The sequence below is a fragment of the Glandiceps talaboti genome, chromosome 3 (assembly GCF_964340395.1).
Source record: "Glandiceps talaboti chromosome 3, keGlaTala1.1, whole genome shotgun sequence".
NCBI lineage: Eukaryota > Metazoa > Hemichordata > Enteropneusta > Spengelidae > Glandiceps > Glandiceps talaboti.
The window spans coordinates 4,608,814-4,679,462 of record NC_135551.1 but is presented as its reverse complement, the minus strand read 5'-3'; the positions used below and the strand labels follow the sequence as shown (position 1 = coordinate 4,679,462).

The 70,649-nt window shown below is 35.9% G+C and overlaps 5 protein-coding genes and 1 non-coding gene across 6 annotated transcripts; 2 read left to right on the top strand and 4 right to left on the bottom strand.

The window, feature by feature from the left end:
- Positions 1 to 10,607: 10,607 nt before the first annotated feature.
- LOC144453953 (protein FAM76A-like) lies at positions 10,608 to 22,979 on the top strand. The gene is made up of 9 exons (XM_078145324.1): positions 10,608 to 10,809; positions 12,849 to 12,913; positions 14,355 to 14,415; positions 14,771 to 14,923; positions 15,170 to 15,387; positions 15,805 to 15,882; positions 17,776 to 17,950; positions 18,759 to 18,860; positions 19,376 to 22,979. Exons 1-9 carry the CDS (start codon positions 10,714 to 10,716, stop codon positions 19,433 to 19,435), a joined length of 1,008 nt encoding a protein of 335 aa, XP_078001450.1. The 5' UTR covers positions 10,608 to 10,713; the 3' UTR covers positions 19,436 to 22,979.
- Positions 22,980 to 27,169: 4,190 nt separating this feature from the next.
- On the bottom strand, positions 27,170 to 35,981 carry LOC144432865 (NAD(P)H oxidoreductase RTN4IP1, mitochondrial-like). The gene is made up of 8 exons (XM_078121161.1): positions 35,421 to 35,981; positions 32,915 to 33,054; positions 32,457 to 32,650; positions 31,947 to 31,995; positions 31,533 to 31,669; positions 30,631 to 30,814; positions 29,927 to 30,019; positions 27,170 to 28,062 (listed from the first exon to the last, which is right to left on the bottom strand). Exons 1-8 carry the CDS (start codon positions 35,689 to 35,691, stop codon positions 27,919 to 27,921), a joined length of 1,212 nt encoding a protein of 403 aa, XP_077977287.1. The 5' UTR covers positions 35,692 to 35,981; the 3' UTR covers positions 27,170 to 27,918.
- LOC144433476 (U12 minor spliceosomal RNA) lies at positions 28,187 to 28,341 on the bottom strand. The gene has a single exon (XR_013480779.1). It is a non-coding gene; the product is annotated as a U12 minor spliceosomal RNA (small nuclear RNA).
- Positions 35,982 to 36,298: 317 nt separating the features above from the next.
- LOC144432864 (glutamyl-tRNA(Gln) amidotransferase subunit A, mitochondrial-like) lies at positions 36,299 to 46,013 on the top strand. The gene is made up of 11 exons (XM_078121160.1): positions 36,299 to 36,322; positions 36,955 to 37,114; positions 37,537 to 37,635; positions 40,116 to 40,212; positions 41,050 to 41,277; positions 41,747 to 41,922; positions 42,784 to 42,896; positions 43,228 to 43,420; positions 44,040 to 44,157; positions 44,621 to 44,826; positions 45,239 to 46,013. Exons 1-11 carry the CDS (start codon positions 36,299 to 36,301, stop codon positions 45,430 to 45,432), a joined length of 1,608 nt encoding a protein of 535 aa, XP_077977286.1. The 3' UTR covers positions 45,433 to 46,013.
- A 5,573-nt stretch (positions 46,014 to 51,586) lies between these two features.
- Positions 51,587 to 56,888, bottom strand: LOC144432965 (uncharacterized). Its single transcript, XM_078121279.1, has 4 exons — positions 56,731 to 56,888; positions 54,516 to 55,162; positions 53,202 to 53,307; positions 51,587 to 52,038 (listed from the first exon to the last, which is right to left on the bottom strand). The coding sequence occupies exons 1-4, from the start codon at positions 56,848 to 56,850 to the stop codon at positions 51,790 to 51,792; spliced, it is 1,122 nt and encodes a 373-aa protein (XP_077977405.1). The 5' UTR covers positions 56,851 to 56,888; the 3' UTR covers positions 51,587 to 51,789.
- Positions 56,889 to 57,577: 689 nt separating this feature from the next.
- Positions 57,578 to 69,994, bottom strand: LOC144432686 (uncharacterized). Its single transcript, XM_078120951.1, has 8 exons — positions 69,856 to 69,994; positions 65,309 to 65,489; positions 64,736 to 64,856; positions 63,735 to 63,953; positions 62,761 to 62,956; positions 60,717 to 60,879; positions 58,838 to 59,082; positions 57,578 to 57,735 (listed from the first exon to the last, which is right to left on the bottom strand). The coding sequence occupies exons 1-8, from the start codon at positions 69,992 to 69,994 to the stop codon at positions 57,578 to 57,580; spliced, it is 1,422 nt and encodes a 473-aa protein (XP_077977077.1).
- Positions 69,995 to 70,649: the final 655 nt, after the last annotated feature.

The window sequence follows — 70,649 nt, the reverse complement described above, 5'->3', positions numbered from 1 at the left end:
GCACACACACTCACACACACACACACACACACACACACTACATTTTGTGGTGATTATACAGCATTACCTTAGTATTCAGTTGTGTTAAAAAGTACACATTATTAGCTTTCCATAAAGGTTTAAAACTGATGCCTTTGTGACTGGCATATAAATTACACGTAATATAATTGACAACACTTTATCAATATTCCTATTTTGTCATTTATGTAAACTGCCTCATTTGACATTGACCTTCAACAACCAAGGTCATATGCTCAATGTAAAGATCTATGTTGAATGTATATGTTTACACTTTTACATCATTCAAATACCTTTCTCAATTCCAAAGATATTGATTTAAAATAGACACTGGTGAGGTAAATTTGGGGGTGATTGCCACAGTAACAGTTTCGACGGCTAGTTTTTTTAAACCTAGAAAATACCTTCATACAGTTCACATTTGGAGCTTTCAGAAAAGCAGAAAAGTTATGACAACCTTCGTCCTCCTGAGTGGTATCGGTACCGGTGGTGGTGGTATGGGCGGTGGTACGGTGACGACGACGATGATGACGACGTTCAAAATTGTGACATATCACTCTATTTTGTGTACATACCATATTCCTTTCTTTTTCTGATCCTTTAAAGTAACCATTAACTCGGGAATCGCCATATCTACTGAAGTAATAATCTGATATATATCTGTCAATTGGTTCACGTATAATGTTAAAATAAAGTGGCTCCCTAAATCCAAACCTACAGGACAAAAGAAGTGAAACACCAGTTACCAGGTTGCCAAATAGTGTGGCTTGTCGATATTGACAATTTGAAAATACAACAAATTATTTCTTCGTAATAAATAAATGTAGCCTGTAAGATAGTACGTAATGTGTCTTTAAACCATAATAAGCCTTCTCTTGCAGGGGTAGGCCGACGTACCGACATAGCGTGATCATACAGACTAGTACAATATTGATGCAGTTTTTATCACCATATGAACTAATTGATATGTCGTTGACATGTGCACTCACCCTCGTCCACACCCCATCCTCATTAATTTTCAGCGTGTACGGCGACTACTAGTATTACATTTAAAATTAGATCTTGTGCCTTCTAATCATGAAAGACACGCTTAGTATATCACACACACACACACACACACACACACACACACACACACACACACACACACACACGCACGCACGCACGCACGTGCACAATACTTGTGTCTAAGTGTGTGTCTAAGTGCATGTATTATGCGTGCGTGCGTGTGTGCGTGTTTACCTATCTGAGTTTGTCTAAACTATCACTTTACCTTGTAAAATTGATGAAATGTAAATGGTGATTGTATATAAATGGAGCTTCTAATGATGAGATGAGATTGGCGAGCTCCCTCTGTAGAAGTGAAGGAAAATATAACACAAAAACATCATTTAGGATAAAAAAAAACGATCACCAAATAATAACTACCCTGCTTAAATGTAGTTATGGACACATTTCTGATTTCTTCAAGAAACTGTTTTATAGCTTAAGTTTAACAATTATTGCTTTATTCCAAGTGAAACATTCAAAATTCGATAATGTCATATTTATTACATGTCTAAACTCTCTGATCTCCACACCTACCTGGTAGATCATGTAACTACGTACACTCGAATCACTCTCATATCACGGTATCACTTGGACTTTAGTAAATTATCTAGCAGACATCACACATTTATGGTCAAGTTAAAGTCTACACTATAGCAAAGCACTTAGCCTCTGCGCATGCCCCGTTCATACGACGTGGAAGTGTGCCCCTGCTTCTCTTCTAAGTGTAAATAGTTTTAATAATAACAATATTATTGTGGCGAGCTTGAAGATATTTTATTAATAGTAAACTACCACTCCTGTCCTGATGCTTTATTTTGTTGAAAAATACGGGGCAAATATTTCTTGACCCCTGCCCTCCCCTCAAGACAACCACCCCAAGTTTATTTTTATGCCCTACTCCATTTTCTGTTCACTCCATAAATTCTGCTCTTTCCCTAAGAGCGCATAACACTGTAACAAAATCTCAATCAGTCGCTCAATAATAAATTTATTTATTTATTTATCTATTTTGTTTTTTATTTTTGACGTGGGAGCGTGACGTATTCACTGTACTGTGTAGTGTCCTTATTAACCTGTTTTTGCCACAATGCATGTAATTTTCCAGGTAGCCACAACAATGGCAACACTGAATTGTAACATCAGTGTTGCGTCTTTGTACATTGATTGCGACAATGGTTCATGTTATGTATAAAAATAAAAGCAATCAACTCTCGGTAGTCTGCTTAAAAGCAAGACAAACAATCCGGACTACGCATTATTGTTCCAAAAAATAGATTATTATCATGAATCTGACTTGCCTTCTTTATATCAGTTCAAACACAATTTTCGATTTCACTTTGATCATGAGCCACACCCTGGGGAATTCATAAAATCGTCAGAGACCCCAGTAAATTACATGCTTACTGGCCTTCAAAAAGTTCGTTGCATCGGTAAAGTCATAATTGTGATGGCCAAGTATAGTGTGAATATTTTAGTGTGTTGTGTTTCTTTGTTCATTGTGCACGATTGAAATAGAAACAGGTGAAATGCACATAAATAAATAAATAAATGAATGAATAAATAAATAAATAAATAAATAAATAAATAAATAAATAGATAGACAGACAAATAACAAATAGATAAATCAATCAATCAATCAATCAATCAATCAATAAAACACAAATTTGCACTGTAAGACATGCCTAGCCATAGTCCCTTCATGTTCAAATTTTATTTTATTTTACAAGACATAAATAGTCGTAGACGATATACAGCACCATAACAACGGTGTAAGCACAGGTTTTTTTTTTTTTGAAAGATGACTAAACTGCTTTGTGTCACTGTGTGGATGGTAATGAACCTAATCAATAGAAAATGAAATAATTTTTTTTTAAAAAGTGAGTATGTAGTTTTCAACATAGATAGTAATCCTACAAAATTTTCTGACGACTTTGCTATTTGTGAGGCTAGCTATAACACTAATAGACTACTGCGATGACACATGATACGTCTACGGTCTAGATCGAAGGGGGACCTAGCGCGCGTTCCATACTGACGTGGCCATGAAAAATCAGACAGCCGTATTTTTCTTAAAAGAAGCAAATCAAAGAGATGTGGCGACTTTGAAAACCATAGATTTTGGAGTACATACATGTACACAGAAAAACGGACATTTCCGAGACTTAGTCACAGCCCATCCATGATCAGTGGACTCGCCCACATGTTATTACATTGCTTTGTGTGTTGTCTTATCGTGAAGCCTTTTCTCATCCGATCTCTGTAAGTTCACGAGTACAAAAATATGAGATCATTTTCGATTAGAATTCAATAATTGGGGAATTAGAATGTTCCATTTTGTTCATTTCAGTGACATTTTGTATTTAGAAAGTAGTGTGCTGTACGTCACACATTACCATACAGTCTATAACACATTACCATACAGTCTATAACACATTACCATACAGCCTATAACACATTACCATACAGCCTATAACACATTACCATACAGCCTATAACACATTACCATACAGCCTATAACACATTACCATACAGCCTATGACACATTACCATACAGCCTATGACACATTACCATACAGCCTATAACACATTACCTGTCCTTTAGGTGACCAACGTTGGACATTATTTTTCTCTGTACCATAAAAATTGAATCCATTTCTTCTTGCTAACTGTACTGTTATGTTGATAACAGTTCGACTTCCACATTTGGGAACTCTGTTAAAAACAACACGGCGCTGTGGTGTCTGAATAAATAAATTTTAATTATGAATGTATAAATAAATTTAATTATGAATGTATTAATAAATTTACATGATTTAATGTTATCAAAATAATCAGCAAATAATCACAGATAGATACGTTATCAACTCAGTGACAAAATTAAAAAACTAATTATACTTTTTAAGCAAGCTGTGATTTGTTTGCTTGTCTTTGGGAGTCCTCAACATTTACAGATGGGGACGGGGATGGTGAATTTGGAGGAATCATTATAGCATTTCAAGTCACGTATTTGAAGTGTTTGAAGAGAGGGATATCATGTTTTAGAGAAAGAAAATTGAGATAGGGCTACCTTTTAGAAGACTGGAATTGGGGGAAGGTCACATTTTACACAAAAGACCGCACTAGAGTCTCTCCAGCCCCCTCCCCTTGTAATTACTGAATGATCCCTTACAGTAGCCCAAGTAGACGTAGGCCAGTTTACACAAAACATGTACATAGAGAGCATATCACACAAAATGTAGTCGTGAAGGTTGTGATAATCGTTACATAGCACCCAAACGTCAGAATAATCCTTATTCATGGTTCTGTAGTCTTTAGGCCGGAGTCAGAATTTACGGTCGGGGGAGGCCTGGGGAGGAATTATTACCCCCCCCCCTTCTCGCCCTAAAACAATTCATGCCCCCCCCCCCGAAATGAACCCATGAATTTTCGTAGGGGCTGCACATATGTTAATATGTAATTATACATTACCCCCATCCCACCGTCCACTTCAGAGATATACAGTATGACACTGTAAACTACCAGTGGAAATCAACTTCAGCATCCATACATAACATGCGGAGAGATTTCTTCAAAAATAGATGTGGGCTTTGTGAAAAAGGTCTCTCATTAGGCTGTAACCTGTACTTGGAAAAACCTAGCCAGCAGAGTTTTCTTTTTGAATCTTAATTCTGGGCAGAAACGGCATCCCCCATGATAGCAAGTGGGGAGGGTGTGGGAGGGGTGTCCCCCTCCCAAGGTATACAAATTCTTGAAAATAAGGACATGTAGGAGACCATTTAGTGGCAAAAATTAACCATACACATTATCGGAAGCCATAGAGTACTTGAAAATTGTCTTCAATCCGGGTCTTCAATACCCAAATTGTACTCTCAGTACATTATTATACAACTGTATAACATTACATATGTATACCCTTTAATAGTATGTGAGTACCTCCCTCACACACACACACACACACACACACACACACACACACACACACACACACACACACACACACACACACACACACGCACACACACACACACACACACACACACACACACACACACACCGCTTTTAAATTATTTTTAGGGGTCTTAGCAAGGGAAGGAACTGAATTAATGCCTGTACAAAAGTTAGTCATTTCGCGTTGAACTATAATATTTGCTACTGTGACGTACAATGTCGATAAAATAAAGGCCGAGTCTCCTGACAGGCGCCGGTCACCAGCACGTGACTTTTGACCCAGGCTTTTAACGTCCCTTATGACGTGTTTCGGCGTCAAATACACATTCTTACTACCTTTGAAATTGATTGCTCAAACATTAAGTCAGTTCTCAAAACTGTTAACACGTGTGATAACTCGTTCTTTTTCCAACAACCGGGAGTACTAAAGTTATGGCCGCATGTATAATTTAGGATGTAGTAGTACGTAGACCACGATCCACCGGTGTGCAACTGGTAAAGGTAATTTTTGAAAGTTCTGTGTATCCAGGGTACGAGGGCAATCATTTTCAAAGGTAACAAAAGCGTGTTTTTCAATACACATCAAATTGATTCCGTAAAAATCCCGAACCTGTCATGAGCACTTTATGCTGCTGACAAGCGCCGGTCACGAGACACTCAGTAAAATAAAACGTTTTACATCAGTGTTACTTACGACTTGCTTGTTTTTATTGCTCTTGCTATCACACAATCGGACTCGTTGTATTAACTGCCAACGCTTGTACAGATCATTTTCAGAGTTATTCCTACACAGGTTACCTTGCTGGATCTGACCTAAATTGACCCCTCCTAAGCCATCTGTAGATAAGAATAAACACGTGATTTGTGAAAAAATATACCCTGGCATTATTTGGCATCAAAACTGTTAAGACTTAAAAAGTTTCAAAACATTGGCCAGATGAACTTTGCGTTTAAAGTTACGTAGCAGATTAATATGTTAATTTGAGAGATACAAACCTAGGTTTGACTAATAGCACTACTTACATATACCACCATGACATATATTTAAAGAACAAAACTTATAACAATAGAAACTTAACGTTAGTTACAGTAACTTAAAAGACAATAAAAACGAGTTTTTTTTGGAAAACTATCGAATGGCCGATAGCTTGTCTAGTTCATTTGTATTAAGACAAGCGAGGTTTCTGCTATTGTCTGACATGAGGGTGCACCCATACTGTTAACGTTTCTAATCAAAGGTTTATACTAACTGTCGCCAACTGCCCAAACAAACCAAACTATTAAGAATACTGACCTGACTTTTAGTACCTTGAATGAATCCTGTAATTTTTCATAATGGTAAAATAATTTTAAATTAATGGTGTATGGCATGCAACAATATACTTTGATGATTTTTCTTGGTGTTTAAAGACTTAAAAAGTTTCAAATCATTCGCCAGATGAAGTTTGTGTTTAAATACGTTAATTTGAAAGGTGCAAGCCCAGAAGGTTTGACTAATGTCAATTATACATGCTTCATTTAAACAGAACTTATAATAATAGGAACGATAGTTACAGCAACTCAAAAGACAATAAAATCGAACTAGCCGATAGCTTCTCTAGTTCATTTGTATTCAGACAAGCTAGGTTTTTGCTATTGTTGTACATTGTATTCACACAAATCTGATAAACTTGCCAATTGGCGCAATTTCTTTATTTATCTCCTACTTTAATGAAGTTTGCTCTTATTCTTGAAGTTGTTCTATGAGTGCCTTGTTGATGTTACAATGTTTGTACCTAGGAACAAGACACTCACTCACTCACTCACTCACAGAACAAAAATAAATTGGAAAGCGTAAATACATGATGAAGAAATCACGCCAATTTCACTACATCAGATTTTAATCAGATTGTATTTTCACAAGGGTATGTGACACTATATATATGGTAACGATTTCTCCACAGACGGGCCATGTATACTCTAGTTCCAAACAGGACTTCCCAAACGGGAAAGTGTAATGAACTTTTTAATACGTAATACACTTTCATGCCTTGGAACTATACCAAAGACAACAGAGACTTTCTTCTACCAATGCACACATACACAACAATAGAAGCTCTGTTATCTATGCCCACACAATAGACCCTAAACCGCTATGATGTTCACCTGTTGAAATACGTATGTTCTTCGATCAAAAATCGAACGCAGGACCTCTCGATTATAAATTAGCTCTACCTTGAACCATGGAATGGCCTACCAGTAATACCGGTAATACTAACTAAGGAATTAATTCGACCAGTGGTCAAATATTAGCAATAAATCAATTATTTAGTCGGTTTGACTACAAAAATCCCAGTGCTGATGATCAAAACTCTCGAAATCTGAACTTTTCAAGTTCTACCGTAAATGTTTATAAAACTCCTTACGTGCGCCGCCATATTAGATCTCTTGGGGCGTTTTTGAAATTACAGTTCGAACTGGAAAAGTTCCGATTTCGACACTTTTTGTGATCTGAGTAGGGAATGCTTCCGTCAGAGGAAGGAAAAAGTGCGTAGATATTCGATCGATTGCTAATATTTGATCGTTGGGTATGTAATTCTTCGGTATATTGGTGCGGAATTTGCCCTCGCACTCGAACTAGGCATGAGTACATCGTTTTTCGCAGGACGGTGTTGAGGGTCATGTCAGTAATCTAGACCAGTGCACTGTCTGCAAACAGGACTAAATAGATCCATGCTTGACCTCCGACTCTTTTAAAGGAACGAATATTCTGTTTTTTAAACTTACTGTGTTGTGACAATTGCTTCACTTCAGGTCTTGTTCCTGGCCTTTTGTCAACTGTAGTGACACCATACAATACGACCGACAAAACGATAACACATAGGAGAACCACCTTGCATACTCTGGGACGAAGTAGTTGTGTAGACATCGTTTCTACAGACAGCTTTCCGTTACTGACATCCCCTGTCATCATTGTATTTTCAATCGGCTATGTTGCACTATGGCAACTAATCACACGACCTTGAAAGACAATTTTCTCAAAATGACACCACAAAAGTGCGCATACATTCACTTCACAAAGTACGTTATAGTGCTTGCACGTAATGTAGTGTTTACTTTGCGAAGAAGCCACCCTTTCAAGGCCTAGGCTTTGTGATATTTACCATTAGCATTTAAATAGAGAATTGCTTGAAGAAAGAAACGGAAACTGTCTGTCTGTCTGTCTGTCTGTCTGTCTGTCTGTCTGTCACTGTTCTTTAGTGTGCATAACTATCATCATTACTTTTCTTTACAGGTCTAATATTTAACTTTGTTTTCAAATCAGAAAACCTTTCCTTGACAGCTTCATAAAATCCTTTGTTTTAGTATTTTGCGAACTTCTTCTGTATGTGGTACTTTGTTCTTTGTTGTTGTTGTTGTTGTTGTTGTTGTTGTTGTTGTTGTTGTTGTTGTTCTTCTTCTTCTTCTTCTTCTTCTTCTTCTTCTTCTTCTTCTTCTTCTTCTTCTTCTTCTTTCTTCTTCTTTCTTCTTCTTCTTCTTCTTCTTCTTCTTCTTCTTCTTCTTCTTCTTCTTCTTCTTCTTCTTCTTCTTCTTGTATTTTATAGATAATACCTGTTTAGGAGAGAAGATTGGAGATTAAATTTTAATGACACTCCAGCTCTTTAAAACCATCTCAGAGAACACAACCTGGCTCTCTGTTAACCCTAAACATTCAGAGAATACAACCTGGCACTCTGTTAACCCTAGACATTCAGAGAACACAACCTGGCACTCTGTTAACCCTAGACATTCAGAGAACACAACCTGGCACTCTGTTAACCCTAGACATTCAGAGAACAAAGAGAGCTTATCACAGAGATAAATGTGATTGGTTGTCAGTGGATGACATTTTCTGAAACAATAACCGTATAAATGATTTGGTAAGCCTGAGCTACTGGGTGACGTCGGACCTTCAAGATATATTAAAGAGAAGGCATGACACAGTGATAGGGTGGCAGAAATAAGGAAAAGGGAGAATGTGAGATGTGGCTGGAACTCTCAAAAATTCAATATAAAAAGGATGTTTTAAAGCCAAAGTAACTTTTATTATGTTGTCTTTTAATTTAGTTTTCTGTAATATGTTATATTGTTCTTTGCTAAGAAAATTCAATATCCAAAAAGAATTTGTAAATTAATTTTGTAAGCTTATTTTCAGTTCAAATCAAGAAAAAAAGTCAAGGGGTACCATAAACATGTTTGACAGAGGTTAAAGTGACATCGAAATTTAAGCCAATTAAGAAGCCAATATGGCCGCCGAATCCAATATGGCCACCGAATCCAATATGGCCGCCGAATATTGTTAACTTTATAGGGAAATATAAAAAATGATGATTTTCTAAACAACGAGACGGTTGCATTGACCCCAAATTCCTCTTATTATTTCAAAAGGACCAGAAATAATCTTCATATAGCAAAGTTTGGGGAGATTTTGAGAACCAACTTCGATTTTCGGAGAAATTGTTCCAGGAGGAGCGTTCTACCTTATTACATGTAATAACGGACGAGTCCAGGTGGCATGATAATGAAATATACATTCTGATAAATCGAAATTAAATGACTTGTTTATGAAACACAACAAAGGAAGAGTACGGTACGTACAAAAAGGACATGGACACACTATAGCGAGACAGACACAGGAATAATTTCGAACCGATTAAACATGCACTAGCTGTAAATTGGATATATTTTTTCATCAAGTAACCAAAGAAATTCACTAAAAGTTGGTCAGTTACTTATAAAAAGACATTGTATCTGTTAATTAGTGGTCAATATTATCCGTAGGTGGTGCAAAGCTTAAATCTTGATCGAAAGCTCATTTTTGAATCCATCGCATGTTTATTAAAAACTGTCCTAGTAAGCTTATGGTATCGATTCTCGATCATCGATAATGTATTCATTGAACTTATTAAAGTATCAATAATTAGACATTGAATTGTGCATGTTAACCAGTGGTCGATTTTATTGGTTCATAATGCAGAAACAGATTGAAAGCGAGGTTATGAGTCGCTGCCCAGGCCGGGACGCTGATTTTTGGGTGCAGACCCAACAAATAAATTTCTTTTGATTTTTTTTATTGTATTTATCTTTTTTATTTATTGTTTGGATCAGGCTCAAGGCCCATATAAAAGAAATACACCAGGAATTTACATAAAAAAACAAGAAAATACATATAAAAACAAGCAAATGCAAAAAAAAAGAAGAAGCAAATAGTGATATAAATCAATAAAGAATATCTCGCTCTCCAGTGCCTGCACTGGAGAATTATGTATGCAGCTACAAAAATACGTTCACCCACAGGTGATTGATACTGTTCAGGGTGTACGATATTATGACAAGTACAATGGTTGTATCTAACAAATCTGGTTCCCTTCCATGTATGCCTATACACAGACAAGTGACAAGTAAGGACTTGTCTGTGCTGTGGTCTATACTAGTTGTCGCGTTATTTCTTTGTACGTAGCTAGCGAGCATGAGTCCGTCGCGAAGCGCCCTCAAGTAGGGTGGTCAGTGTTATTGATACCCACAATGCTATGCGTTTGAAAGCTGCGCATGCGCATTTTAGTACCGGCTATTTTACTTGTCGAAGTGAAAATAACTGATGTATTCTCATTATTTATGAGACACTGTTGATGATTTTAAACCCATTTGATACCACCAACTGACGTTTCTACCTCAAGTATGACTACTGCTGTATCTCATCCGTTGTTTGCTTGTACAAAATGTAACAGTCGCCATCCATTCGAAGAGCTTTCTCAGGGACAACAACTTTGTAAGGTAAAGATACTAAAATCTGCAATCGATCGTGCGGAGAAAATTCAACGTCTACGTTTTTTGTGATAGATTTTAGTGAATTGTGTTGTATATAGGCTTTCACGAACGTTTTGACATTCAATAAGGAGTCATTTAGAAGGAGATCAACTTCAAGAAGTATATATTTTGTTTGAAAGTTTCACATCATTGCGTTGTTGTTTCACGTTTATTGTAATGGTACTATAGTATTAGTGTGTGTGTGACAGGAAGTTCTGTGATCATTGACAGAGCATAAACAAATCTATAAGTCGTGTGTTTAGATCGACTCCATCAGTCTGAAGACTACCTTATTATTGACATTAACAATATATAACAATAGCCTACAAAACAGTGTACCTGTCATTATCAGGATGCTAGGTGCTTTTTGGAAAGCGTCAAAACCGTACAACGACACTGACCTCGAGGTCACCCTAGTACGTTGACATCATTATCGACTTGAAACCTGTTTTACCACCACCGTCACAGTTCGTTTCTCACCTTTTTTCCGTTTGTCCGCAACAGTCACGTTCCGCCCTTTTTTTTTATCTCCTAACTGTAGTGAAGACGACTGTCAAGCATTATTATAATACAACATTTCTTACAATTCTACAAAATTAATAACATCTGTGTTCTTAGATAAGTAATAATAATTGATAATTTTTTTTATCAGTTTCAGGTAAGGTATTGTCATATGTGTAAAAACGTTGAAATGTAACTATTCATATGAACTAAAATCAATGTAAATAAAAAGGACAAAAGGATGGATAAAAAACAACAACATGAAAGTGAAAATCAGAACTCATTAGGGGTACATTTTATTTCTGGGAATGCAGAAGTACACCAATTCTAGCCATAGCTCATAATGTATAATCAACTTGTATATTGTACATGTACAAACATGTAGTTAAGTTGCTGTCTTTATGCACTATTGGTTTTGGCATCTACCAGAGTTCACTAGGGGGTTGACCATTCTGTGTTTAAATTATGGCACAATGTATATGGACATTTATACAAGGTTTACTAACACCACAAAATGATTGATACCATGCAGGATAATGTAGTGGCAAATCACAACATGGGTATTATTCAATCAATGTGACATCCTACACGTACACCCAGTGTGTGTGGAACGTCAGATTGATAGTCAGTTTGTTGTGATGACAACCATAGTGACTGTTGTGATGACAACCATAGTGACTGTTGTGAAAATCTGGTGAATGTACTTTTGTAATTAGATATTATTCTCCCAATCTTTTTTCTTTGTGCAACTGAGAAAAATATAGTTTGATGAAAGGTCATCACCTAAGGAAGATATAAGTGACTTAATTAAGAGTAACTTAAGGGGTCTTATCATAATAAATCCATGGACGAGGAGTGTGACAAAACCCTTGGATCATGAATATTTTCTGACTGAATGAAGAAAAATATTTGGGAGTAATACAATTGTACCTCTTCAAGCACAATTTATGAAAAATGGGGGGGGGGGGGATTTTGAATGTACTGTCATAGAACCAATATTGTAGATGTAGATACACACATGTTGTAATGACATAAAACAACCTGTATACAAATGTAGCAGTAGTAACTGGACATTTTGGCACCGGATCATTTTGGCACTAGGCACTTGACCTCACTCCTAGACTTTTTAGCACCACTCACTACCCAAGACAGTGTTAGGGTTAGTTTATGAAAGAAGGACCACAACAATTGATTAGTAGACTAGTGCTGATTTGTCTTGGGTAGTGGTGCTGAAACATTTTGGGTAGTGATGCCAAAACGTCCAAAGCAGTGCCAAAGTGTCTTGGGTCAAAACTGTCAGGTGCTGAAACATCTAGGAAGCTTTTAAGTCATTACAATATTACATTATTATTGTCAAGCCAAGTTGAACAAAGAATATGGGATTTTCAACTTGACTTACACATGGTATAATGATTAACAGATTAACATGCTACAATACATGTCAGATTAACAGTTGTGGAATAAAAATAGTTTTTATTTACATATAGTTTATTGTATATCTGTAGGAATGTCGTGGTGCTTACCCTGTTGTCAAGTGTACATACTGTCGAGCTGAGTTTCAACAGGAAAAGTAAGTAATCTACGTTATTACTAGTCATGTACATGTAGGTTTGTCATTCCACTTTGCATTATTCCTTTGTTCAGGATCAAGCTCAATTTGATGTATTGTACACAGTGTGATTTCGTTTTGGCTGTTACGTTTACTGTCATTTGTTCTTTTGTGAGTGCTGATTACATACATCTGACACAGTACCATAGATTTTCCCTGAAGCCATTCTCGTACTTACGAGTAGCCAACCAGAATCTGTCTTAAAATATAACACTTAACATTCGAAATTAAAAGAAAGAGAACCACCAAACAATAATGATAACATTGGTGTCTGCGCTCTGTGCTCGAACTCTTTTCAAACAGAGTGTTCTGAAGTACTGTAATCCCTATGTTTCAGTGCATTATGCGTTCTCATTTATTGAGTGAATTCCCTCACCTCTTTCGTGTAGCTTGGGATAACCTATGGTATTGTGTCAGATTTATGTAATGGGTGCTCACAAAAGAACAAATGACAATAAATGTAACAGCCAAAAAAGAAATTGCGTCATGTACACTACATCGGATTTTAATCATATTGGATCAAGTTTTGTTGTGGTTCTATAAAAACCCAAAATGTTAGTCCTAATCCAGCATTTTCTGGAAAAGGTACAGACACATACACGTAGTCTGCAACTCCTGATTACCAACTAAAAAACCAACAGCTACATGTACATGTGTACTAACAAAACTGATACCGTATAAACTGCTGTGATACTGTAGTGTAATATATCAGAATAAAATGATGTCATTTTATTCATATAGTATGAGAAAACAGTATCACATCAGTTGATATGGTAAGAGTTTTGTCAGTGGCTACTCGTCATTAAACAAGTGACAGTGCAGGGTAAAACATAAATAACCTTTTATTTGGAAACAAAAATGACAAAGAATACTTACAAATTACAGACCGTGTCCCTTTAATGTATACATGTATAGGAAACACATATGATAGGATATAAGTCATGCAATTCACATAAGAACTAGTCACCGTATTTACTGACAGTGTAGTTTTTACAGGAATGAATTGTGAGGTGTTATAACAAACTGGAAATTCACCTTGGTAAAGTACATGTATTGTTAGACTTTTCATCCACCCTCGGTCAACTCTCCTCTTTAGAATCTACGGATGGTAAGTTCAGTTGTGTAGAGGAGTAAGATATGCATGGATAACAATACCCATTTAGTACTACATGAGGTTCCCAGTCATTTTACCTGAGTTCCCAAACAGAATTATAGTATGGGAAACTTTGCCAGTTTTATTTGATTTCCCTATTGTCACATCAGGGTTTTCTAACAGTTAAAACACTTCACAATACCCTAAAAAACACCCACTTTTTAAACTGCCCTCATTTCAATGTACCAGCAACAGGCATTGTATATGTATATATGTCAGTAATAGTAACATATCTCTCTATCCCCACAGTAAAAGTAGTACAAATTCCATTTGCAAGAAATGTGCAGAGTTGGTGAAGAAATATGGAACAGTAAGTTTTAAATGAACACCTACAATGTATACCTAGCATGGATCAACATGTAGATGAACTTTTTCAAAAGAAACGTACAATTGTGCTACAACGCCATTGCTGCTATTTTCTACTGCATTTTTTAAAGTGATTTTTTTTTAATTATTTCAAGTCTTGCTGTTCTTATAATGCCAGGACATGACAAACATGTTTTATAGGATTAACATGGTTGTATGCTAGCAGAGATTGAAAGATCACTCAGAAACTAAACAACCCCCCCACATCAAGGTGTTGCACCATTTGTATGATAATGGTATCAGATATAGGAATATAAATTACTAAAAAGCTAAACTGTTGTCATTTTTGTATTGTGTAGCCCAAGCCATGTGAATATTGCAACATAATAGCAGCCTTTATTGGTAACAAATGCCAACGATGTACAAACTCAGAGAAGAAATACGGTCCACCACTCACATGTGAACAATGCAAACAGAGATGTGCATTTGATAGACGGGAGGATAGGAAGAAGGTAGGTTCAAAGGTCATTCTAGTAACTAGGCAACGATAGATTATCCAAGTGTACAAATAATTACTGTGATGGAATTGAAATCAATGAGATGAAATACACTTGATCACAACATGCAACAACTATTACATTGAGAGACAACAAATGTAACAAACTGAACTGACACATAAGAAATACAGCTAATCTTCATATCAGAACAATAACAGTTGTATTACTATCATCTTCATTATCTATTTCTTGACTACCTAGGTCAATGGAAAGTTGTTATGTTGGTTATGTACATTATCATATAAAAGAGTGTTACAGAAAGCCAAGAAACATAACCACAGTGGTAATGGTAACAGTAGTAGTAGCAGTGGTGGCAGTGGTAATGGTAGTTCCAGACACCATACTTCCAGTAGTAGTGCAGTACATCGTAGTAGTTCTAGTGGACACCATCACAAGTCAAAAAGTCATGATAAACACAGGTAAGATATTATCATGTTATAATCAATGGAATCGTGACCAATCAAAGTGAAAAGTTTGTGTGTGTGTGTGTGTGTGTGTGTGTGTGTGTGTGCATGCATGTGTGTACATGTATTTAGACCTGCCACAAGCCAGAGTCATGATAAAATCTTGTTAGAATTTATAATTAGAATGGTCAGTATTCAAGTTCACTAAGTGTATTTGAAAGCTAGTCTTTCATTGGCCCTTGACCTGAATGTCTATGCCGCCAGCCAATATTAAAGTACACTTGTTCCTCAACCAGAATCAAAGAAGTGCATACACACGTAGTGCATGCATAAATTCTTCACCTTATTGTGAGTGTCCATTTGTGTGACATGATGGTTTCCATGGAATTAGAGAATTGAAACCTAATTGTACAATTCTACTCTATTTATCAGATCACATCACCATCATCATCACCACCATAGCAAGCGGATGAAGACAGAACACTCCAGCAATGGTGTCATTCCTTCCAAGTAGGTACCTGTATAAAACTCCCTAACACTTTAGCAATGGTGTCATTCCTTCCAAGGAGTAGGTACCTGTATAAAACTCCTTAACACTCCAGCAATGGTGTCATTCCTTCCAAGGAGTAGGTACCTGTATAAAACTCCTTAACACTCCAGCAATGGTGTCATTCCTTCCAAGTAGGTACCTGTATAAAACTCCCTAACACTTTAGCAATGGTGTCATTCCTTCCAAGGAGTAGGTACCTGTATAAAACTCCTTAACACTCCAGCAATGGTGTCATTCCTTCCAAGGAGTAGGTACCTGTATAAAACTCCTTAACACTTTAGCAATGGTGTCATTCCTTCCAAGTAGGTACCTGTATAAAACTCCCTAACACTTTAGCAATGGTGTCATTCCTTCCAAGTAGGTACCTGTATAAAACTCCCTAACACTCCAGCAATGGTGTCATTCCTTCCAAGTAGGTACCTGTATAAAACTCCCTAACACTTTAGCAATGGTGTCATTACTTCCAAGGAGTAGGTACCTGTATAAAACTCCTTAACACTCCAGCAATGGTGTCATTCCTTCCAAGTAGGTACCTATATAAAACCCCCTAACACTTTAGCAATGGTGTCATTCCTTCCAAGGAGTAGGTACCTGTATAAAACTCCCTAACACTTTAGCAATGGTGTCATTCCTTCCAAGGAGTAGGTACCTGTATAAAACTCCTTAACACTTTAGCAATGGTGTCATTCCTTCCAAGGAGTAGGTACCTGTATAAAACTCCTTAACACTTTAGCAATGGTGTCATTCCTTCCAAGGAGTAGGTACCTGTATAAAACTCCCTAACACTTTAGCAATGGTGTCATTCCTTCCAAGGAGTAGGTACCTGTATAAAACTCCCTAACACTTTAGCAGTGGTGTCATTCCTTCCAAGGAGTAGGTACCTGTATAAAACTCCCTAACACTTTAGCAATGGTGTCATTCCTTCCAAGGAGTAGGTACCTGTATAAAACTCCTTAACACTTTAGCAATGGTGTCATTCCTTCCAAGGAGTAGGTACCTGTATAAAACTCCTTAATACTTTAGCAATGGTGTCATTCCTTCCAAGGAGTAGGTACCTATATAAAACCCCCTAACACTTTAGCAATGGTGTCATTCCTTCCAAGGAGTAGGTACCTGTATAAAACTCCTTAACACTTTAGCAATGGTGTCATTCCTTCCAAGGAGTAGGTACCTGTATAAAACTCCTTAACACTTTAGCAATGGTGTCATTCCTTCCAAGGAGTAGGTACCTGTATAAAACTCCCCAATACTTTAGCAATGGTGTCATTCCTTCCAAGTGGGTACCTATATAAATCTCCCTAACTGTCCAAGAATGTTGTGATTTGGAGATTTGTTCAATATTATCAATTTATCCAAAAAAAAAAGTGTTCTTTATAATGATAACTTCATAACAATTAACTTTAAATGTGTCAAAAAGTTCATGAAAACATAAAATTTGATTGCTCTTCACATAGGTCTAATGTAAGATACAAAACTGACTCAAGGATGTCACAGGACTAAGAATACTTTATTAAAGAATGGCACAACAATCTGAAATATACGTTATCATGAATCAGCAGTGACGTCTATTTATTTATTTATTTATTTATTGCATCCCTTGTGTATCAGGGGCTCACTAAGATTGTTAGGAGCAGCACTAAGAGAAAATTAAAATATATACACTACTAAAAAGACGTCTATCAGTAGTAAGGGTTCACAGACACCATTCATTACAGATTGTAGTCCATGGAAAATGTCTGAAATAACCTGTTTGTCTGGTGCTTGCTTAAGACTACGGTCTCAAAAATAAATATGTCAATTTTAGAAGTTTGTAAAGTGTGTGTAATGATTTTCAAAATCTCACTTTTTTTCAGCATTGTTTCTGCTACCACGGCAACAACGTCCACAACATCGTCATCAGACATCAATTTCATGGATCCAGGTAATACAGATCACATGGTAGCCATGACACAGCTACGAGAACAAGTTGCAAGTCTCAAGAAACAAATCGGAGAAAAGGATAAAGTCATTTTGGACAGAGATAAGAAGGTAAAGAGTGCAGTAATCTTTATGTAATGCGACTGTTGACAAGAATTAATGTTACATGCCATAGATCATAGTTGAACTGTGAGTTATGTTACATGTACTTCACTTCATGAGGAGCCAAAGGTGTAATATACCTGATGTAAAGAGGACAGATAACATCCCAATCTTAGGTACGAGTGTCCCTAGTCTTGCTGCTAGGCATTTGGGCTTTCTTCCGATCCTGCGAAAGAAGTTCACAATGAGGGCTTGCCCGAACGTCTAGCTAAAGTCATTTTCAGACTGACATTCCATTTAGATGACACGTATGGCCATGGGTTGGGCCATGTATATATGTCTAAAGCTTGCTGATAGCGCCTTGAAAAAGAATTTTTAATCGAAACGTCAGATTTTACATAAATTTATACGGACTGACTTATAAGTTCCATATGCTATATATATATATACATGTATGTATATATGTATATATACATGTATATTAATACATTCAATCTTAGGTACATTGTACGAGTGTCCCTTAACTGCTGCTGTGATATTGCAGTTCTGACAAGATACTATTTTTCATGTGTATTGTCCATGGAGAATGTAATCTTAGCCTGTCTGTCTGGCAAATGGAGATGTTCCTGTCTGAAAATGTACCGTAAACCTGGAAATGTTTGCTAAAGACTTATTTTTCACTTATTTCACTGGAATTTGAAAACAATCTTTTACAAATGTTTTGTTTGTGTGTAAGAGTAGTTGAAGAAAGTCTTGTATATGTCCAATGTATTTTATGTGTATGGAGAATGACAAGATATGTGATTTGTCCACCTAGATTACTGAGCTGAAAGCAGAGCAGTGGGAAACAGAGAAGACATTTAGGAATAAGATTGAAGTAATGCAGAAACAACAAACAGAGGCTTATGAACTCCTACAAGTATGTATTGTATCTATTATGCTAGTATATAGATGTTGCAATGTGGTCAATAATCACATATTTTATTTTGCATACATACATACATACATATATACATACACATACACACACCCATAGTCATTCATATATATATATATATATATATATATATATATATATATATATATATATATATATATATATATATATATATATATATATATATATATATATATATATATATATATATATACATATATATATATATATGTATATACATACACACTCATGAACCTCTCTCTCTCTCTCTCTCACACACACACACGCGCACACCAACAAACATTAAGTTATCATACACATAAATGTATTAGGTCATTTCTCATTCACAACAGAGCATTATGAATGTTTTTAAATGATAAATGGTACAAAATTGAAAAGCAGATGTCAATCCATAACTTCATTTTCATAGCTAACTCAATCATGTACAGGTGGTTGAGGAATTCCTATTAACAGCAACTATTTTTTTTCTTTTCCAGACAAAGAACCGCAATTTAACCAAACAATTATCCCAGCTTACAAAGAAGGATGGGAAGTGACAAGTCAACACTGGCCAGGTCATGTGATAGTCAGGTGGTAGTCAGGTGACCTAGTTGGGCTTCCTGTTTCATTGGTCCCATATCTGTACATATGAATGGTGTAAGTAAACGGTAAAGAGCTTCCAAAGCTTGGCAAATGTACATGTAAGCAGTCAGATGTGTGAATGATGAAAGTCAAAAAAATGTGTGTTCTTGTTAATATCAACTCTTCAGTCTTTTTTCAATACTATAGAGCCAAGGTAACACAGTTTTGGAATACTTGTAGTTAGATTGTGGAGACTAGCAACTTCAGACAAATGTCTGTCTGTATATGTTAGGGCCAGTACTTACATGACCCATTTTGTAAGAAACTTGTAATATGAATGTTGTTAAATACAATTAGCACTTTGTTGTCGGACCTACTTGTGGTGTATTTGATGATTTGACAGTCAAGATTGTAATGCTAAGAGTAGGAGAGATTGACACATGGCAGATCATCAGTGATTTTCTCTTTGAAATGCAAAGCATGATGGCTACTGCTCAGTTTGTTTGTTAGTCACTTCATTCCAACAGTTACAAATGCAAAATGTAGACTAGTTGGAGGTAACTGAAAGAGAATACATGTAGTGCAAACTTGTGGCAATTTTGGCATTGTGTAAAACAGTCAACACCTAGAATAAAACGAGACTGAATGTTCTCTTATTTCACATGTACATGTAAATGCCAAGACAAGTTCTCTTATGTAGAATTTTAAATGGCCTTTATTAGTTCCTAACATTTTGGCACTAGACATGGTGTCTTCTAAGTGTTCACATCAGCTTTGTTCAATACAGCGTAACTTCTCAGGCCACACTAAGTTCTAAGTTATACCACAAAAAGTTTCCAAACACATCGGTTTGTAGGTGAGGAGAGGAGGCTGTAACCTAAGTATTCTGTACCTGAATCTTGACTACCAATTCTATTGCCTGACATTTGAACTTGTTATGGACAAAAGACATTCAACATTTATGTGTGTTTTACAAGACAACCACAACAAACAATATATCATCATAGTATGGTAAACTCAGTCAAGTACACTCAATATATTTTACTGCCATATTTGTCATTTTTCTTTGTCTTTTTTTGACATAGTAGGCATGAAATATCATGTCATTTTAATGAATTTAATTTTAAACAAACAAGTGAACAGAGTTGGGTATCTTCCGGTATTTAATGGTACTCACCTACTGTTGTGCAGATAGAGAGAATGCATGGTGTTCATGTTAGAACATCACCTGGAAAAATTGAAAGTGGGTTATTTGTGTAAATATTGACCTGCTAAATTAGTGGATCCTCACTTAATATTGCACGATACAAAAATGTTTATTGTTGGTATGGTCGACTAAAAGTGTTGGAAGAACTGCAATAATTATCTGGTATCTTCTGATTTGGCAACTTTCATGTGTCACTAACAGTAAACTCTGTTTATGATGTATTTTTACATGCAAATTGTGGCATAAATCTATGTTATGTTATGGAGAGACCAATATGAATGATAAATTGGTGATTGTTAAACAATATCTAATGGAATAGGGACCACAACCTGGGAGAAAATTGAGTCTTACCAACATCTTTGTCAAAGTAGTGACTTTCTGGAACACAAGTTAAAAGTGGCACAAGTTAAGTTATACATTATGCAGATAGGATCTACTGAATTGTATTTTTATAAACCTTTTAGCATTCTAATTCTACTTACCAAAGCATACTTAACCATCACTTGTAATGAACAGAACTCAAACCAACAGACCAGTTGCAAGAATGAATGTTCATGGTCACTGGCTTTATACTGAGTAATGTAAATTTTTACTCACATTCAAAAAATGCCCCCCAAAATTTGACTCTGTGAACAGAAATTTTCATTGATAAATAAATCAGTCATACTATATTAACAATAAGATGATATTTGGGTGTTATTCCCCAATATTTTCTTCATTCAGCCAAGGAAGATATAAGTGACCTAAGGGGCCTTTGTCACTACAAATCACTAGTGGTGACAACCCTTAGGTCAAGAGTATTTCCTGGCAGAATGAAGAAAAATATTGGAGAATAACATAATTTTACCAGTGCCAGTAATATCAAAGAAAAATCAAGGAAAGTAATGGTAATTTGAATGTTTTGACTCATATTGCAAAAAAAGCAGAATGAGTGACATAGACGTGTGATGTCATGATGTAGAACATCCTGAGTATATATTCCATATTTTTTGTTCAACTTGGTTTGTGCATGGTATGATATTTAGTATACATATACTAAAATGTCATGATACAATCCCCAACAATCATGTTATCAATATCAGAAGTTTTTGTTAATACCATTGAAGACATGTAATGCAGTCATTGACATTAACATCAGCAATAGCTTAATCGATGTTTTAGGCAAGTATTTTCATCAGAGTATTATCTAAAAATATTACAAACTCGGCTTGTGCCACTTTTAGCATGATATTGAACAGTTGGTGAGTTTGATACTTATGAGGGAATGTAAGTCGTGTAATAATTGTGTTTAGGTTCATTTCTGTCCAGTATATAGACTAAGACACGTCTTGTCGTTCCGCCCTCACTGGCCATCACCAGGAAGGGTTGGCCAGTGAGGGCGCCCTGTCACAGTGGACCTTACAGACTGTCCAGTACACAGCCAGAGAATGCAAGTAGTGTAATTATTGTATTTTAGGTTCTTTTCTGTCAAGAGTACACATTTTTTCTGTTCACTTTTGATATGTTTTTAGACTTTTTAGATTTATATGAAAAAAAGCCAACATAATATATGTTTTTACTAGCCTCAGTATTATACCTGTTTCATATTGACAGTTTTATAGAGACATGTTTTCAAATGTCTTATTGGTACCAGTATAAGTTCATATTTCAGTAAATTCTGTGCATTTAAGAAAAAAAAACACTTTTTGGATAATAGTTTTAATGTGATAAATATATTATGTTCAGATTATTCCTAAATTCACTGGAGGATGTAACATCAGAAGTCATTTTTTGTAATATAGTTCTTAAATAATGCTTTTGTTGATGAAATGAATTAAGATTTCAGTTTTTATCAATGTCACCACACACTTAAAGTTTTCATAGAAAGACAGCTTTGATGAATAGCGCCCTCTATTGACAGCATGCTCATTAGCAAAGTACTAGTATTTATGAAATTGTAAAGGCAAGAATACCATATCAAAGTGTCTTTACTAAGATTTTCAAAGCCTGACAACAGAAATCTGCTGAAATGTTACCCAAACAAGACATCATGATTTGTCGGGAGGTGTAAGAAAATGACAGGAGAAATCATGAACATAGTAACTACTAGGGAAACATCTATCTCTGAACTTGTATGTAGTTTATCAATTTTCTTGGTCTAAGCAGAGAAGCTCCTAAACTAGAATGTGCTTGCCATGGTTCAGCTCACTGATAATTGATATCATTACTGGAGTATAGAATGCATAAACTAATATGACTAGATTGCATTTATCTTGGACCTATATTACAGTGTTATCAGATGTAGATGGGGGGGGGGGGTCGGTGTAAGCTGATTGATAGGTGGGAGGGGGGCTGGTCAGTGAAGATTTAGAAGTCATGCTTTTTCTTTTATTTCAGTGTTAGCTTATAAATTCATTCGTTGGAAATGTTTAAATCTTCCAATATGCAATGATTTTAACGGTAAATACATATTTGCACAAGGGGCTGTGTCCTTTTCTTCAAGTTCAAATTCTTTTTAATGCTAAAGTGTACATGAGTTATTAGCCAATAGTATTGCATGGATTTGGTATTAGCCAATAGCATTGCATGGATTTGGTATTAGCCAATAGCATTGTATGGATTTGGTATTAGCCAATAGCATTGCATGTATTTGGTATTAGCCAATAGCATACCATTGCATTGATTTGGTATAGTGCATAATTTCTGAACAAATCAAAGTGCATAATTTCTGTACAAAAAAATTACACGAGAAAAAAAAGTTTTTATTTTAAGTTTGTGTTACTATTAATTCTGTTATTGCTATTGCATGAATGTAACAACAATTTCCAGTTATGATTTAAAAAAATGAGTTTCTATCTTTTTACAAAGAAGTGTAGAATTTATATAGGTAGGTATGAGAATGAAACCATCCAATTCAAGTACATGTCGTATGACAATTAAGTCCAAGAGCTGCTGTGAAGGGCCTACTTGTACATAAACAAAAACAAATTTCAAATGTAACAATGTATCCAGTTTTGACCAAATTTTGGCTACTTCTGATGCTGGTTGTATACGAACCTAATATCAATTTTTTTAATTACTTATTTTTTTTCAGTGAAATTTTATTTTAAATGTATACCTATTTATTCTTGTCAGAGTATTGCATGTGTTATGTTTATTGTAATAGTACAGAGTAGTGTGCATGATTTGGTATTTCATTTCAAGATAGTCGTCATTCTAATTTATTTGGACACATTTTATCACACTATCCATATAAGGAATACATCATCATATAGTTTAAGCCTCCCTAGATTGGTGACTATATTCATACCAGGGTATTAATCCTACCTAGTTTGGTGATTGTTATCATTAGAAGGTATTAAGCCTCCCTAGTTTGGTGACTATGGTCATAGGTGGGTATTATTAAGGATCCCCAGTTCGGTGACTAATCATGGGCAGATAATAAGCCTCCCCGTTTTGGTGACTACGATCATTGAAAGGCTCCTTGGTTTGGTGACTATAATCAAGGGATGGTATTAAGCCTCCCTAGTTTGGTGATTATCATCATGGAAGCATGTTTTGTGTAAAAGAACTACTGAAGTATGTTCTTGACTGTATTAAATCGATAATTGAGTTAAGTGGTATATTCAATCAGTTATAGGAAGACCAATGATTTTAAACAAATTTAATGTTGTAGACTTATAGATTTCAATTCTATTTTTTCACTGTAATATGAATTTTACCCAGTTTTACCAATTGACTGTTGTTTGTTATTGTGTAAATAAACTTTCAATTACTGTAGTTGACTGGTGTGTTGTGTTCTGTTAGAATAACACGTTAGTGCAAGTCTATAAACTACCTTGTCAAGACTGCATGATTTTTCATTACATCAACACATTGCATAAGACTGTAAGAGACATCGTGTCATTTTGCCCTCACTGCCCTCCTCTCTCTCGCCAGAGTGGTTGGCCGACATGTGAGGGCGCACTGTCATGGCATACCTTACAGACTACCCATTGCATCTGCCAGTTTCAACTTTTTTAAGCCAGTTTCTCATATTTCCAGCAAGTGTAGGGAAAAGTCTATAACAAATAATGTTTGGCTGGATGGTACAGGGCACCCTCACTCATCCCCTTGCATGGTGAACACAAACCACAAACATGGAGGTGGGCGTGGGGGTTGATGGTGACTTTTCTGGATCTCCTAAGCATATCAACCTTGCCTATATATCCTTTTAATAATACAATATAATTGCATGTTGGGTGACATAGATATAGAAGATCATCATATGCATTAAAAAGAACTCTTCCCCCTCCCTCCTCCCCCACCCCCCATCCAATGGTTTTAGACCGTGGCGATTGAAATAAATTGTTTGTCTATTCCACTGGTGTATATTGAGGAGTACTCCCAGAACAGGGTATCTTTCTTGAAGGTACAACCTCAGTCAAAAGGATTTGTCTCATTTAGACAAGTCTCACATTGTCACTTAATAAAATCAGAAGTGGGATCTGATCAGTATATTAACCCTTCCCTATACACATACACATACACATACACATACATACATACATACATACACACACATACATACATACATACATACATACATACATACACATACACACACACATACATACATACATACATACATTTTGATACCATCGACCATAACATATTACTGAACAGACTTTCTAATCTTGGCATCACTGGTATGGCCTTAAAGTGGTTTGAGATCTATCCCCAACAACGTTACCAGTCAGTTAAAATTGGAAATACCCACAGTAAACCATCAGACCTTGCCTGTGGGGTACCACAAGGATCAGTGTTGGGCCCTCTTTTGTTTACAATATACATCTCTCCACTGGGCAATCTCATTCGCAAGCATAACCTACAGTTTCATCAATACGCTGATGATAACAATGTATACCTCGCCTTTTCATATCCAGATGCTTCTACAGCCATTTACTCTACAGAAACCTGCATCAGTGACATAAAACTATGGATGACAGAAAACAAGTTACAGCTAAATGACTCAAAGACAGAGATTCTCCTTATTCACTCCAAATTCAACACATTGCCTGATCCAGTAGACCATCTTAAAATTGGATCAGCATCTGTACCTGTTGTGAAGACAGCACAGAATATCGGAGTTACTTTCGACAACACACATATGCTGACACACCATATCAAGAATACATGCAATTCCATTTATAACCATCTCCGTCGAATTGGATCAATTAGAAAATACATTACAAACAAAGCCTGTCAAACACTTATCCATGCTATCTTGTCAGCCAAGCTGGATTATGGAAATGCACTCCTTTATGGTCTCCCTGATAATTTTATTGCTCTGCTTCAACGTACTCAGAACACTGCTGCCAGAATAGTCACTCGGTCAAAGAAATTTACTCATATCACACCAACTTTCCGTGACCTACATTGGTTGCCTGTCCACTTCAGGATTGAATTTAAGATCCTTCTCCTGACTTACAAAGCTCAAAACAATAAAGCCCCAGGATATATCTCAGAATTAATCGAGGAATATAAACCACAACGCTCCCTTCGATCAGCTAAAAAAAGCCTGTTAGTCCAGCGTACATTTAACAACAAAACCTATGGTGGTCGCGCCTTTACAATCTGTGCTCCAAAGCTTTGGAATGACCTACCACAGGATATACGCCAGTCCACAAGCCTGGAAATCTTCAAAAAACGACTGAAACATCACATGTTTATGCGAGCATTGTGTAAATTGAACACCATCTAGCGCCTTTGAACAATTTTGACTTTTTGGAATTTGGCGCTATATAAATTTTTATGATGATGATGATGATGATACATACATACATACATACATACATACATACATACACACACACAAACAAGGACACAGCTTCACAAAATCCTACAAACAAGCATGTATGAAAGACAAATGTGAGAGAATTAACTTTGATGATTCTTACTGACATGACATCTGTAATAATTACAGAACCAAAATAATTGAATTTGGCTAATTCACAGTTAGCTGAATATTCCACAATTCTCTCTGATTGGCAAACTTTACAACTTTCTTTATATGTCATAATGATCCTTGTGCTATATATTAATATTCAATCATAACTGTAATGCATAACATGTCTACAGATCTGATTTCATAGAATTCCTATCTCCTACCAAAAATTACTGCTATCAGCACCACTGAAAATAGAGATTCAGAACCTCATCAGTACGGACTATTCTACAGTTTGAAAATGTCCAAAGTGCTTTCACAAAACCTTGTGAATTGGTGAGATTTGCCTGAATTAAAGCGTTAATGTAAACTACAAAACACTCAATAATTAGACCAAGTCCACAATGGTTGATCTGTCAGTCTAGGAAGATTTCAGCCCTAATTGAAAAAGGGTACATATGCCATTAAAACAATTAAAAATTCAAAAACTTTATTTTTTTAAGCGTAAATGTTCCATGTTCCTCTGTCTACAATACTCCAAGTTGATCTTGTCCAAGTTTCTACCACTCTGATCTGTACAATTCTAAGGAAATGTGACAAGGAAAACAGTCCCAGCATGGAATTCCATGGTCCCAGCTATGTTTCACACATTACAGTTTGAGCATGCAATTTCAATGAAATGAGATATCAAGCTAAGTGAGACTGCCTACAAGGTTCCATGCTAAAGGGCTTAAATTTTCAATCCTGGGTCAGCATCTCAACACTTCCTATCATGTATCAAGCCAACATTGTCTCTCACATACAGTCCCCACGACACAACTATTATCAAAAATACAGCGATAAAAAAATCTGGAATACTCTCTAAAATGGCAGTTTCATAAGCACTACAAGCTCTATGAGTGTGTAACACAAAAGTCATCTAGCATAATGAGCGTCATCTTAATCCGACCCCTATTCATATGTAGATTAGGCCTTTAAGACAAAAAGGATAAAGACAGAGATTGACCTCTCACTGTGAAAGTGTTTCTGTGTTTTCTGTGTGGTCACTGTAAATTATCATATTTGACAGTCTACCAAGTCAACTGTATGGTAATAATAGTTGTGTGCATGCTGCTAGCGTTCACATAGTCAATCAAATCAAATTCAGACACTCTGGAGCAATTACTGCATGCTATATTCAAGGAAGTATACTTCCATGCTATATTCATTCTCGCAAACCAGAGTTATTATTTCTACCACTACAACCTGTGGGAGGCTCGTTAAAATGTTGCCGTAAAACAGGCCGTGGTTTTCGACGATGTGCTATATTATAGTTGGAATCAGGCGTTCTTCATCCATCCAGCTATCTATTCATCATCAGTAGGTTCTTTATCTTGGATATCTTGGATAATCTCAACCACTGTCTTCCCTCGTGCTCCTCCCCCTTCTAGTTTGGCAAATGCATCAGGAAGTTGATCAAATGGGAATACTTGGTCAATAACTGGATGTATCTGTAATATAAAAAATCAAAGTCTATGGAGTGACCGAAGCATACACAATTTCTTTCAGTTTTCTAGGAATCGGGCATGAATATCTTAGCCATCAAAATAATAACTTTTTTTGGTATTATGGTGCGGGGAAGATCGCGTCAACAAGCGCATCCCGCGTAAGTAAGCGGGTCACATCTCGGGCGACCTGTCCCCCTTCAAAAATTCCTCACGGACGTGATGAGCCGTGGAACCCGGCGTCACCCAGGTTCGTTATTTTCCTTACTCATTAGTTTAAGGCATAACACATACATTGGAGAAATAAGACTATATAACGTGATCTCTAAAACTCTATGTGCAGTGAGGGTACTGTAGTTTGATACTTGCACGCTTCCAAGTTTTGTGCCTATGACGCAATAAATTGATACGAATTTGGCTTTATTTTATATCTATTAAACAACAGACAGACAGTTTCTGTCAATATTGGCATAATACCATCTAAAACCACTAAAATTTCTGGTACAATAACGGCCTTGTAACTACCCATGATGCACTGGGAGACTTAAACAAAAGAGCATCGACTGGACGTTTGTTCATGACTTGTCTGTGTTCACTTCACGATCGTACGAGGGGCACAGCCGCTGCTGGAAAAGAACCCTACCTCGGTACAAAAAAAACCAACAACACATACATGTGTAACATTTTTGTAAATGGAGAAATTTAATATGTAAATATACCACAGATACACAAGTGCCAACGCTCTTCACACATCAGACCTGCTATATGCGGTGTGCGGGTAGGCACCTTGACGATGTGAGCGCCCCCAACGGCTGAATTTTATATTGTACAATGTAGGCCGAAAATCAACTTTAATCTTCATTGTAAACATCACACTGTCTATAATTTAATACTGGGTACTAGTATGTCATATAACTAGTATGATGTAAAATGTGCATGCCCTTTCATTTTAATGGAACTAAACTTGAAACTGTAGTTTAATGTTTGACCTTGTTTGTAACATCTCTGATCTGTGAAGTAATTATTATTTGAACTGACTCAGTAACCACAACCCAAAGTTATTATCAAACATTTGTATGATAAATTTACATCATTACATGTAAATCATCACATTCACACTTCACATGCGTTATGTGTAGTTACACAGGAACTCATTAAAGTAGTTTGTCAAAGAATTGTTACATGAAACATTGATAACTTTCTGAATAAATAAGGCTGCTTTCACAAAATACTTGTGGGGGTGGGGGGGTGGTAGGGAGGTTTTTTGTCAAACCCCCAATTTTTTTTTAAGTACCCCCCCCCCCCCCTTCCATTTTAAATAGCAGATAATTTTTTTTTTACAATACATGCACTCTTACATATGTATATACTGATCACATTACATCCAGGTACCCTACCTGTAAAACAATGTCTACCAAAACATTCTCTTTGAAAAATTAAAACGCGTCTTACTGTTTCTGTCCCTTTGTACTGAGATACTTGGGAACTTTTTTCCTTTAAAAAAATAATGTCAAACATGTCATTGTCCTTTAGCTCGTGTTTTTGAAGTATACATATGATCATTTTTTAATTGATAGCAACATGACCCACATTATTTTTTCAGATACCCCCCCCCCCCCATTATGCATATTTTTTTTGAGTACCCCTCACATCTCCCAACTCCCCCTTTAACAATTTTTTGTGAAAGCAGCCTAATTTTTGCACTCATATGATTTTTATTTGTGTGTGTGTGTGTGTGTGTGTGTGTGTGTGTGTGTGCGTGTGCGCGCGCGTGTGTGTGTGTGTGTGTGTAAGTGACTGTGTATTTATAGTGTAGCAATCATTAATATTCCCACTTTGAATATCCTAGAATAAAGATATTGATACCTACATGTTGTCTGTCAATCATATCACCAACTGTATTCAATGCTTTACTATTAGGTATACAAAAAGCCCATTGGTATATCTGACCACTTGCTAAACCCTACAAAACAAACAAAACAAAAGATACATTTGCACTGTTGCTATCTGTGTCATTATACCCATTTCACATTACTCTCAAGTCAAAGACAACATAATAAGACTATATATGGCATTTGCCCCATTACTGGCAATGTAGTCTTAATATCTAGACTATTGTCATAAAACCGTAACTCTCAACAGTACATTACAAGCTGCACCATTATTTTCTACCAGGTCAGCAGAAACTGGTGAGAATATGTCTTAGACTATCAAATCATAAAATAAATTCAGGATAAACAAAATAACTGATTCTTTTGGCTGGAGATAGTCTACATAATTGACAATACATAATTGACAAATATGCATATTTATCAGTATTTGTCATTCTGATGAAGATCGTCAACCAAGATAGATCAAAAGCTCAATGCTAAAAACATTGAACTGCTTGTGTGTTACAACTTTTGTAAATCATTTGATGTGCCAGCCTGATGAACATTTTTGGCTATCAGTATTTTGTAAGCTACTGACTTTTTAAGGTATGGTGGTACTTCATCTTCTAAATATGAGAATGAAAATTACTCGAACTGATAAAAATGCACTAAGAACATTCTTTATTTACTAAAGCACCCTTACCTTGATGGTGTTTGTTGCCATTGACAACCCAGCTGATGCAAGTCCTGGTACAAGACCATACTGGTCTGTATCTTTTAAAAGAGATGAAACCACGGTTACGTAATTGGCATTACTCCATTTTTTGAGAATCTCCATAGAATGTTGTTGAGTTGTACCTCCTAGTGTATCTACAACCATATCAAATCTACAATGACAACAAAAATATAACAAAGATATCATTCAGTAATATTTGTCTTTATTGAGCAATGGAAAACACGAGACCTAAGGGGTCTCATCTCTACAAGATGCTGGTGAAAAAACCCCTTGGCACACAAGTATTTTATGGCTACATAAAGCAAAATATTGGAGAATAAAAGTTATACTCACACAAGCATAATTTACTCTAAAAGAAAAGCTAGAAAATCAACAGTGATGTTGAAATATTTTACTAATGTTTTGAGCATCACAGAACTAATGATGATGTATTTAGATTTTTCTTTGTTCATGAGTGACCCAAGGTGGCTTGTTGCTATGAGACGCTAGACATGTAGTGATAACCCTTAGGTCACAAGTATTACTGGCTGAATGAAGCAAAATATTAGTGAATAATATAATTATACCACCTCAAGCGTAATTTATGAAAAATTGAGAAAAATTATGGTGGTTTGGAATGTTTTGACTCATATTTTGAGTACCTCAGGACCAGTGATGTAGACACAGGTTGTTGTGACGTGGAACGACCTAGGTATATAATCCATGTTTTATGTTCAAAGACAATAACTTGGTTTGTGTATATGGTATAATATGAATTATTGTCAATTGGAGTATCTGGTTATTGTTTCTAAATTGCTGCTCCATGGCTGGTTCGCCTCCACTTTTCTCATTTGCTCCCCCCTGCCCTCCCCCCTCCCCTTTTCACTTACTCTCCAATATCTTTCAATTCTTGTATAACATTTTGTGTTGTATAGTCTATAGCATAGTCAGCTCCAAGTGACGTAACCAATGGTATAGCATCAGTACTACATGTTGTTACAACTTCTGCTCCCCAGCTTCTCAACAACTTCAAGAAAAACACATACATGTAATGCACACAAAAGTTTAATAATTAGATTTGTCAAGTGTTATTGAATAATATCGATAGGTAAAATGTTAATTTATGTGCAAAAAGATAATAGTGTTGCTGTTGTACCAACTGATGTGCAGTTAAATTGGCCATTTCAGACTGAAAACTGAGAATACAACGCCCTCACTCAAATTAAGGGTGTCATCACCTCATAGTATAGTACTGTTTCTTAAGAGCTGAAATGATCCAATACCACCAGACCCAGTTAACCTACCTGTATTGCAAATGATCCAATACCACCAGACCCAGCATGCACTAATATTCTGTCAAACAAAAAAGAAAGATTGATATATAGCATGCTGTTACATTGAACTATCACAAAAGTGCTATCTATTTCCTATTCTCTCTGTCAAATTTCATATAAGTACATACATACATATCGATATAGTTTCATTCAAGATTTAAAAAATACTAAATTAGCACTAAAATAACTTTGTTGACTAGTTTTGTGACAATTCAATGAAAAAAGTGGGATTTAAATACTAATTTTAAAATCATTAAATGTCATTTTGACTTAAGTTTAAATATAAAATTTGTAAACAATATTTATCTAATATTACTATACTGTTAAAATCAAATTCAAATCTTATACACTATAGACTATAACAACAAATATTTTCTCATATAAAGTAATTTAATTGTCAGAAAGTTGGAAGATGTGCAATTTCTAGAAGTAATATTAATATCTATACAGTTTGGTTTGAGTACAGAAAGAAATTGTCACCTTTTCCCCCGTGCCTTTTTTTCTGTCATATTGCCAAACGTAACTATGGCAGCCCAAGCTGTCAAGGCAACAAATGGCACTGATGCAGCTTCAGTGTGACTAAGTGTTTTTGGTTTCCTAGCAACTTCTTTTGTGGAGACGAGTGCATACTCAGCATGGCTGCCTTGGTGTTGGAATGAAGTAATACCCCAAACCTGTGAGAGAAGTGAAATGTAATTATAAAGAGAAATAATTGGACCAAAAATATACAAGACCACTTTAAAACTCATCTTCCGACAATGCAACAGTAATTTTATAAAGAAAGTTTGTTATGGTATGATAATATGAAATTGTAACAGGTCAATATTTGGGATGAGATAAAGTTGGTGTTGATGTTGATTGGAATGAAATGATAGTGAACCAAATTTACAATATAACAATAACTTTTAAATACTATAGTACTTAACATTAAATCTTACCTCATCACCAACCTTGAAATTCCTTACACTTTTTCCTGTTTCCATGACGATTCCTGAGTAATCTCTTCCAGGAATCAATGGAAATTCAGAACCACCACTCAGTCCCTTTATTTTGGGTAAAATTGTCCGACCATAGCCACCTGTATTAATGCACCATTAAAAGATTCAGGTCAATCTCTTGTCAAAATAATTTACCTCAATTTACAGCATGTAATTGAAGAACAACATTTCTCTAGTAAAATATTCTTGCAATAAATAGTACATAGTTTTGCTACATTTTGGACAGTGCCATAAAGAGGCCTGTGGTTCATGGTGATGTAGTAAAAACAACAGATTTATTGGTTTCCAACCTTGTTATGAAGACTACCAGCAGTACTCTTTCAACATTAAACACACGTTACAAATCATTTACATACCTTAAGACATTACAGATAATACCCATACATATATACATTTAGCATGTACAAGATTATATTTAATAGAGTTTGAAATGGAATTTTTAGATGTTTGTTATTTTGGTTTTTAAAGAATTGTGGACAACTTTACTATGTTTTCTACTCAACAAAATATGAAACAAAATTAACACCGACAAAGTCCACTACAAAAAATACCTGACAAATATGTATTAAAACAAGTTTGTTATAATGTTATATTTTAAAATACATGAAGTGACAGGGCTCGAAATTCGTTTTTTTTCTTGGTAGCCCAGTTGGGCTACCATCATTTAAATTTGGTAGCCCGAGAGCAGTAACTGGTAGCCCATATGCATGCATTCCTAAATTAATGGTGTTTGTGTATATGTGTAACTATATGATGTATTGAATTTGATGATTGATTGAATAACTTGAGAGGTCACGTTAACGCGTTATGTGTGTGTATTTCACGCCATCTTTGACATTGGGGATGCAATTTTTTGCATGTATGTGTCCTCTGGGGACGTGTCATAAAGAGGGGACATATGAGGCTTACTGTTAGCAAACAATGTACGGTTATTATTGCAATGAATAGTAAGATATTCAGTCGGAGTTCTTAGTTGTAACTATTAGCTAAATCTCTTGGTGCAGTGAGACCTGTAAAATCTGAATATGATTCAACGTATGGAAAACGTATAAACAGTTTCATAAGCCCCATGGCCATTTCCTGATGTGGAGACTACGTCTTGGGTAGTTTAGAAACTATGTGCTGTTATCATTATCTATCCACGTGATTGGTTACTTATTAACAGACGGGTTAGACAGGTTTTGTATCAATACATGACGGCCATTACAGCAAAGCCCCTTCCATTCATGGGCGAAGAGATAATCAAACAGAGCAGAGTCTAAGATCACATCGGCAGACAGTCCATGCTGAAAACTTCACTCAGATAAATTCAAACCATCACGTCACCATTTCATTCTCACTAAAACTTCAACTTTCTTTTGAGCTTTGCTACTACTACTAGATCAAATGCATTACGTGAATTTTACCATTCACCACTGCATGCTCTCTGTAGTTGCGTAAGCGTGGTTTACACACGGAATGTTTTAGGCATCGTTCAAGAATAAACGAATCTGTAGGACAGGTGTATACCAAGTTAACAGTTCTCATCAGCAGCATAAGATTTTATCAAACACCATTACAACTGTATCTCTGTCAAGTTGAAAGTTAAAGCTGTCATTCATGTGATGGAATTTAGTTACTGCAGTGCTGTACCGAGAGTGTACTGTACTCCGACTCTGAGAAGAGCCGAAACGGCCTGGGCCGGAGATCATATTTCCAGAGAGTGATTACCATGGAAAATTGAAAGTACAGAAAGATAACATTAAATCGCTATACAGAATATTGTTGCATATAAATGTTTTGTTGTGACATTTTGGAAGTACAAGCTGTGTATACGATATACGGAAGAATGACGCGTACAGTGTACAAGTATTTCGTGTACATTTGATATACATGTAGTGTGGATGCAAATTTGGAAAGACGCACTGATTTTAACGCTAATTTTGGCGAGAACACGTCCCACAGGACTGCGACCTCGGAGGCCCCCGGCCCGGGAAGGCATCGGAGTCAGGCTGTCACAGTTTCATTCAAAACATAGTAGCCCAACTGGGCTACCACTCACATAATTTGGTAGCCCAGAGACAAACATTGGTAGTCTGTGGACGTGGGACTACCGCGAATTTCGAGCCCTGAGTGAGTTGAAAAATAAACTGAGTAGAAATCACTATCATCACATCCAGTCTGCACTGCATATGTCGATTTTCTTATAATATAACAAACACTAATAGTAAACAAATAATATAATAAACATAACAAATAAACAAACAATATAAACAACAATAATAATAATAATAAACAAATAATATAAACAATAATAATAATAATAATAATAATAATAATAAACAAATAATATAATAGACATAATTAACCATCATGCATAACTAATTTGATAACTTGCCTGTACTTGTTATTACGAGTGTTCACTTGTTACCTATGTAAACTTACAGTGTTCACTCCCATTTCTTACCTCGCATGGCAATGTCTACCGGATTGATACTAGCAGCATGTACCTGTACAACTAGTTGGTCTGGTTGTGTAATTTTTGGCACCCTGGCGTTTTTAAATTCCAACACGTCATTGTCACCGTAACTATTAATTTGCCATGCTTTCATACGAGTCGGTATGGGTGCCAGACAACCAGATGATTTGCTGAAAAATCGTCTGCTACGCAATATGTAGTCTGCGTTGTTCTTTAATCGAAATATTTTCGTTGACTGAATATAAACACGCAATGCCATCCTGTGATTAGACAGAGTTAGATACACAAACAATAAATGATTCAACTACTGCTCAAACAAACTTGTAAACGCTATAGCATACAAGCTTACTAATACTATGCGATTCTTTCCTGGCAGATGAGATACCGGTGGTGTCACTGGTTGTCCCGTTTCGTCAATGAGTTGTGATGCTTTGCACTCACAGTGCTACAAAAGTACGCAATTTCTCGACCTCACGGTACTGCACTATTTTCACCCGACAACATTTCACCAAGAGAAACACAGTGATTATGTGTTTTACATGTAGCGTGGTCTGCACTGTTCGCTATCGCATCTATCTCCAAATAATGTGCTGTGGTTGAATAACAACATAACAAACCCTTGTGACCCTTGACCCTTGACCTCTCTAATTTATCATTTACTGCTAGCAGGTTACTACCGAAGTAATCTGTTCTTGGACTGATTAATAAAGTCGTTTTGTATTTTTTTCTATATCAAATTTAAGTTGATGGATTTTGGAAATTAGATAAAATATCTAGTCTATCAAAAGGTCAAAGGTTACAGCAGACGCCACCAAGAGCGGTCATCTTGGTTCACCGTGCTGTTCTAGTTCTGGACGTGTACGAAAATGCTGGGGAGGAGTATAAGGGAGGTGAGTATGGACAATGTAACAAATAATATAGTGTCGACAGACGAACGTAAATTTAGTAATCACAGGGCATTTCTGTAAGTTAAAGTGTCTTGCCTGGTGCATGTATTTCACTAGTCCTGCTTGCATACGGAGGAATTCGGGACTCGATTCTGACAATTGTCCCTCCAGAGTCAATTCAAGTCAGTAATACAGACTCGTACACCGTCATGTAAGCAGGACTAGTATTTCACATGTCTTTTTAATATGCACAGGCACTCGAATCAATGTGTACACTGTATGATTTAAAAAAATATGTGACATACATACACATTGATTCGAGTGCCTGTGTCTTTATGGTTGTTCACATGAACAATTGCATCACAGAGTACCACCTATATAGTTATGTACATGTATGTATGTATGTATGTATGTATGTATGTATGTATGTATGTATGTGGCACGTATGTATGTATGTATGTATGTATGTATGTATGTATGTATGTATGTATGTATGTATGTATGTATGTATGTATGTACATATGTATTGTGTATGTATATTGTCCTTTACCATCTGTGTTACCTATGATAGTTATTCATTATGATAATAAACTTAATGTCGATTGACATTTTATTAAATGATAACTTGTTGACAGGTGACAGCTAGATTAAAGGAAGGTCAGCTTTCATCAACTGAGTTATGTTCACAATGTATCAAGAGATGTGAACAGATTAGAACACTAAATGCATTTGTGACGGAGACTCACAACGAAGCACAACAGCAAGCTACAGAATCATTGGACACCATTAGAACTGGTAAGAAATGTGAATAGATTTGACAACATAACACACAGTCACTTGTGAAGTAATAAATCTATTCCAGGATTCATAATATTCAAATCTAGGATGATACAAAATAATGATGTTATTAGGCAAACAATTCTGGAGGAATCACCGACAACGGTATTTTTTGAATATCGCCTAGTAACGTCATTGTTTTGTATTATGATCATCCCCTAGACTTGAATATTACCATCCTGGAATGGAATATTAGCTCACAAGGGACTGTGACATATAAAGGCAAAACACAGAAAAAGCTGTTTACTTATCTATATTTCTTCATTCTTCATTCTATCTCATTCTTTACTACAGTAGGTATAGATTACAACTACCACAGCTGATTAAGATTCATTGATGCACACCATAATTACTGTTTTTAAATTCTTTGGTTATTCCAGGTAACAAAAGAGGAATTCTTGATGGTATATGTATAGCTGTGAAGGATAATTTTACGACTAAAGACATCAGAACAACATGTGCATCAAATATGTTAAGAAGTAAGTTTATAAAGAATCTGACTTTTATTTATCATAGCTGTAATTTAAAGTTAGTTTATTGAAAGTATTAAAATAAATTTGTTAAATATCCAATAATGATAAAAGGTACACAAAAAGACATATGTATATATATTACATGTGGACATGTAGATGTACATACATACATACATACATACATACATACATACTTACATACATACATACATAGGTTTCTGGTGATGAGAAAGTATTGAGGTTAAAGGAAGAAGAAATCATTTTCCGTCTCGGAACGCTGGAACCCCTTGGAATTAATAGATTATTCTTGTCATTCCCAGTCTAATCAGGTTTTTTTAAAATTTTAGGCGTGTTCTATTGGGTTCTATTTGGTACGTGCGAACGAAAGAACTTTTCACACGTATAACCAGTATCACGCGCGGTTGCCGTTCTGTTCCATTACATTCAGATATGTTCAGGTGTTTACCTAACATTTCTGTATCTCGCCAATATTTCCTTTGAAAAAGAATATTTATTCGAAACGTCAGATTTTACATCTATTTATACGGACTGATTTATAGTTCCATATGCATTTCTTTCTACATAATACATACATACATACATACATACATACATACATACATACATACATACATACATACATATTTATTTATTTACATACATACTTGTACTCCGGCTGGGCGTTAAATTTCGACTGACAGTTACAAATGAGGGCTATTGACCAATCAGGGAAAAGCGTGAAGACCGGTGTATCAGCAGAGTAGCAAATTTACCAAATGTTGGTGGCGGGAGTGTATTTGCTGTGTATGAGATCCAATTAATGGCATCCAGGGAAGAGTGATTAGACGCAGACAATCATAACAAAAACATGACCCCTGACTGTGACTGAACAGATAAGACTTCCATTCACATGTTGAACACTATTTTCGTAATAATAAACATTACCTCAGAGTGTATTTAGAAGGTGAATAAAATACACATGCTACAAGGTAGACGGTATAATGGCAGGGAGAAAGCGACGGTTTGCTGTTATGACAGCTGTGTACTGAAAAACACACAGAAATACACAGAAAAAAATACTAGCTCATCATGCAAGTTTGGAATAGTTGGGCCGAAGATAGGGATGAAGACGGAATGGACAAAAAGTCACAATAATTGTGGACGGTATTGCATTGTAGTTTGAATGGTGTATTTTACTACAACTTGGAGACGGTAGACGGTACTACTATTGCTTCGTAATACACGACATTTCAAAAGTTTGAATGATGTATTTCATTTGCATGAAATTAATATGCGGTTTCTTTACACTAGACACAGATAAACAATTTCGCTGAAAGTTGTATTTTTGATGTCAGTAGCCAGGTTTTGTTTTATCAGTGGCGATTAAATTTCATATCACTAGTTGCACAAACATGATGGATGTGATTGTATTGAGTAGTTTGTAGTATGAATGTCCTGCATAATAATATCAAGCAAATACATAGTGGTATGAAATACACTGTACATTGGGATGTATTAAAATTGCTATTTTCGTCGTGCAACATAGCGATATACGTGTGTGACATTGAATGTTGACACAGGCGTGTATCCAGTTTGTTGACACGTGTCAGCTTCGATTGGAAGTCACGTTGGCGTCAGGGTGTCTTGTCGAAAATCAAAACATAAACATTGGGTGTATGAATTTTTTCCTGGCAAGAATATGACACCATTGAATTTTTAGCCGGGGTACAAGATAAATGCCATCCTGGCAATACACGCCTCCTACATCGGCGTGTATTTACCCGGACGGCATTTATTACATACATACGTACGTACATACATACATACATACATACATACATACACATAAATACACACACATACACAGGCAGTAGACAGACAGACAGACAGACACTGAGTTGCAGGCTACTGTACTGTGATAGCAAACTTCATGTAGCTTTTCACTCTGTTATGTTACTAAGAGTAGTTTATGATAGAAAGCTAGAATGCATAAATCAACATTTCTTGCAGTAAATCTATTGTTGTAAACATGTTATTTTTGCTTTTTATGAATAATCAAACTCATTTTTTACTTTCTGAGAAGATATGAAGTAAAAAATTAAACACAAATTTGAACAATGACTGATTGGACTGTGTTGATCAAACTGCTTGAGATAGTTTTTGCCTATTACAAGGAAAGTCACATAATTTTTCAATATTATTTTTATAGTTTTTGGTATTCAAAATTTTTTAATTTACTTATTATCATTGTAGTGCTTTCTTGTCTGTTAAATGTCTTTTATACTAACAGTATTTTGTTGCTATGGTAATTTGTATTTAATTCTATGCATGTGTCTGTCTGTGTGTCACTAGGAGTGCAAGCTACACTAGTTTTGGTATTTCTTCATCCCTTTCCTCCATGTTAATACTATAATGTATCCATTGTATTTGCTCATTTTTTTATCATAATGGTGAATATAAACATTATTTATTATTGTTTTAATTAGATTATATCCCACCATACACTGCTACAGTGGTACAAAAAATGCTGACTCAAGGAGCCATATTGGTTGGCAAAACTAATCTAGATGAGTTTGCTATGGGGTAAGATATATGTGGTATCTTTATCAAATTACCCACAGGAAGCTTCTTTTTGTAAATAAATAATTTGTCTTTATTTCTAAATAATAGAAAAATACCCAATACATTGGACAACAGAGAATAAATAAATAAATAAATAAATAAATACTCTTCTCATAAAACAATCCTACAGAAGTAGGTATGAAATAAATTCCAATTTATGAATGATTTATGTATCTCTCAAACAAATTTCCAAAGTTGGTATGAATATTGCTATTTTTCATTATACTTGACATGAGATGGGCAAGGAGCAATTTTAATCAACAGAAGACTAGATGAGGAGAATACATAAGTATTTAAATTGGTAGGCAAGAAATCACTGATATCGTTATCTGGGTGATCTTTGAAGCAATGTGGCCAAACATTTATTTTGGATTTTGAATTGATAAAACAACTCTACTAAATTCTTCTACTTGGAATATCAGTGTGGAATAACAAACACCAAGACTTTGTTTGTAACTCAATAATTTGCAAAAACACTAAAAAGTTTGTAATACTTGTCTCCCAAGAAGTCGAATGAGAGTTGTCCATTCATGGATCCAATGTTAATGCAGGCGCTTCCTACAATGTAAGTGTTTGGGGAAAACATGCCAAACGAGTCAGAGTGAATAACAATCAAAGTATGACTCTCTTCTTCCTATATCTACCTATACACTCTGGAAATTTTTAATCAAATTGGGACTAGGGTTTGACCCCTGACCCCTGACCACAGTGGCTAGAGGTTTAACCACTTGGCAACCTACAACCAATTTCATTTGAATAAGGTGTAATTTGTAAATTTTATCGTTAATTCATTCACAGATCTGGTAGTGTTGATAGTATTCATGGCCCTGTAAGAAATCCATGGAAATATCCATATCGACAGACACAGATATCAAAAACATCTGGATTGTCAGCTCATCAACCAATCACCTCTGATCTCACACATTCACCTAGTAATGTAACAAATACAGCTAATGTTGATTGGCATGTTGCTGGTGGTAGTTCAGGTGGCAGTGCTGTTGCTGTAGCTACTGGGGCAGCATTTGTGTAAGTTATAAACTTTGGTTGCATTTTGAATGAAAAGCCATTTTAGACAGAAATTATACTCATCAGGCTGTAGTGTTTTAAGATTAAAATTAAATTATTCACTGTTTTTGATACACATCTAATCCCATTGGTTAGTTATCTTCATATTCTAGGTGTACGTCTGTTGTTAACTTTTCCAACATGGATCAGATGTATAGGTGGCTCCTGTCTTCTACTGTGGTGTCGTAGGACCGAAATCGTCTGACAGATAATGTATTCCAGACATGGCCTCATCCCATTGGTCAGTTCTCTTGATATGCCAGGTGTACATTTATTTGATCAGCAGATCTCTTGGATCAGATAGAGATGGCTCTGTGAGAAATCCTGCATCCTACTTTATCCTATAGATTGTATTCCAGACATGGCCTCATCCCATTGGTCAGTTCTCTTGATATGCCAGGTGTACATTTATTATTGCTTTTGTCAACAGATCTCTTGGATCAGATACAGGTGGTTCTGTAAGAAATCCTGCATCCTACTGTGGTGTGGTAGGACTCAAACCATCTTACGGATTGTGTTCCAGACATGGCCTCATCCCATTGGTTAATTCTCTTGATGTGCCAGGTGTATTTGGGAAATATGTAGATGATGTATCTACAGTTTTAGGTAAGTTTCACTTGACTTTATTGGCAAAGGTTACAGAAACCAAGTCATTGAAGGGTTAAACACACAGTGCACAAAAATTACCCAAATTGAATCAATGAATGTCGTGACATTTTGCTTGTCAGTACCCACATAGATACAACTTGACATTTATTTCATACTGTGTCCAAGTACACTCAAAACATTCTATTAGGGACCATTGCACAATGTTGCACAAGCTCAACAAATGAACGTCATTCGTTTAGGTAAAAAAAAAACTCCCTCTCCCCCTAAATGAATGCTCACAAGTGTGACACCATACTTTTATATATGATGTAAACTATGATGAAAACTGTAGTGGTGACCTCACTACGATCGATAATATAAAAACATGATTGTAAACACAGTACTACCAGAAATCCAGCACCATGTCTCACATTAGAAATAAATTTATATCAACTTATCAACATCTCAGTAGTAAATACAAAAGCTGTTATCATTGAAAAAGTGAAAGTTTTCTTTCAAAATTTGGTTAGAAGTGCAAAAATGAAGTTCAGCAATGGCATTGACACCAGACATGCCCTACCCCCTAAATGAACGAAGTTCGCTTATTGAGCTTGTGTGATGTTGTGTCATAGTCCCTTAGGCATGTTCCGATTCTTGACACCTATAATACCATCTTGCCTTATTTTAGAGAATCAAAATAGAACAAGAAGGTCAAGTTATTCTCGTGCAAACCTGTAGATATATTATGTGTAGCATGGAATAGACATCCTGGTGTCAATAAAAACACTGAATGATTATTATGATACATCTAGGTAGTAAAATTCTATTTGAGGTATTATAGTAATTCCCCATAACCATTTTGTCTCCTCTATGTTTTAGGTGTGATAGGGGGACATGACGTATATGATTCAACCACAGTAACTGATTCATTTCAAGCACAGACATTACCAGATGACATCTCAGTCAAAGATTTACATATTGGAATACCAAAAGTAAGTCAAATATCATATTTAACATCACTTGCAAATATTATGATTACAATTTTCCTTTAATTTATCGTATATATATCATTATATATAATTATGTTGCTTGATTAGGTCTTTGTTGTTAGACTTGTCTTTTAAACATACATTTTGAGACCATTTGTGACAATTGTGTTTGTTCTGTGTTTACTGCTATTGTAATAAGATGAACCACATCAAAATATTCCCTTCGTAATTTTCTTGTATTTTCTCATGAAATTAGGATATTCTTCTTTTGGTAGCCTCATAATAATGTACTCCTCCCATATTTGTCAAGTATATAATCTACTTTTGTTGTTAGGAATATTATGCACCGACGTTAACCAGTGATGTCCTTGAATCATGGAAGAAAGCAGCTGATTTGTTTGCCAATGCTGGTGCTAAAGTCAGCCAGGTGTCACTGCCACATACACAGTACTCTATTGTTTGTTATAGTGTACTATGCGCCACAGAAGTGGCATCCAATATGGCGAGATATGATGGCATTGAATTTGGTAAGAGAACAACACTTGTATGACAACTTATGCTTCAAGATTAAGGTAGCTGAATTGTATGATTACCTGTACAGTGTCTGTCATTGTTTAACTAAAGTACTTTCCTAAATGCTTGCAAGATATTTTACGTATTCAATATAAACATAATCAAAATTAATGTTCATGACAATACCAATTTGCATTCCAGTCTTTATATTCACATTCACATTTCACATGTCAAATATTTTGTCAAAATTCTGTATTTGGGATTTTCATTTGGGATCATTTGATCATTTGGGATATTCCACATTTGGGCTTAGTATGCCATATTACAATACATATTTGGCAAATGTGCAGTATTCCATATTTGACCTTAATGTACAATATTCCATATTTGGTCATACACGTAGAGTGCTAGCTACATTCTGTATTTGGACATAGCTTGCCATATTCCTTATTTGGGCATAGTGCCACATTCCATATTTGGACATTCTCTGCCATATTCCATGTTTGAACATAGTGTGTCTTATTCTATATTTGGGCATGTCTTATTCCATATTTGGGCATATCTTATTCCACATTTGGGCATAGTGTTAGTAGGTTTAAATTCATTTCTGAAAAGCTTTCGTAATTCTTACAGGACATCGTGCAACTGAAAAGAGTTTTCTTGAAGCATTATTCTCAGAAACTAGACATGAAGGTTTCAATGATGTTGTTAGAGGAAGAATCCTAGCTGGCAACTATTTTTTGTTAAAAGGGTAAGTTTGCATCATTGACAAAGTGAATGCATTTTTATCAATAAGTAACTCATAGTACAAACTGTGCATTTTGGCTCATAACTTATTTTAGCTTATTTGAAATCTCAAATGACCACATCAGAGAAATTTTAATTTTGAATGTCATTTTTGTCCAATAATCAGTGAATGTTGCAAATAAAAGTAATAATGAACCAATGTGCTATGACAAAAGAAAGACAAGTTTAGTTATAGGAAAAAAATTAATTTAGAACTAGAATATTATTAAGGTGGCAGCATACGCGAGTGAAAATGTAAACACCAATGTGTCTTGATATGATTCTCCAACTATTCCAGTGGTGAAAGAAAGTAGAAGAGCACCAACAATAGTCAGAGTTTGAGCCAAGATACTGATTGCAGGCTTTTATGGTTCATTTTCATTATCTCTCGAAAACTCAAGTTATTTATTCGCCGATTTTATCTTCAGTAATTATGACAAGTATTATCTGCAAGCACAGAGGATAAGAAGATTAATTACTGACGACTTCAATAAAGTGTTTGACAGTGGAGTTGATGTCCTTCTTACACCAACCACTATCAGTGATGCACCAAGATATAAAGATTTCACCGGTGTAGATCATAGAAAACAGTGCGAACAGCAAGATGTTTTGACACAGCCAGTAAACATGGCAGGTAAGAAAATAAACAACTTAAACGTCCTATTTGTGGTTAAAGTGGTAATAATATGGATCAGTAATAAGTTGTTTATTTTGGGTTTTGATTATGGGGAAATAATATTACAGCATATTTTCTACTTGTAAAAAACAATTGGTGTGAAACAACATACATGTAGACCAAGTGGTACAAGAACACTTTTGTAAATAAAGTAGGTAAACACAAGTACCATGCCATGCTATGACCAATCTGCACGTCTCGTATATGCCATGTATAAAGAGCAGTAACTGTGTGACTTTTTTTGTAGAATAAGTGCCAGCTTATTCTGCCACCTATGTACCAGATGTTCTTATTTTCATTATGCTAATTTCATTGCAATAATGTTTACACTCTGATTTGCTGAATAAACTTAACTTTGTTTACTTACCAGGTGTTCCGGCTGTTACTGTACCTTCCTACCTTTCTTCAAATCGTCTTCCGATTGGTTTACAATTCATAGCACCAATGTTTCAAGACTATAAGATGTTAACAGTTGCTAAGTGGTTTGAACAGCAGGTGAACTTTCCAAGAACTGAATTGTTACATGAATTTGATGAAATTTGTATTGACTCGGCGAGTCTTTGATGTACAATTCGACTGCCAACAGTGCTTGAAGTGAAAACCAAATCTTTGTTGTAGACAATACCAAAGAACAATCACACAACATGTACATGTTTTCAGTCACTAGATCTATCTCATAGTTCCGTAGGAATGTAATAATGGTGATTATTTCAAAATATCATGCCATGACCCACCTTGCCAAAGACTACTTCACATAACTGGATTGATCAACAGTACATTACTTCATACAATTGGATTGGTCAAAAGTAGATTGTTTCATACAATCGGAGTGGTCAAAAGTAGATTGTTTCATACAATTGGAGTGGTCAAAAGTAGATTGTTTCACATGCCTGGATTGATCACCATTATATTTTAATCTGTTTTTCCCAGCTTGTAGTTTTTTGTGCACAAATAACCCCCCTCTTAGAAAGAGGATTAAATATATGTCCTAAAAAGACATTTGAACAGTCATGAATGCTGAGAATCTTCAGTACAGGAAGTCTGCTGTCAGTTTTAATATTCTAAAAATAAACCCTGAATTAGCTTACTTGCATAGTTGTTTGTGTTTTCAGGCCGTTCTCCTCTTTTAGTTTTCTAGTCAAGAGTTTCCCCACGGGACACAATTTTACAATTTTAGGCAATTTGTTAGTCTCTCACTGAACACAAAAGAACATTTGTAAATAAAGGAAATCCAAAAAGACACATTCATGCAGAGTTGTTTATCTGACTAATATGGCTCCCTTTGTAATGATGACTTGCTGATATTCATTGTACTATACACAAGCCAAGTTGTTGTCCTTGAACAGAAAATATGGATTATATACCCTAGTCGTTCTATGTCTTGATAACCCATGTCTAATTAGTTTCCAAAATATGGGTCAAAACATTTCGAATCGCTATTATTTTTCCCATTCTTTCATAGTTATATTATTCCCCAATATTTTTTACTTCATTCATCTGAAAAATACTGGTAACCTAATAAGGGATTTGTCAATACAAGTCTAGTGACTCATACTGACAAGGCCCCCTTAAGCCACTTGTATTTTCCTTGGCTGAATGAAGAAGTACATCATCCTCATCTCTTTATTTTCACGTATACACCTACATTCTCATTCATACCAGGTCACATTAGAAGCACCACAATGGTATTATTACTAATACATGCTTTGCATGATACTGGTTTTGCTAGAATGAAAGATTTACAAATAAATCTATTTTTTGATAAGTGTATTTTACCTATGACTATACATCAAGAATGTGATTGTATTCTAAACGCCAGGAGAGTTACAGTTATGTTTTCCACAACTTTGGATTAAAATGCTTATTTTTTATCAAAATATTGCAAAACATGTTGAAGTGAACAAACGGATTTCTAGATGGACACCGACTATTCTGATGGAAAATCACCTCACATTTTACTTACAATGTGTGTGTGTGTGTGTGTGTGTGTGAGTGACTGTAACAGAATACAATTACATTTGTAACCATTCATGCCAGGAGTGTTTTTAATTCATCACAGCAGACTCTGCTTCCCTTTTGTTTCATACACAATTCATTGTGGAGTAAATACTGGTATGTATAACTATGACCACTGATATATAAATAAATGATGCCTTAGAGTACATATTTATATATTAGTGAATTTGAATTTATTTTATTTCAAAAGAATCGGGCCACTGCCCGTTATTCAACAAAGAGCACAAATAATACAGTAACTGTTACAACACAACGACAAATAAAATAGAAATTACAAAGATAATAGCGTCTTCTCTTTGAGTAAAAAAGCTTTGAAAACAACAATACAGAAACAAACAATTTTAAGTTGGTTACTGGTTGAAAGTAAAGTCTTTGCTCTTTCTTGTGTTGAGTACTGTATAATATAATTAGGTATTAGTTCCTTTCTAAGAGACTGGTATAAAGGACAAAATAACAAAACATGCAGTTCATCTTCAATAACAATTAGACCTTCATTTTTACAAAAAATACATTTTCTGTCCGAGATAGCTTTACCGACATGTATTCCAGTCTCATAGCTAAAGTATGGTTTGAGCTAATGCTATTTTATACCTGGATATATGGATACTTTGTAAATATAATTTAAATTCTAGCTGAGACTTACATTTGTAAACGTTGCATAAAACTGGAGTCTTGGTAATTCATTTAATTGTACCATGCCACTCTTGTTGACAACGATAATATAATCATATTACCAACTTGTTGCTCAAACCATACATGACCAGGATGTAGAAGGCCATAATAAGAATTGTGTATAAAGCAACTAGCTTTAGTGAGAAGTCCTATTATATAAGAGTTCAATGTTACATATTTTTGGTACAATATTATATTATTGATATAATAATAAATATGGTATTATGAATTTGAACTATCCAATGATAGATTAAGCAAATATTTTTAGCATTCCTTCTTTCTCAATAAAACCAATAGCCTTTCCTTCTTAAGTAGTCATTTCGTAAGTTGCACTGACAATGCAACATATTGTCTGATATACTCATCATGGACTTCTCCAACAAGGAACTTGACTATAACAAAGAAGGCAGCACAGTCACAAAGGCGTCCATGTCTAACCACACCTGACCTGTGCCTAGCCCCGGATGGCCACTCAGACTGGTCGACAGCCCTAGCATACTGGAGCATGGACACCCATCACCTGAGACAGTTTCACAATATGCAATCCTACTTTATACAAGACAATAACAGTCAGCAAGGTGGACTCTATTCCCCTCCACACATGAGCAACTTGCCTAATGATGCATTGAGCTTATTTGTAGAAAAAACTCATCACCTTGATGATGACACAGATGAGATAATGGATTCAGTCTCACAAATTAATCATCCCAACCTGTCACAGGCATTGTTCTCTGTTCACAACAGTAGTACACAGTGAAGTGGCAGTTTACTAGGTAAGCGTTGTTTACACCCACTGTCAGATTCTTCAGATGATGATGACAACAACGAAGTCTACTCTATATACAATAATTCCAAATCAGTTTTAAAAGAAATAGGCATAACCGAGAACGAATTCAATCGTCCATATAAACAATGGAAAGCAGACGAGTCAGTAAGAGGTTTCCTGGATAAAGTTTTTAGAAACCACAATATCGTGGTCATATCCAATCCAGGATATCGCCACTATGAAATAGGCGGAAGTGGACAGTTGCTTCACCTCACCAATGACGAAAAAACATGACAAAATGGCGTAACCCAGGCGTAACCAATAGCAATTTGATTTGCTTGCCCAATTCATAAATATAGTGGTGGATGCAGTGGGACCATTAGCTATACTACTGCAGACATTGAAGAAAAGCAATGTAACGCTTGACAATGAGATTATTGAAACCCAGGTGAAACGTAGTATTTCACTGATGGGTCATGCTATTGCTTTAATCAATTACGAAAGACAAAAATCTTTCAGCATTGAACCTACTGGATGAATTCAGAGATCTGGCTCAAATTCCTCCCATAACTGGATATAGCCTTTTTGGTGATGAGTTTAGTAAAATAGTTCATCGAAAGAAATAAAGCTGTAAAAACTGAACATACGACAGCACAGGAAGCATAGAGACAACATACGCCTAGCAACTATACATCCCAAACACAGGAAGCATGGAGACGACATACGCCTAGCAACTATACATCCCAAACACAGGAAGCATGGAGACGACATACGCCTAGCAACTATACATCCCAAACACAGGAAGCATGGAGACGACATACGCCTAAGCAACTATACATCCCAAACACAGGAGGCATGGAGACAACATACACCTAGCAACTATACATCCCAAACACAGGAGGCATGGAGACAACATACACCTAGCAACTATACATCCCAAACACAGGAAGCATGGAGATGACATACGCCTAGCAACTATACATCCCAAACACAGGAAGCATGGAGATGACATACGCCTAGCAACTATACATCCCAAACACAGGAAGCATGGAGATGACATACGCCTAGCAACTATACATCCCAAACACAGGAAGCATGGAGACAACATACACCTAGCAACTATACATCCCAAACACAGGGATAAACCATTTACATTTATGATACAGTTCTTTCTAAAGTAAATATTTAACTGAGTGTCAATCTTGGTTTAAAACTCACTTCTCTATTTACAAATACATATATGTACAACTATAATCACAACTATACAAATACATTTACAGTACACATTTACACATATCTGATTGAAAGACACAATTCATAAAATATATATACACAATAGATACCTCAATGTGTACAATTATTATTCATGGTTTTGATTCATTTACAATAACAGCTGCATAATTGTTAACTTTCATCATAAATATAATATTATATAAATTACGATCATCTTTCATACAACTACCATACTTTAGTTTAAACCATAACGAGCTAATGTATACATATTATCTTGAATTTTTGCATACATTCTATATCTTTGCCAGGTTTGAATGAAATTGGACATTGCAGAGGAATATTCAATTAAAAGTTTTAAAGTGTAGGTTATCAAGATCAAGGAGATTATTATGCTAGTGTAATACTACATCAGTGAACCGGGTTATCACTACTAAACATAGCTTAGAGTTATAATACTAAAGTCAGGCCTGAGGGTAATACAGTATTCCCTGTTACTGGTACACTATCATACTAAAGTCAGATCTGAGAGTAATACAGTATTCCCTGTTACTGGTACACTATCATACTAAAGTCAAACCTGAGGGTAATACAGTATTCCCTGTTACTGGTACACTATCATACTAAAGTCAGGCCTGAGGGTAATACAGTATTCCCTATTACTGGTACACTATCATACTAAAGTCAGGCCTGAGGGTAATACAGTATTCCCTGTTACTGGTACACTATCATACTAAAGTCAGGCCTGAGGGTAATACAGTATTCCCTATTACTGGTACATTATCATACTAAAGTCAAACCTGAGGGTAATACAGTATTCCCTGTTACTGGTACACTATCATACTAAAGTCAAACCTGAGGGTAATACAGTATTCCCTGTTACTGGTACACTATCATACTAAAGTCAAACCTGAGGGTAATACAGTATTCCCTGTTACTGGTACACTATCATACTAAAGTCAAACCTGAGGGTAATACAGTATTCCCTGTTACTGGTACACTATCATACTAAAGTCAAACCTGAGGGTAATACAGTATTCCCTGTTACTGGTACACTATCATACTAAAGTCAGGCCTGAGGGTAATACAGTATTCCCTATAACTGGTACACTATCATACTAAAGTCAGATCTGAGAGTAATACAGTATTCCCTGTTACTGGTACACTATCATACTAAAGTCAGGCCTGAGGGTAATACAGTATTCCCTGTTACTGGTACACTATCATACTAAAGTCAGATCTGAGAGTAATACAGTATTCCCTGTTACTGGTACACTATCATACTAAAGTCAAACCTGAGGGTAATACAGTATTCCCTATTACTGGTACACTATCATACTAAAGTCAGGCCTGAGAGTAATATAGTATTCCCTGTTACTGGTACACTATCATACTAAAGTCAAACCTGAGAGTAATACAGTATTCCCTGTTACTGGTACACTATCATACTAAAGTCAGGCGTGCGTAATACAGTATTCCCTATTACTGGTACACTATCATACTAAAGTCAGATCTGAGAGTAATACAGTATTCCCTGTTACTGGTACACTATCATACTAAAGTCAGATCTGAGAGTAATACAGTATTCCCTGTTACTGGTACACTATCATACTAAAGTCAGATCTGAGAGTAATACAGTATTCCCTGTTACTGGTACACTATCATACTAAAGTCAGGCCTGAGGGTAATACAGTGTTCCCTGTTACTGGTACACTATCATACTAAAGTCAAACCTGAGGGTAATACAGTATTCCCTGTTACTGGTACACTATCATACTAAAGTCAGGCCTGAGAGTAATATGGTATTCCCTGTTACTGGTACACTGACATACTAAAGTCAGATCTGAGGGTAATACAGTATTCCCTGTTACTGGTACACTATCATACTAAAGTCAGGCCTGAGAGTAATACAGTATTCCCTGTTACTGGTACACTATCATACTTAAGTCAAACCTGAGAGTAATACAGTATTCCCTGTTACTGGTACACTATCATACTTAAGTCAGGCCTGAGGGTAATACAGTATTCCCTGTTACTGGTACACTATCATACTAAAGTCAGGCCTGAGAGTAATACAGTATTCCCTGTTACTGGTACACTATCATACTAAAGTCAGGCCTGAGAGTAATACAGTATTCCCTGTTACTGGTACACTGACATACTAAAGTCAGGCCTGAGAGTAATACAGTATTCCCAGTACACTATGATATCACCCAATTCAGGACAATATATACACTTCACAATAAGTCACAAGATTCACTTTTCTTGTTTGTTTTCTTAGATGAGTTGGTTCTCTGACTACTACTTTCACTTCCTGTCTCCTTTTTAGACGTTGGTTGGTGTCCCACTCCTGCTCCAGTATCTTCTACACTTGTAGACTCATCACTTTTAGATATCCTCTTCTTAGCATTATGATCCTGTGACCCTTGACCCCGTGTCTTATTCTTACTGGTGGGGGATGAATCCAACTTGCAATCTAGAAGAAACTACAGAGACACAAGAAATTATCAATGATTGCATTGACATCCCTTTTCCTTCTTCAACTTTTTGGCAAGTATTCCAAATTACAATAGATACTAGAGGATGAGATTATCTAGTTTTAGAGTAAAGAAATTATCAAAAGGAGACTGATGTCATTCAAAAGAACACATGAAAGTCAGGACAATGCCACAATTGTTTACCTGACAAACACTGGTTTGAATGGCTTGATTTGGATGATGTCTAGATTATAATGATTCTGTGAAAATATTCTGAACAATGTTGATACCAACTTAGTAGAACCTGAGGGTTTGGTATGCCTTTATATAGACCTAATAGTGACTGGGAGAGGACATTCAACTAAATTTCCTTTTTACCATTGTTTTATAACTAGACACAAGTATCTATATAAGGACATACAAGTAACTATCACTATCAATGACAGTATCTATATAAGGACATACAAGTAAATATCACTATCAATGACAGTATCCATATAAGGACATACAAGTAACTATCACTATCAATGACAATAGCCATATAAGGACATACAAGTAAATATCCTTATAAGGATATTAATGACCATAACCACATAAAGGATATACAAGACAAGTCTTCATAAATGACAGAGCGCCCCCTCCCCCCCCCCCCCCCCCCCCCCCCCATGTAGTTTACTTGCGTTTGACTAAAACGAACACCTTTAAGTGCAAGTGATATGCAAGAAATTAACTGATTTTGTTAAGTGACCCTGAAGGTCAGGGTTACGGTCAAAGTCTTAATAAAAAGCTCACATCTAGTTATGTAGGGTAGGCATTTGAATGAAGTCTCTACATGTATGTTATATAGTTTTTAGTTATGCAATATATATTGATTTTTAGCAACAAAATGGTCACCATTCAGTAAAAATTCACACGAGCTCCAAGATTAACAATTGATCAAATATCCTTATAAGGACTCAATCACTATCCATATAAGGACATACAAGAAAATATCCTTATATGGACTCTGGACATCAATGACAGTAGCCATATAAGGACATACAAGAAAATATCCTTATATGGACGCTGGACATCAATGACAGTAGCCATATAAGGTCAAAAGAAATACCCTTATCTGGACTTGAAGTTGAAGACATAAAAGAAACAATAAATCAAGTTAAACAAATGTTAACCTTCTCAGTCCTTGTCACAAATTCTTCATTTTGTAGCTTGAGAATTACATGTTTTAATGTCACCACATTGTTTAATACCACTTTCTTTGAGTCTGTCTTCTTCTCACTGGAAATAGAAATTATTCATTTATAAATTGTAAGAATATTTCATCAAATGGAATATACTAATATTTTCATATATCTGAACATATAATGGAATATACCAATATTTTAATTTATCTGAACATATAATGGAATATACCAATATTTTAATATATCTGAACATATAATGGAATATACCAATATTTTAATATATCTGAACATATAATGGAATATACCAATATTTTAATTTATCTGAACATATAATGGAATATACCAATATTTTAATTTATCTGAACATATAATGGAATATACCAATATTTTAATATATCTGAACATATATTGAATAATCAGAGTACTATTACGACTATATCTTTTTAAATCATCTCTTGAATTTGTCGTTGTTCTGATATGCATACATGTATAGACTAGACATACATACATACATACATACACACACACACACACACACACACACATACATACATACATACATACATACATACATACATCTAACATCTGATTTCAAATTATATATCAACATATAATACAAATATATACATGTATATGGGATGAAGGATGCAGGCATGGAGATCCCAGCTGTTTCTCTCAACTTCAAGTTCATGTGACAAATAGTCCACTGTAGTACACAAGATGTCAGCGAAAATTCGCTTCCAAGAAATGTTTAAACTCTTTTGAGTAGAAATTTTCATTACTAAGTAAGAACCCACAGTCCATGAACATTTATTCTCACAATTAATAAATGAATGTCTCTAGTCATGAAGCCATTGTGACACCACTGTATTTTATAACACTGAATGTTGTCATAGTCAGTTTTGGGAGTCCTTACCTTAATATCAACATTCAAATATCTTGTTTTGTTTTGTTTATCACTTTACAACTATGATAGATGACAGGACACAATAGACTAAGACTAGAAGAAAATAGATAGATGAAGCTGAAAGTAAAAATAGGATAGACTTAAGACTAGAGATGACGAGAATACAATATGAAGAACAAAAGAGTAACAGAATATTATAACGTATAAGGAAAATATGAGAGTTGAAAGCAACATTTTAGAAAAGAATATCATTAATGAATACATTGTTAGAACCGAATCACAACAACATGTACCACATCAGTATTGGGGAGATAAAGCAGTATTGTCAGGAATATGAAGAGGAGAGATTAAACTAGACACAGTGTATCAGAAAACACAAAGAACACTTCTCCTACCTGTTGTACACAATTTGCAACAACGTATCAGTTGCTCTAAACAAAGCAACTGCAGTTTCCCTAGGAATGATGGATGTATTATGTAACCAGTCTAAAGCTCTGTTTTCCTTTGCCATTGCCATCAAGGGCTTCGGCAGTTTATCATCCTGCTGTATGATTTCTCTCCATATCTTGTCTTCAGTACAGATTTCATATGGAATCAGATGCAAGTAAGTTGGCTTGACAGGAAGTTTGCTAAGTATGATGGGATAGAAGACCTTTGACCCTTGACTCTTCCTGTGGCGAGACAATGCTATCTGTAGCTCCTCAGATTGACTTACAGATTCCACGTATGGTAGAGATACCAAGGGTACAATGACCTTGGCAGTATCCAACACTAGAATCTGTTGATGATCTTCAGATATGGTGTCATTCAGTTTCAAGTTTGGGGCTCTCTTTTGAAGTAGATGCATCATAAACTTGGCATACTTTGAATTGACCTTGGAATAACTAAATGCAATGTCAACTTGGTCACCATCCTGTTTGTTTTCTGTTGAGAATGTAAGAGTATCTTTTAACCCATCTTCCGGTTTGTGTTTACTTCTATAAACAGCAGTACGATAGTCTTCACTTACTTGATCTACGTCAATGTCTTGATACATATCGTCCTGAAAAATAGAACAATAATTTATACAGTCATCTACTTTGACATGTCTTTGTTAGGAACAATGAATATTGTTTACTTAAAGTATAGACACACAACCCTTACATACATGGAACTAACAATGAATATTGTTTACTTAGTACAGACACACAACTAACAATGAATATTGTTTACTTGGTATAGACACACAACTAACAAGGCTTTAGGTTTATAACAGAGGTGAAGACTTTTGAAGAAATTTTGTTTCACGGGCAGTCACCGCGGTCGCAGCAGTATATATACGTAGGATAGTTCCGAGAGTTCCTCCGATCAAAGCTGAAGTAGTGTATGTACGTATGGACTCAGTGAGGACATTCAGGTTGAATTTATCCACGTGTTGAAATAATCCATATTTATTAATTAGATATATTGCAAAAGTCATACAGAAATAATGTCTCTAGCGTCAAACCAAACACTGAGAAATTGGACCGAAGCGAACGTGTCTAATATCTAGTTCCAGACTTTCTCTGATAACCAAGTGCTGGGGTCACGACCTTGATTGCCAACGTCAATATTGTCCAATCATATATAATATCATGAACACATCACGATATTTGATTTGTTGGTTTCCTAAACTGTATACTTCGAATACCATTATTCGTTACAACATTCTTCTAATGAATATTAAATAGGCTTGTTGTATGAAGTGATATCGCAACAAGGGAAACCATACAAGTTTTCTTCCAGACGAGTTACTAAAGTCATATAAATGACAACAGGAAACTCACGAAGTTTCGTAATTCTTTCCATTTTTTGTTGCTGATAATATGGGTATTCTAATAGCTAGTATATCTATTCGAGACGAAATGCGCTGTTCAAAAGGCGACATCAGCGAGTACGAGTATAGTAGGCTAAATATGCCGTCGATGCATCATGTGTGTTGATGGTATTGCTTCTTATCAGCAAATAATAAAAAATCAGATAAATAAAAGTCACTGAATGTGAAACATGCGACATTACAAGTGTTTATGTATATCTAGTCTAGCCGTTTTGATTTATTTTCCCATAATATGGGGACATAATATTTTAGCATTTATACCCACAGACACTGACAATTAGTCAGGAAGTGTGAGTAAATATTGATAAATGTTGGTTGATAAGACATGTAGACTGTAGTTTTTGTTTACTGATGTCTATTACAACCACCAGCAATGTATTTTTTTCACAATGCTGTTGAGTTTTATTAACCTGTTGACTACGCTCATCATAGGCTACGTGCTAACGATGTCCCTCTATGACGTCATAAAATCCTGTGGTCTAGGTGGGACCGGAAATACCTGAAAACTCTCGAAGTAAATCCGAAGGGAACTGACTGAAAAAAGGTCATTTTAAGGTGTTCGTAGACGCTTTTTTAAAGTTTTAAAACCAGTATACATTTCACAAACATGTCGTCTAGCAAAATAGCAATAGTGAATGTGAGCATTCTGAATCACCTTTAAATCACAGTCATAAGTAATCACTTTACAGTTCAAAATATCGGATAATAAATCTCAAACATTATATTTTCCTACATCATTATATTTACTGAATTACCTGAGATTTCTGAAATATCGAGTGTTGATGGTTTGTAGAGGAATCTTTTAACCACTGTACAACATCACTACAGGTCTGGTGAAGGACTTTGTCAAAATTGCCATCAATACCATCCACCATTTTGACAGCTGTGTATTCTACAGGTACATCTGTAATATCTTCTATACAGATTGGTATCAGTTGTAAATCACTATCCTGTGAATAAAGAAAGAGAAACCATTTGTTTAGATATTAACATGTATGTATAATAGAATATCTGTATATGAAATAGTGTAAGTCTGTACAAGCAGTAGAACCAACTATTTACCAGATTCAACAGGTTCTGAGAGAGCTGAGGGATAATACTCGCAAGTCTATTCTCAGCACATCCAAAAAGAAATGAAAAAAAGTCTGTATGGACCGGTACGTACATGTCTAACAGTGCTAGTACATAACTGGTCTCACCTTAGCTACATGTTTAGCCAATGCTAGAGGTCTTACAGTGCTAGTACATAACTGGTCTCACCTTAGCTACATGTTTAGCCAATACTAGAGGTCTTACAGTGCTAGTACATAACTGGTCTCACCTTAGCTACATGTTTAGCCAATACTAGAGGTCTCACAGTGCTAGTACATAACTGGTCTCACCTTAGCTACATGTTTAGCCAATGCTAGAGGTCTTACAGTGCTAGTACATAACAGGTCTCACCTTAGCTACATGTTTAGCCAATACTAGAGGTCTTACAGTGCTAGTACATAACTGGTCTCACCTTAGCTACATGTTTAGCCAATAGAGGTCTTACAGTGCTAGTACATAACTGGTCTCAGCTTAGCTACAAGTTTAGCCAATACTAGAGGTCTAACAGTGCTAGTACATAACTGGTCTCACCTTAGCTACATGTTTAGCCAATGCTAGATTGTACTCTTCCTGACACACTGCTGATAGTAAGTAATCCTTAGATATGCATGCCAGCATACATCGACTACCATCTATGGCCTGGTATAAAGTCTCTTGCCAAGTATTACCTGTACAACACAATATAGAATGAACATATAAAAACAACTGTGTTACAGAAGAAGACAAAGTTTGATATACCTTGTAATAGATGAAAAATGTTGGAATTTTGATTCATAAAATTATACTAATTTTCTACTAACAAAAATAATATGAAACAACACAGACCAAGTCCTAAATCCCTGTTTGTAACTCCATAATTGAAAAAAAAAACCTACCAAATGTGTGAAAAGTTATGCCGTACAAATCACTTCCTGCATGCATGTATGTACAATGACAAACATTTTTAAATCACACATTTCTATAAATATTTTGCAATGAAGGATTTTCAGACAGACTTGCTGTAAACTGTACTTTGGGTAAAGAAATCTTCAGATTCAAACCTAATGGGTAGCCTGTACTCAATACACTGAGTACACATTTTTTTTTTCAAGTAGAAAACACAATATTATTAAAAGTTGTTTTATAAATCCAAAATCCAAAATAGATATCCCGTCTTCAACCATGCGGCCATTTTAATCTGTTACCATTACCTTTAGTAAGTGGTTTGGTTTGACATTTTTATTAACAAATAGATGTACAGAAATATAAAGATGGAATACCACAAGGGAAGGGACAGTGTGAGACTAAACTGATCCCCTGCACTACCACTAAATATCAATCAATTATAGAGGATTTTAATCTGTCATTGCTATCATAGTCTAGATGCTATTCATTTGATTTGAATTTGAAGATCTCTTTACCCAACATATACTATAGTTCCTATATGATGCATTATGAATACTACCATCATCTCCACTAACATATTAAAGTCCTTATTCTAGCTATAGACCCTCCACTATGTTCTAGTACAGAAATCTGTGCTGGGTGAAGAGTAAATGATGCATGTCAGTAGTAATCCATTACAAATTGACAGGCAGTTGCAATTGGTTAGTTCCTTTAGATAATTGCTCATTAGCTGAACTCCACCTCTCCAGTCTGAAAATAAAATCGTGTGGGGACACAATAATGTCATCACATTCAAACTAATAAGATGCCAAGAAATTCAAAGTTGTTTCAGAGTCCATATCATCTTGATACAAATGAATACCACAAATATATTTTCATACAAACCTGTTTTGAGTTCCTCAGTATCGAAGAAAATCTTCAAATCAGGGTTTAGTGTTGTTAGCTGGTTCAGAAGTCTGGTGGCCAGTTTAGTGTTTTTATGACAGTAGGAGATAAATATGTCATACTTGAGGCTACTGTCTTCAAGTTGTTTCTTTTTCGTTTTCTTTTGTGAAACCATGCTAACTTCCAGTGATAAAGCAACTACAACTTGTTGACAAGCAGCTGCTAGTTTGGTGATGTCCCTTGGACTGGTGAAATAAAGAATAACAAGTTAGACATTTGTCAATGTTTATTCTGGTAAATGTTCTATTGTTACATAGACATGTACAACTGCTGACATCAGACTGTGGACGAATGGAACCTGCTACAAACAGGGAAAGTAAACGACTGAATTGGATTTAATAACACTTGGCACAGCATGTTGGCAGAGCAGAGAATTATATTACATTCCATCATTTGATAAGAACAGTTATATGGCCTATTTACATAATAGTTTATGTTTACAAACAGATCTTTTGTTCCCCTGGCATTTCATGTTCCCATAAAGAGGCCATAAAACTGTTCTTATCAAACCATGGTGTGCAATACAAGTCTGCTGTTCCAACATACTGAGCCACATGTTATTATAATAATCCAATTCATTTGTTTACTTTCCCTGTTTGTAACAGGTTCTGCTTGTCCACAGTCTGATGTCAGCAGTTGTCATAGATTGGGTGAATGGCTTGTCTCTTGGTTTCACAGAAGTTTTCTGAAACATTTTCTTTGGTCTAAAGATATATTTTATGATCATCTACTTCAGACTACTGTTCATATGAAGCAATTATAGTTTTGGGGGAATTTTCAAAATATGCACATCAACTACAGATTACAATATTGTCAAATATACCATCTTCACAAGTTCTGAAATAGAAATGTACCACTAAAGTGATGACATTTGTACATTCAAAACTCTCTTTAGTACTTCCATACAATACCATCGCATTTGTACCTTAAACACCTTAACCCACATAACACTACATTTACATCAATCACTTCTGACACATCGCACCATCACATACATGTATTTACATATATCATGTACCTGACGACTCTCACCATATACCACCACATCATAACATTTCTAGTAATCCTACACGTACATTTGTAATTTTGTGGCTACACATAATCACATATAATAATGCCACAGCCTTCAATACTATTGAGATCACCATCAGCAATGTTGAAGGTAGTGGTAGTGCGATGTGATGGTGGTTTCAGCAGTATTGAAGGCAGTAACATCACACCACCACTGCCTTCAACATTGCTGTGACAACTGTCACATCATACAATCATCACCACAAAATCATGACCATACCACCATCACAATCACTACCACATCATGATCATACAACCATCACAATCACTACCACATCATAACCTAGTCTCTCTCACAGTCCTCGGAGCTTCGCTTTACTAAAATTGATGCTAAATGAATTATTTTGTATGTACCGATACCATCTACATAACGTACTCTATGATCGTACTCGAATAACCTTGTACTGTGCGCCCTCATCGACCACCTAGAGATAACTATTCGTTCACGTGTGACTGCGACGCTCCGTGTTTTCGCGGGGCTTTGCGATAACACAGAGCGTCGCAGTCACACTTCAACGAATGGTTATCTGTATCATGGTCGATGAGGGCGCACAGTACAAGGATATTCAAGTACGGTTATTTAGCTGGCATCGGTACATACAAAATAATTCGTTTAGCTTTAATTTTAGTAAAGCGAAGCTCCGAGGGCTGTAAGAGAGTCTAATCATAACCATACCACCATCATAATCACTACCATATGATATCAACACCACTACCACCATATCAACACCACCTAGTTTTACAATACCTGCAGTCCACATACTGTACCAGTCCCATGTAAGTTGGTAGAAACTCTACTTTTTCAATGTAGAATGGAGCTAGTAGATGTCTGTCTGTTTTTCTGTTCACACACAGTGCAATGTTGTATTGCTCTGTACAGCTGGAAGATTCTAAATATGATGGACTCAAAACTGAAATACAATTTAATACAAATATTTGAATACATTTCATTTTAAAATATCAACTTTTATAATGTACAGAAACAAACATACATTTTGTACATACATATATACAAATGTACATACATACATACATACATACATACATTCATACATTCATACATACATACATACATACATACATACATACATACATACATACATACATACATACTTGTACTCCGGCTGGGCGTTAAATTTCGACTGACAGTTACAAATGAGGCTATTGACCAATCAGGGAAAAGCGTGAAGACCGGTGTATCAGCAGAGTAGCAAATTTATCAAATGTCAGTGGCGGGAGTGTATTTTCTGTGTATGAGATCCAGTTAATGGCATCCAGGGAAGAGTGATTAGAAGCAGACAATCATAACAAAAACATGACCCCTGACTGTGACTGAACAGATAAGACTTCCCTTCACACCTTGAACACTATTTTCGTAATAATAAACATTACCTCAGAGTGTATTTAGAAGGTGAATAAAATACACATACTACAAGGTAGACGGTATAATGGCAGGGAGAAAGCTACGGTTTGCTGTTATGACAGCTGAGGAAATAGATCAGAAACTGAAGGCAAGTGTACTGAAAAACACACAGAAATACACAGAAAAAAATACTAGCTCATCATGCAAGTTTGGAATAATTTTGCCGAAGATGATGATGATGACGGAATGGACAAAAAGTCACAATAATTGTGGACGGTATTGCATTGTAGTTTGAATGGTGTATTTTACTACAACTTGCGAGAGGTAGACGGTACTACTATTGCTTCGTAATACACGACATTTCAAAAGTTTGAATGATGTATTTCATTTGCATGTAATTAATATGCTGTTTCTTTACACTAGACACAGATAAACAATTTCGCTGAAAGTTGTATTTTTGATGTCAGTAGCCAGGTTTTGTTTTATCAGTGGCGATTAAATTTCATATCACTAGTTGCACAAACATGATGGATGTGATTGTATTGAGTAGTTTGTAGTATGAATGTCCTGCATAATAATATCAAGCAAATACATAGTGGTATGAAATACACTGTACATTGGGATGTAAATTGCTATTTTCGTCGTGCAACATAGCAATATACGTGTGTGACATTGAATGTTGACACAGGCGTGTATCCAGTTTGTTGACATGTGTCAGCTTCGATTGGAAGTCATGTTGGCGACAGGGTGTCTTGTCGAAAATCAAAACATAAACAATGGGTGTATGAAGTTTTTCCTGGAAAGAATATGACACCATTGAATTATTAGCCGAGGTACAAGATAAATGCCATCCTGGCAATACACGCCTCCTACGTCGGCGTGTATTTACCCGGACGGCATTTATTACATACATACTTACATACATACATTCATACATACATACATACATACATACATACATACATACATACATACATACATACACATACATACATACATACATATATACATACATACATACATACACACGTACGTACGTACGTACGTACGTACGTACGTACATACATACATACATACATACATACATACATACATACATACATACATATATCTGATCTGAGCCAGGGGTAATAATTGTAAAGCGCTTTGAGCACGGTGTGGGAAAGCGCTATATAAGAACCCAACATTATTATTATTATATATACATACATTCATACACACACACATACATACATGCACACATACATACATACATACATACATACATGCGTACACACGTAATACTTGTGTGCATGCATGTACATGTATGTGCAAATGTACGTATGTCAAAGTGCGTTCATGCTTCTGTCCATATATACATGTACATACAAAAATGTAAAACCAAACGTCTCACCATGTATAAAAATGTTTCCATACATTCATCACCTACCTGTGACAATCTTTGCACATTTTATCATGACTTTATACATGTTTTCTTGCCAGACTGAATCATTATCTAAGTCTTGTTTCTCATAGAAGATTTTCACGTCTTTCTTCTCACTCCGCAATAATGCTTGAATGTTATCAATAACTGCAGAGTCTTTATCACTAAATGATAAATACACATCATATTCCAGTGTTGTTTCCTGTCAGTTAAATGAAAACTTCAGTTTCAAATATAAGATATATGACCAGTGAAACTTCTTACATAAACACACATTAAAACAACAATACATGGTTGCCTTTAAAAGTAGTCTAAAAGGTCCAGTTGTTGGTCTGTTTATGTATAACCACTTGGGTTGAGCATATCATATAAATATATAATATTTACATATTATGTAAACAACTCCTGGATCTTTGAGGCTAACCTTTAATAGTTTTGGCATCATATTCTGGCATTGTTAGCACACTTCAATGATAGCATAACAGTCAAATCCTCATTTTATTATATGTATAATAAATTAAATCATCAAATTATTTTGTGTTTTATTCATAAATTGCATATTTTGATTTCTGCCAATAACCAATGATGGTTAAGTTAGAGTGTACTAATGTTTATCTTTAAGGACAGAAGTGAACTTGAGACCTTTATCAGTAAGGGTACACCTGAAGTGAACTTGAGACCTTTATCAGTAATCTAGGGAATGTTGTAACTCTGTGAGTAGAAATTTTCATCAGTAAGTATTCAACTACATAACTGTACATTGATGTTTTTGTTTGAACAAGTTGAAAAATAACTTTTAATTTAATAAAACTAAATTCATGCCATACGTTGCTGGCACCATATTCAAACTGGAGCTGTTTACTCCTCTATCTAGCACTTACAAAAATGTAGCTAATAACTATTTTGTATCATGAATGTGGCACCCAACACGTCATTACAATATTGACTTGATAGAGGGCGCTATTTACTAATCAACTCACCTCCTCTTCTTCCATATCTTCAGAATCATATTTCTTCTTCAAATCACTGAACACCTTCAATGTGTCTTTGAACTCTACCCCCAAGTCGGGTCTGGTGTTTGGATCTGTCACTTTACGTGTATATAACACAATTTTTAGAACTCTAAGAGGTAGTCCTGCCTTCATCCAGTTGACAGCAGCTTCTGTCATGCGTTTTAACATGACAGGTTTAGATTTACCCTAGAGGTATGATAAAGAAATGATGGTGATGGTCAATATGAATGGTGCCCTCTCTGTTGAAATTTTTGCAAGCCATATGTTACAATGTACATGTACAAATACTGTTGAAGTGTGCATTTGTTAGTCTGACAGGTTCAGTCGTTGGTCCACTTATGTAATCTTACACTCACTTAGTGTTGAGCACTTATACATGTATAACCATACCTTTCAGGCTATGCATTTGTGTACCACTTCAAGATGTCACTTTGAATTTTACACAACACAAACAGCTATGAGTCTTGCCTGCAATCTGTTCTGTTACATGTATGTTCTGTTCTAAAGAAATCGAGTGCTATGCCATGTGAATGTATACTAGACTTGATTCAAATGTAAAACTGTTATTTTCAGGTTCATGTTACTAATTGAAAATGTAGGATGACTTGTACTTTTGATTGATTATTAATTTAGTTAAGAAATATTGGAACTACATGTACACTCATGTAATTACTGCACTCATTAATACAATGTTGTATCTACACTCATGTAATTACTGCAGACTCATTTATACAATGTTGCATCTACACTCATGTACATTTACTGCAGACTTATAAATACAATGTAGGTACCCATGTTCTCACAAAACAACATTTCTAAAGGGAAAAATCAACAGTTTTACAGGTGATGTTTGCAGCTCATTGTGCTTTCACAGAACAGTGATCTTGGTTGCAAACTTAAATATCCTCACATAGATCTTCAATGTTTTGTAAAGAGTACCCATCCTACAATTCTGTATATAAATCTACCTGATCTCCAGTTGCTAGTAATGGTGTAATGACACGGCCATCTTTGTTGTTTAGTATTGGTACAAGACATCTGAACACATCCCCAATTAGTTCTGTAGAATGTCCCTGTAGATAGCGGGATCTGTCAATCAAAACAGAACACACCCCTAACAAGTTTAGCATAATGTAAATGTAAATATTTAGACCTGTCGATCAAAACAAAACACACCTTTAACTACATTGTAATTCAGTAGAATGTAAACATGTGGACCTGTCAATCAAAACAAAACAGAACACATCCCTAACTAATTCAGAATAATATCCCTGTAGATATTTACACCTGTCAATCAAAACAGAAACAAACTCATTAGGCTATCACAATATTTCGCAACAACAATTATAGTTTGTGTCTATCTCACAAAGCTGAAACCTCAGTTGCCACTGTCATACCTTCAAAACTGAAACCTTAGTTGCCACTGTCATACCTTCAAAACTGAAACCTTAGTTGCCACTGTCATACCTTCAAAACTGAAACCTCACTTGCCACTGTCATACCTTCAACGAGTAATTTGATAAGAAATACAATGTACTTACAGATTACTTTCAAAACACAGGATTCTACGGAATGGATATTCCTTTGGTAAAGGTCTAGACCACCAACAATTGTACAGACGTCTCAAGTCTTCAGCTTTATCCCGGGCAAGGTCACGTACACTCAGATTGAGATTTCTAAGTAATGCTCCAATTAGAGAAGTGGGTGTGGCACAGTAGTCTCCTGTAAAGTGGAAATTCAAAATGCAAACAATGGTATTGTATTTTGTAACATGGGTGATTGTATTTGGAATTAATTTGTTCTATAGGGGAATTGTCAGATATTTTAATTTTGTCCCTATGAGAGACGTTGGCGTGACAATGAAAATTAATAAATTCTATTCTATAGTCATATTATAAGTTACTAGGGATTTCTACGTAGTATTGCATGTAGCCCTACCAGTAAGGTTGAAGTGGTGGGGAAGTCTCTGTAGTACCCCTACCAGCAGTGTGCCCTCTAAGCCAATTTGACGCACCACTGACACACACAATTTCTAGTGACGCACCAAAATTTGGTGTTCCCCTATTTCTTACTGTTTGGTGACTCACAAGAAATGCCAGTTTTTATCATTTTGACTCACAACAACAAAATTTGGCTATCATTAGAGAGCACACTGCCTACCCGAAAGGTTGAAGTGATGGGGTAGTCTCTGTAGTACCCCTACCAGAAAGGTTGAAGTGATGAGGTTGTCCCTGTAGTACCCCTACTAGAAAGGTTGAAGTGATGGGGTAGTCTCTGTAGTACCCCTACCAGAAAGGTTGAAGTGATGGGGTAGTCTCTGTCGTACCCATACCAGAAAGGTTGAAGTGATGGGGTAGTCTCTGTAGTACCCCTACCAGAAAGGTTGAAGTGATGGGGTAGTCTCTGTAGTACCCCTACCAGCAGTGTGCCCTCTAAGCCAATTTGACGCACCACTGACACACACAATTTCTAGTGACGCACCAAAATTTGGTATTCCCCTATCTCTTACAGTTTGGTGACTCACAAGAAATGCCAGTTTTTATCATTTTGACTTACAACAATGAAATTTGGCTATCATTAGAGAGCACACTGCCTACCAGTAAGGTTGAAGTGATGGGGTGGTCTCTGTAGTACCCCTACTAGAAAGATTGAAGTGATGGGGTAGTCTCTGTAGTACCCCTACTAGAAAGGTTGAAGTGATGGGGTAGTCTCTGCAGTACCCCTACCAGAAAGGTTGAAGTGATGGGGTAGTCCCTGTAGTACCCCTATCAGTAAGGTTGAAGTGATGGGGTAGTCTCTGTAGTACCCCTACCAGAAAGGTTGAAGTGATGGGGTAGTCTCTGTAGTACCCCTATCAGAAAGGTTGAAGTGATGGGGTAGTCTCTGTAGTACCCCTATCAGTAAGGGTGAAGTGATGGGGTAGTCCCTGTAGTACCCCTACCAGAAAGGTTGAAGTGATGGGGTAGTCTCTGTAGTACCCCTATCAGTAAGGTTGAAGTGATGGGGTAGTCCCTGTAGTACCCCTACCAGAAAGGTTGAAGTGATGGGGTAGTCTCTGTAGTACCCCTACCAGAAAGGTTGAAGTGATGGGGTAGTCTCTGTAGTACCCCTAGTAGAAAGGTTGAAGTGATGGGGTAATCTCTGTAGTACCCCTATCAGAAAGGTTGAAGTGATGGGGTAGTCTCTGTAGTACCCCTACCAGAAAGGTTGAAGTGATGGGGTAATCTCTGTAGTACCCCTACCAGAAAGGTTGAAGTGATGGGGTAATCTCTGTAGTACCCCTACCAGAAAGGTTGAAGTGATGGGGTAATCTCTGTAGTACCCCTACCAGAAAGGTTGAAGTGATGGGGTAATCTCTGTAGTACCCCTACCAGAAAGATTGAAGTGATGGGGTAGTCTCTGTAGTACCCCTACTAGAAAGGTTGAAGTGATGGGGTAGTCTCTGTAGTACCCCTACCAGAAAGGTTGAATTCGTGGGGTAGTCCCTGTAGTACCCCTACTAGAAAGGTTGAAGTGATGGGGTAGTCTCTGTAGTACCCCTACCAGAAAGGTTGAAGTGATGGGGTAGTCTCTGTCGTACCCATACCAGAAAGGTTGAAGTGATGGGGTAGTCTCTGTAGTACCCCTACCAGAAAGGTTGAAGTGATGGGATAATCTCTGTAGTACCCCTAGTAGAAAGGTTGAAGTGATGGGATAATCTCTGTAGTACCCCTACCAGAAAGGTTGACATGATGGGGTAGTCTCTGTAGTACCCCTACCAGAAAGGTTGAAGTGATGGGGTAATCTCTGTAGTACCCCTACCAGAAAGGTTGAAGTGATGGGGTAATCTCTGTAGTACCCCTACCAGAAAGGTTGAAGTGATGGGGTAGTCTCTGTAGTACCCCTACCAGAAAGGTTGACATGATGGGGTAGTCTCTGTAGTACTCCTACCAGAAAGGTTGAAGTGATGGGGTAATCTCTGTAGTACCCCTACCAGAAAGGTTGACATGATGGGGTAGTCTCTGTAGTACCCCTACCAGAAAGGGTGAAGTGATGGGGTAGTCTCTTTAGTATCCGTAGGAAAAAGGGTGAAGTGATGGGGTAGTCTCTGAAGTACCCCTACCGATAGCTGCAATAATTGTAGCGTTTGTTGTGATTTTGAGGGTATTTTCTTCTGTTTTGTGCTTTTTTTCATTCCGATGTTTCACTGTCTGACTAGACATACATACCAGTACATACTGGCTTAACACTAATAACAGTACATATTGTTCTTGCAAAATAAATGATATTTTCAAACCAGGAAGCCAAGTCTATTTGCCATCAGCATAAATCATATGCCTTTTTATGGCACAATCCAAAATGTGCTCATTGCTCATACTTTTTGTTGCGTCAGCAGAAATACATTTGTATGTACAGCTGGCTTGCGAGAATGCTCTTTGTTAGAAGTTTGCATTTTTAAAATATATTTATCACTTTACCAAAAATCATTATTTATGCAACTGGTTCTTAATACGCATTAAAGTGGTTTACCATATCATATACCTAGTATAATTATGTCCCTATGTATTGCTTTGGAGAAAACGCGAGCTCCACCAGGACAATAATTTTCCGTATCACGGACCGACACACTTTGCCCAAACAAGATCAGTTGCGAGAATTTTGGACTACTTTCTTTCCTGTTGCTATGAACGTTGTTATGCGTGTTGCAAAACTTGTTGGCATCATGTATGTATGTGTACGCTATCAATTGTAGAAACCGATGATATTCAACAGTGATTCCATGAAATTCCTCCTAAAATCTTACAACAGTATTCTATTTGGTGACTGTGGTGAAATTATATCAAATATTGATAAGGAAGTTTTGGATTTGATCAATGATGTACAAATAGTGAAGCCAAAAATAGATAGTCTGCTCGGTACTCGACCGTATACATGTTACAATGCCATTTTTTCAAAACATCTGCCAAACCTTGTTAACAGTAATTTTGTTTTGCATGTTTCCCAGTTTTTTTTGCGTTTGTGTGTTTTGTGTGACTGAAATATGTGTGTGCATACTTAAATGCAGGGAGCTCAAGATATGAACATACTGAAATCAAATTGCCAGGCCATAAATGTACATGTGATGGGGGCTTGGCATATGCCGAGATTTACAATGAACGGCAATTTATTTTCAGTATAATTACCTTTACTGTCTCTAAAAATGTCCAAATTATTGATTGCAAACATATTTTAGCACATCAAGAGGTATATGATAAAACCTTTATGGCTCGGTTATGGGTTTTGCAGACATTAGTGATACGGCTTACTGGCTGTACTAAAGTAGGGGCCTTCCGCCACACAATCTCGGTCCGCAAAACCCAAAGATTATCAAAAGGTAGTGTAATTTACACTACCTTTTGATATGTAATTAAGATATTTAATGCCTCAACATTTATGTGTTTGTCCTGTGTTGTGTTTTGAATTTAACTTATTTATTTTAAATTTTGTGAATGAAAAAATAGTCAATACCCCCCCCCCCCCCACCCCAGTTGTTGTATTAGTATTAGTCTCCCAAGATATCACCTTCATGTCCACCAGACTGTTCACTATCGCACATCAGGTCACTATTTCCCTAGCCTGGAATCAAGAGTGAAAAACACCCAGAGACCTGAGCAAGCCTACCTCATGGGGACTCATGCATGTGTTTTACACATGTAGTTGTAGTATTACATGTAGATGGTATTTAATTTTTAGTAATGTACCAGTGTCCTCCCATATGTCAGCAGCATTATAATTTATATACTATATCCTTCTGGGCACCTACAAATGTAGGCCTTCCCTCATTTTAAAATTTAACTGTGTGCCAATGTGGAAACTGAATATGAAAAGACATATGTTATTAGTTTTTAAAAATTACAACAAAAAGAAAAATTACAAAATAACAACAATACATTGCGAAAATGGTGAAAATTATTGCAAAACAATTATCAGAATTTACAATTATTGCAGGTAATTGTCCATCAAAGTGGCCGAGAATGTGTATACTATTACTAGTATGATTCAACAGGTGGAATACACATGTATACACTAGTTAGCATGCACAACGTGTATATTGTTTATATATGGTTACCTGGGAATGCTGACAATAACAACACGTCGACTTCGTCCTTTTTCTGTAATTTAGTGATATCACCGAAACACAGATCAATTCTACATTCCCCTGTCTGTGTTTGTACTCGTATCGAGTCTTCTGTGTACAAAGCACTCATTATTGCGATGAATGTCCAGCAAAACTAAGACTCGGAGCACAAGACGTTCTTCACATCTTCGTAACCCGGAAGGCTGTCTCTTCTAAATGCATTGTGGGTAATGGGGAAAGTTTGTTTTTAGTTGGGTAGATCATAGATCCACAGATCTGCAACCTGCAATGATCAAAAAAAGCAGGACAGAGCTTGTTGACAGCAATTTTTATAGAATTTGTCATGTTTGTCTTATAGCGGCACACTATAGATAGACAGTATTGCTTTCAGCACAGACCCCGGGCAGAGACCACAGGGGCACGTATTATTGCTTAGATTGCCGTTTTCTTAGGAAAATATCGTACGAATCCTGCTGCTACAAATGTATCAATCTCTATACTAGTAGAAATAAATCTCTTCTCCTTACAGGTAGGAATATACAGTCAAAAGGTTGTTAAATTTAGTTTGTACACCAGGAAAACTACAATCTATGAAATACTACACGTCCCTATGGCAGAGACCCTCCGCGGTCTAAAGCTTTCTCTGCTTTCAGTGTGTTTAGAACGATCGAAAACGAAAGAACAGTTTTCCGTTGTTTAAATGGTTGGTGGCGTTGTAATAAACCAAATCTTCCGCACGTGGGAAAAGTAATAACAAAGATGAGGTTACGTTTGAAACAAACACT

Coding starts and splice junctions, on each gene's coding strand:
- LOC144453953 (XM_078145324.1), top strand. CDS start 10,714: ATGACTACTGCTGTATCTCATCCGTTGTTTGCTTGTACAAAATGTAAC. Junction 12,914..14,354: donor GCTGAGTTTCAACAGGAAAA/GTAAGTAATCTA, acceptor CTATCCCCACAG/TAAAAGTAGTACAAATTCCA. Junction 15,388..15,804: donor AAAAGTCATGATAAACACAG/GTAAGATATTAT, acceptor TCTATTTATCAG/ATCACATCACCATCATCATC.
- LOC144432865 (XM_078121161.1), bottom strand. CDS start 35,691: ATGGCATTGCGTGTTTATATTCAGTCAACGAAAATATTTCGATTAAAG. Junction 32,651..32,914: donor ATTTCAAGGTTGGTGATGAG/GTAAGATTTAAT, acceptor CTTCTCTCACAG/GTTTGGGGTATTACTTCATT. Junction 30,020..30,630: donor TGGCAACAAACACCATCAAG/GTAAGGGTGCTT, acceptor TTTGTTTTGTAG/GGTTTAGCAAGTGGTCAGAT.
- LOC144432864 (XM_078121160.1), top strand. CDS start 36,299: ATGCTGGGGAGGAGTATAAGGGAG. Junction 37,115..37,536: donor ATTGGACACCATTAGAACTG/GTAAGAAATGTG, acceptor TGGTTATTCCAG/GTAACAAAAGAGGAATTCTT. Junction 44,158..44,620: donor AACTATTTTTTGTTAAAAGG/GTAAGTTTGCAT, acceptor TTTTATCTTCAG/TAATTATGACAAGTATTATC.
- LOC144432965 (XM_078121279.1), bottom strand. CDS start 56,850: ATGGTGGATGGTATTGATGGCAATTTTGACAAAGTCCTTCACCAGACC. Junction 55,163..56,730: donor CGATATTTCAGAAATCTCAG/GTAATTCAGTAA, acceptor TCTATTTTTCAG/GACGATATGTATCAAGACAT. Junction 53,308..54,515: donor TTGCAAATTGTGTACAACAG/GTAGGAGAAGTG, acceptor TTCTATTTCCAG/TGAGAAGAAGACAGACTCAA.
- LOC144432686 (XM_078120951.1), bottom strand. CDS start 69,994: ATGAGTGCTTTGTACACAGAAGACTCGATACGAGTACAAACACAGACA. Junction 64,857..65,308: donor CTGTGTTTTGAAAGTAATCT/GTAAGTACATTG, acceptor TTTGATTGACAG/ATCCCGCTATCTACAGGGAC. Junction 59,083..60,716: donor GTACAGTATGTGGACTGCAG/GTATTGTAAAAC, acceptor TTATTTCACCAG/TCCAAGGGACATCACCAAAC.